General features: G+C 33.9%; 1 protein-coding gene, 1 non-coding gene and 1 pseudogene across 4 annotated transcripts; 1 reads left to right on the top strand and 2 right to left on the bottom strand.

The window, feature by feature from the left end:
- Positions 1-17,699: 17,699 nt before the first annotated feature.
- LOC18612916 (ENTH/VHS/GAT family protein) lies at positions 17,700-32,498 on the bottom strand. 3 transcript variants are annotated; one of them, XM_007049905.3, is made up of 12 exons: positions 31,964-32,498; positions 31,439-31,818; positions 31,195-31,282; positions 29,537-29,653; positions 29,301-29,379; positions 29,114-29,212; positions 28,908-29,021; positions 21,197-21,354; positions 20,778-20,853; positions 20,567-20,652; positions 19,627-19,803; positions 17,700-18,189 (listed from the first exon to the last, which is right to left on the bottom strand). In XM_007049905.3, the coding sequence occupies exons 4-12, from the start codon at positions 29,635-29,637 to the stop codon at positions 17,853-17,855; spliced, it is 1,227 nt and encodes a 408-aa protein (XP_007049967.3). In that variant the 5' UTR covers positions 29,638-29,653; positions 31,195-31,282; positions 31,439-31,818; positions 31,964-32,498; the 3' UTR covers positions 17,700-17,852. The 3 variants fall into 3 exon arrangements, with proteins under 3 accessions (XP_007049967.3, XP_007049968.3, XP_007049969.3); XM_007049906.3 differs by lacking the exon at positions 31,439-31,818 and having other exon boundaries at positions 31,115-31,282; XM_007049907.3 differs by lacking the exon at positions 31,439-31,818.
- A 3,166-nt stretch (positions 32,499-35,664) lies between these two features.
- Positions 35,665-37,907, top strand: LOC148764651 (uncharacterized; annotated as a pseudogene).
- Positions 37,908-66,071: 28,164 nt separating this feature from the next.
- LOC148764650 (small nucleolar RNA R71) lies at positions 66,072-66,178 on the bottom strand. Its single transcript, XR_016024402.1, has one exon. It is a non-coding gene; the product is annotated as a small nucleolar RNA R71 (small nucleolar RNA).
- Between the last annotated feature and the right edge of the window lie 5,911 nt (positions 66,179-72,089).

Genomic DNA, 72,089 nt, shown 5'->3' with positions numbered 1-72,089 from the left:
CTTGTTCATGTTCAAAGGATGCTTGATTAACAAATAGTTGTTTTGTATTTTGATTTGGTGCGATTTTGTTAAAATCGATTTTTCAAAAATCTGCTTTGCCAATTTCATTTAATTCTGTCTAGTGAGCTTTGTACCATCTTTTAATCTTATCTTAACTTGTTTGAATCATATATAGACTTAACTAATGTGTGGTTTACATTGTGCTAAGGAAGCACAAGAAAAAGGGACAGCATAAGGCACGGTTTTGGAGGCTGTCTTGCAAGGCAGCACACACATGGTTTTAGGTGCAGAATTTTGCTTCTATTTGTGCTTAATTTCCAACAAATAAAATATGTAATTGTTACACATTTATTGTTGGATATGTGGACAGCAAAATCTTGAAATGTTCAGGCTGATTTTAAGCAAGAAATTGGAGCAAAAAGTGAAAGCAGTCCAGCTCACTGTTATGACATGAATTTCAGTTTTAATTAACAAGAAAGTCTTGGAAATTAATTCTGAAAAATTCCAGGAAAATTATCTTTATTAAAATGTTCAATAAGGATTATTTTTGGAAAATAACATGGTCAAATATGCTGATTTTGAGCAAGAAAATTGGTGCAAATATAAATCTGTCCAGCTCACTGTTTTGGCATGAATTTCAGTTTTAATTGACAAGAAACTCTTGAAAATTAATTCTGAAAAATTCCAGAAAAATTATCTTTATTACAATATTCAATAAGGATTATTTCTGGAAATTTTCATGGCCAAACAAGCTGATTTAAGCTACTAATTATTGAAAGTTTGAAAACAGTTCAGAGAATAGTTATAGCTTGGAAATCGGTTTTGAATGGCAAGACAATCTTGCAAAATTAATTCTGAAATTTCATAATATTATCCTCATATGAAAGGTTCAATTAAAGGATAAAATTTTGAATTTGAATTAATTTTTGAGTAGCTATAATGTAATATTTATATCTAGGTTTAACTTATTAAAATTTGCAAAATAAGTCCTTAATATTATAACAATTATAATATTTAACCAATACGTAATTAAACTCTTTTAATTAGGTCATTAGTAGTTAAAACCTAGAATTTGATTTAAGTCTAACTTAAATCATCACACTCTCAATTTAATCCAAATTGCAACCTTTATGTGTGACCCATTAGGTTCCTAACATGTTGGCAATGGAATTGAATTATAATATTATTAATTAATTAATTTAAATGAATCATATTCAATTTTAAATTAACTAATTCAATTCCATAGACCATGATTGGCATCTAGCAATGCGTCATGGCCACCCAATTGTTAGGAGAGTCAAAAGATTCTTTGACAACCTTTCAGTGTATAGTTTTTCAGTGTAATTCATTCCCTCATCATATATCCCAAAGTTGATAAGAGCTTGGTGTAGTGCCTACTCTTATTGATCTCCATATTTGTTCTTGTAGTTAGATCATTAGCTTTATGGAGACTTATGAAACTCATTTCATAATCTCCTAATCACCTTGGCCAAGGATTTGATTAAGCTAATGTCAACCAATAACTAATGAGATATTTCCCCTTGAATCACTTCTTGACCACTCATTTGCCTTCATATGCTTCATACTATACTCAAAAACATCCTGTTTTGGCATCCTTGATTAGGCACCCATAAGGATGAAATCAAAGCATAGTACTCCACATACAAAACAACCTAGTGTCTCAAGTCTAGGGAGTAGTTACACAACTGACACATGAGAAGTATTGCATAGACACTTGAGTGAGGTACCAAATGCACTTCTCATGGCGAGTCATGTTCAGTGAACTCGCGCTCTCCCATGGCAAGCACCCACATGCTAGTTCCAAGTATCTCTATACTTCAACCTATGAGAACGATTGCTTACTTCACAAGTAAGGAATATAACATGTACCAATCTTTGAGCATTATTGATGCCCTGTCTCAATAATACAATGATCAGGAACTTTTAGGAACAATGCTTTAATGCATAAGGATCTCATAATTGTATCCTAATACAATTCCTTTGCAAGGCATATATAATTCCCTGGGCTTTATCTACATAAGTACAAAAAGTAATTAAATTACAAACTTATGGATAAAGAACTATCTCAATGTTATTATGAATAACAAAATGTCATACATGAATATCTCAAAATTGTAATTCCCATACAACCACAAATTGGCTTGTAGGGCTTATACTAACAATCTCCCACTAGCACTAATCGCCTATGTATCTAATACCAATGTTCTCAACATGACGATTATACTTTTGCTGGGACAGTGCTTTAGTGAGAGGATCAGCAATATTATCCTTAGTGGGTATACGCTCTATGCAAATGTCTCTTCTTCTAATGATCTCCCTGATCACATGGTAACGTAGCAATACATGTTTAGATTTTTTATGAGACCTTGGTTCCTTTGCATGTGCAATGGCTCCATTGTTATCCTAATACAAAGGTATTAGATCAACAATGCTAGGAACCACATCTAGTTTAGTAATGAACTTCTTAATCCAAACTGCCTCTTTCGCTGCCTCAAACGCAGAGATGTATTCGGCCTTAATTGTAGAATCTGCAGTCATCTCTTGTTTGGAACTTTTCCAACTCACTACACTTCCATTGAGTGTGAACACATATCCACTTTGCGACTTGCTATCATCTTTGTCAATTTGAAAGCTTGCATTCGTATAACCCCTAACTTGGAGTTCACCTCCTCCATAAACCAGAAATACGTCCTTAGTTCTTCGTAAGTACTTCAAGATGTTTTTCACAGCTATCCAATGACTTTCACTAGGATTAGCTTGGTGTCTACTCATGACACTCAGAGTGTAAGATACATCTGGTCTAGTGCAAAGCATCACATACATGATAAATCCTATTACTAAAGCATATGGGATCTTATACATGTGATCTCTCTCTTCTTGATTTTTTGGACACATGTCCTTGGAGAGATAGATGCCTTGCGACATAGGCAAGTGTCCCTTCTTGGACTCCATCATGCTAAACCTCTTTAGAAACTTGTCTATGTATAAGGATTGGGAAAGACCTAGCAACCTTTTAGATCTATCCCTATAGATCTTTATTCCTAGAATGTAAGTTACTTCTCCCAAATCCTTCATGGAGAATTGTGTGGACAGCCAAATCTTTGTAGATTGCAGCAATGGTATACCATTTCCTATGAGCAATATGTCATCAACATATAGCACTAGGAAAATTATGGCACTCCCACTAAACTTTTTATAGACACATGGTTCATCCTCATTTTTGATCAAGTCAAACCTTTTTACAGCTTCATCAAAACAGATGTTCCAACTCCAAGAAGCTTGCTTAAGTCCATAAATGGACTTTTGAAGCTTGCACACCTTGTTAACATTAGCATTGGATATAAAACCTTCAGGTTGTGTCATGTACACTTCCTCTTGCAAGTTTCCATCAAGGAATGCAGTTTTTACATCCATTTATCATATTTCATAATCATGGTATGCAGCAATTGCAAGCAAAATCCTAATGGATTTAAGCATAGCAACTGATGAAAAGGTTTCTTCAAAGTCAATACCTTGTCTTTGTTTGTAACCTTTTGCTACCAGTCTATCTTTAAAGGTTTGCACCTTGCCATCTACATCGGTCTTTCTCTTAAAGACCCACTTGCACCCAATGGGTTTTATCCCTTCAGGTGGATCCACCAAAGTCCATACTTGGTTTGTATCCATGGCATCCATTTCAGATTTCATGGCTTCTAGCCATTTCTCAGAATCGATGTCCAACATCGCCTCCTCATAGGTTGTAGGCTCATCATTTATGGGCAATGCATCCCTTTCCAAGAGAAATCCATATCTCTTTGGAGCTTGACGTATTCTACTAGACCTTTTGAGTGGTTGTGCCTTTTAAGATTGTGGTTGTACATCAGATGTCACAATCTCAAGTTCAAGTTCCAATGGAATGTCAATTTGTGGGTCTTGAACTTCTTCAAGTACAACTTTACTCCTACTAGCCTTTTCATTTAAGAACTCTTTCTCAAGGAAAGTGGCATGCCTTAAGACAAACACCTTTTACTCAGTGGGATTATAGAAATAATATCCGTGTGTTTCTTTAGGATATCCCACAGATGTATATTTTTCTGATCTCGCTTCTAACTTATCAAACATTGTACGCTTCACATAAGCAGTACATCCCCAAATCCTAGCATAAGATAAGTTGGGCCTTTTCCCACTTCATATCTCATATGGTGTCTTATCAACTGATTTGTTAGGAACTTGGTTCAATATGCGAGCAGCAGTTTCTAGGGCATATCCCTAGAAAGATATAGGAAGATCTACACGACTCATCATGGATCGAATCATGTCCAATAATGTTCGATTCTTTCTTTTAGACACCCATTATGCTGTGGAGTCCCTAGAAGAGTCCATTATGCGAGAATCCCATTCTCTTTTAGATAATCCTGAAACTCTTGGCTAAGATATTCTCCTCCTCGATCAGATCTAAGAGTGAGAATACTCTTCCCTGTTTGTTTCTCAACCTCCACTCTGTGTTCTTTGAACTTGTCAAAGGATTCAGATTTATATTTCATCAAATATACATAACCATAGTGAGAATGGTCATCTGTGAAGGTGATGAAGTAGGAATATCCTCCTCTAGCACTAGTATTCATAGGACCACTTACATCCAAATGTACAAGTCCTAGTAACACCCCAGCTTGTTCACTCTTCTTAGTGAAAGGCTACTTGGTCATCTTACCAAGGAGACAACACTCACATGTTCCATACGATTCATAATTAAATGGATCGATGTAACCTTGTTTGTGTAACTTGGTTAAGCGAGTCTCATTGATGTGTCCAAGCCTATAGTACCAGATGTAGGATAATTTTGGATCATCTTTCTTTGCTTTCTTGACCTCTGTATTGAGTATGGGTCTCTTAGGATCAAGAATATAGAGACCGTTCAAATGTGTCCCTGCACCATAATGCATCTCTCACTTCGAGAAAGAACAACAATTGCCCTTAATGCAAAATTCCATATCATCATATAATGCCAAGTATGACACAAATATGATATTTTGAGATATGGAAGGAACATAGTAACAAGCTCTTAATTCCAAGATCAACCCAGAAGGTAAAGGTATGGTAATTGTCCCCACAGCCGATGCAACAACCTTTGCTCCATTTCTTACTCTTAGGACCTCTCCTTTCGTTAATCTTCTACTCGTTTCCAACACCTTCATGTCATTACATGAGTGTGACCCACATCCAGTATCTAATACCCATGATGACGGATCAATAGTAGACAAATTTACTTCAATCATATACATGATCCAAGGTGAAACTTCTACAAGTTTCTCATTCTTTAACCTTGCCAAGAAGGCGAGGATATCTTCCTTAATAACATCTATTCTAAATAGATATTTGAAAACATTTCTCAACTTGATATACCAGTGTAAACATTTTGGCCTGAATTTCATGATGACATCAAGTATGCCGTGAAAAGTAATGTGTATTCGCATTCTAACAACCTAGACATTAAAGAACGTTTATGAGTGATCATGTATTATAATCAATTAAGATGAGATAGTAAATCTTAAATTGATTGCTCCCACTATTTTCTTCAAGATGATAACCCTCCATATCACCTCGAAAGATCTCTACAAGGATTCTCTTAGTGGGCCAAGATCCTTGTCCATTCTAATCATGACCTTGAGTGTGCTCAACAAACCATGATAATTGGATTAGGTAGGTAACTGAGCCTACCAATTGTATCTCTATACAACTCCTACATCAGCTAGGTGACAACACATTGCCTAAACATATCATATATGTTTCGTCTAGCCATTGCCTCTAATTTCCATAACAATCAAGTTTCCAAGCATCCAAATTTTATGAAACTAGTTAAGTAAGACCCACCAATAGCTCAAACATACTCGTGTAAAAGTGTGACCTTGAGTGTGCTCAACAAGTCTCCGATTAAAAGAACAGCCAGGTTATCTTGCTATATGGTGGAAGGCAACTTAATCATGCGTGGCATGTGACTCAATATTTACCGAGGGATTTTCTTATTTTTAACTTAGTTAAGGTCTCATCTTTGCATACATAGTATTTATTAATTGCATAAATAAATCTATCTCATGTATAATACTTTGGATGATTATGGACTTGATCTATACTAATTTCCTTAAGCCATCGAAGGAAATTAGCTTGGTCAAACCTAGAGAATAACATACAACATATTGTAATCTTCCTCCTTGTATCTTCATGGCACCTTTAGGTCTTCATCTTCAAATTGTAAAATAACTCCTAAACTAATCCTAATTCTACACTTATATGTAACTAATTACATTTTAGTAAAGAAACCTCGTGATACATCCGAAGGGAGTTAGGTGAGGAAAGAATTTTACAATTCCAAAAAATCGAGAGAAAGAAGGGTGCACGACCCTATTTAATAAATAAATACCATGATAAAATTTAACCATACATCCACAATCATATTGGGCCTAGTCCATAATCATCCATATTCATCCATCCACATGAACATAAAATTAAATCTATGTCTTGTTCAAATTGTTAATCACATGATTTATTTGAAATTAGTTAAATTCAACTTTTGAATTAACTTAATTTCAAATTTTTGGGTATCAATTTATTTCCATATAGAAAGAAAAAATTTCCATATATAAAAGTCCTTACTAATGAATATAAATAACCTTTATCCATATTCTAATCTTATTAGGATAGGATTTATTACAAATTAAAACAATTTTAATTTGCTTTGTTCAAATATTTAAGGTTATCCTTTACCAATCAGATATTAAAGATTTTAAGTCTTAAATCACCTAATCTCATTTGGTAATTTTAAGACAATAAAATCTTCATTTATCTAATTGTCAAATCCGAATTCCATAGCTAATATTATGGAGATATTCCTCTGATTTTAAATTGCCTATTTATTCTTAGACTCCCATAATATATAGGAATCTAATTCCTTAATTTACGGAAGATTTTAAAACAAACCAATTCCTAAGTTTAATATGTCAAATTATTTTAATTTATCAATTGATTAAAATAATTTCCATATTTTGTAGGAATCAAATTCCTTATTTTGTGGAAACTTTCAAAATCCATTTTGATATGCTGATTTTATGGAACTAATTCAACAAAATATCTGATAATCAATTGATTTTTAAATTGCATCAAATTAAGATGCAAGATAAGGCAATTCAAAATGCCAAAACAGTGGCATTCAAAAAAAAAAACTGCTTGCAGCAATTTTATTGACCATGTTTCTTGGCCATTAAAGTGGCATAAAATTTTGGGATTTTATCCTTATCTTAATCCTCCAATCAGCTAAGGTATGAAACCTCTTTCATCATCATTAGCATCAATTTTGGATGCCTTCTGCATGCTGAAAACAAGCAAAATCGTGACTCAAAGTCTGTTGCTGGCAGCGACGACTAGTCATGGTTCAAGGCTTCATGCTCACTTTGTGGTATTGGTTTTAGGCCACATTTGAAACATTTTCAAAGGACATTAACTTAACATCATTTCTGCAAATTTTGAGAATTTTTAGGACTCATTTGCTTGCTGAAATGACGCAAAAACCAAACCTGGACAGAATCAAAATCTGCCCTTAATACCAATATCTCCATTCCTCCACGAACCCGAATTCCTTTGCTGATTTTTGTGCATCTTATGCAAACTTTAATCTGCAAATTCTTAACATTAAAACATGTTTAATGTTCATTAATAAGAATATAAAAATTTTACAAAATAAAACTGTTCAAAAATATCAAACAATTTCAAAACAGAATTATGTAAACTTGAACTCATCATTTGATACCCAAATTTTCACATCTATGTCGAACATAGTATTAACAACAACAAGACGTACGTTTTCATTAAAATGAGCCAAGGGAGGCTCTGATACCACAGCTAGGAACGGCATGATTAGAGCATCAACGCAGCAGAACAAAAAAAAAAGGATTTTTCTCTTGAGTGCTGCCACTCTTGAGAAGTTTTTTTTTTTATTTTGAAAAACTGCTCCTTTGATTCTTTGCCAGAAATCAAAGGAAAAAAGAGGACAAATCGTTGTCCACTTGCTAGCACAAGCCCGTGGCATAAAGCTCTCTCCTTGAGAAGGATATGTTGCAATCATGTATGCATCATTGGAGGCCAAGCGATTGAGTGGCCAGGATTCTTTCACACCAAAGGTGTTCATGTTTTATCACCAAAAGGAATCCATTTAATTACGATATCACTTGGAAAGGTGCACTCTTTTTTTGATTTTATGTGGTACATAACTTTGCATTAAACAACAAAGGTGATCCAAAGATAGGAGTCATGGTTTTTTTTTTTATTTCAATTTTTTTTATTCCGCTGTGTTGATGCTCTAATCATGCCGTTCCTAGCAATATTTTAGATAATATTTGAGGTATTTCTTTATCCGTGAGTTTATTTATAAAGGGTTATGAAAGACTTATATAGATAAAGTCCTTGGAATATAATGGCCTTGCAAAAGAATTATAAAAGTTATAACTATGAGATTCTTATGCATCAAAGCCTTGTTCCTAAATATGCTCCTGGTCATTGTATTGTCAAGAATAAGGTAGTTGACAATGCTTAAAGATTGGTAAATGCTAAGCTCCTTACTTTGAAAGTAAGCAACCAACCTCATAGGTTAATGTTGGCTCCATTAGTTTTTTATGATAATAAAACATTCTCATTCATTTATGTCTAATATCTCTACTTGAGTGTGTAGGACAAAAATTGTATGCAAATAATTAATCAATCATTCAAACGCACATATTAAAGATCATAGGAATAAGGAAGTCACAATTGATCAACAAGACAGAAGCCCCTTAGTTGAATAATGAAGAGTATTGGATGCTAGAATTCAAATTGGAGAAATGGTAGGCTGAAGAATATTGAGAAACAAAACCGACTTAGTCAACCAAGAAATAAGTTAGTCGACTAAGTGCTATCTACCAGAAACTGAGACCAGAAGACAGAACCAACTTAATCGACTAAGAAGGAAGTTAGTCGACTAAGAGTTCTTTGTCTGCAATTTGAACCTAAGCACTAGAAGACAGATTAACGGCTAGAACCATCTCTCAACTATTTTCAACGGCCATAAACTGTCAAACTGCCATCAGAGTTGTTTCTTCAAGTATAAAAGGGTCTTCCAACGGTTAGAAAACATATAGAGAGAAGATTGAAGGCTTCCAAGTCTAAAAAGGAGCTGAAAAACCAGAAAACACTCACTGCTCATTTACTGCACTCAACTCCCATCTTTGTAATTGAGATCTGCACTTAAATTTGTACCACTTAGATCAATCGTGTGATCATAGGTACACTCCTTTTACTTCTCTTCTTGTATTCTTAAAGTGAGCGAGTCACTCTAAGGGATTGATTCAAGCTAAGATTGCTTGATTGGGTATAGGTTCTAACTTAGCCTTAAAAAGTTTGGTGTTGGGTTTTAGTTGATCTCTGTAAAAACTATTGTGAAAGGTTTTGGCTAAGCCTAGTAAAAGCCATTGTAAAGCTTGGTGAAAGCTTGTGAATTTCACCATTCATAGTGAATTAGTTTGGAAAGTCCTTGGTTGAATAATCAAGATAGTGGATGTAGGTCTTAGACCGAACCACTCTAAATTCCAGCACATTGTCTACTCTATTTTTATTTTCATTGCTTTTCAAATTAGTTCTTCATCTTGCCAAGAGCCAAAAAGCGCTATTCACCCCCCCTCTAGCATATTTATTTAGGACCAACAGCTAAAGTATGTGAGATACTTGGGGATAGTATATGGATGCTTGTTAAGGAACAAGTTCACTGAACATGACCCCGTTATGAGAGTTCTATTTGGTATTTCACTCAAGCATCTATGGAAATACTCTTATGTGTCAGCAATGTAAGCAATTTTTAAACTTGTGATACTAGGTTATCTTGTATGTGAATTGTCATCCTTTGATTTCATCCTTATGAGTTTAGAGGCAATCAGATGCCTAAACAAGTTACTTTTGAGTATGGCATGAAGCATGCGAAGATGAATGAGTAGTCCAAAGAGGATTCATTATCCCAAGTGATTTGAAAGGGACGTATCTCATTTGCTCTTGGCTTATATTGATTGAAAGTCTTGGCCAAGGCAATCTTGATAGGTCAATATGGAAGCTACAAGAATAATATGGATAAGTTACAAAGTAGACACTGAGCCAGACTTTTAATCTATCCGGGATATATGATGAAAGGATCAAATTACACTGAAATATTATACATTGAACAGTTAGTCAAACCATATTGACTCTCTTGGTATTTTGGTGGTCATGATGTGTTGCTAGATGTCGACATAATCTATAAATATAAATATAAGTTATATTTATTTTCAACATGTTAGGGATCTAATGGGTCGCACACAACAAGATGATAATATGAAATTAAAATGGGACTGGTGTTTAATTGGAAATTAGAAATTTCCAACAAGGACTTAATTAAATTATTTAATTAAGTGGAAGGATTAAAATGCAATAAGCCAAAAGTTGGATCAGCATTTTAACCTTACTATAAATACCTTTTATATGTGTGCCGCACCTTAAATAAGAGGTGGAAAAGGATGATAGAAAGATCAAGAAAAAACTTAAAGCCTTAGGCGTCAATTTCCAGAGGATATTCCCAAAAAAAAAATTTCTTTTCTTTTTTTCAAGCCAAAAATAAATAACCTTTCTGGGTAAGATTTTTCATAAAATCTTGGCTACTAGCATAGTATCACAACACCATATAATCCCAAGCTAGCATAGGTTTTCAATTGACATCTGTGTATATCACTATTGGAGGTTAGACATATGGACAACTTTGGTTTGTAACAATCAAGATTTAGTGTACAATCAAGTGAAGGGATTTTGACACGTGATTTTTTGAAATCACTTCTCGAGGTATATGGCTAAACATATGATGATTTATATTTTCTTTTAACAAATTAAAAGAGCAACATAAGTGATCTAAGGGTGGTTTCAGTTTTGTATGCTTATATTTTTACTGCATTATTTAAATTTATTTATTTATTTATTTTCATGATTATTTTTCCATTTCCTTCATTGTAAATGTGAGACCCTGTCAAGCTCGATTAAAAGACGGTATTGTACCGAGTGGTACAACTAAGTTAAATTGAGTCTTAAATTAGTTCAAATAGAAATTTTAAGAGGAATTTGAAAATTTTGAAACCCACAGAATGGCTTAGAATAGTGATTTGGAGTTCAAGGTCCAGTTTGGAGTCCATCAGGAAAATTGACCGATTAGGGACAAAACGGTCATTTTACCATTTGATGATAAAATGGAGATTTCTAGCCAAGATTTGATCACATTTGACCAAGAATAATTATATGAAATATAATTATGATTATTGGAGTATAAAATGATGTTTAGCAATGAAAAATTGTGATTCTCGGTATTTTTGGAGCACAAAGGTAAAATGATAATTTTGCCACTAGAGGACTAAACAAAAATTTTTATAAAACGATTTTTGCTCCATTTGGTTAATATTGATCAATATTAGTGTTATTTGAGGTTGAAAAGTAGAAACAATGTGATTCCGGTACATTTCGGAGTATATGGGTAAAATTGTAATTTTTCTGTCCCGGGGTAAATCGGTAAATTTTTCACCCTAGCACTTGTCAAGACCAAGGGATTTTAATTGTGGTAGGATTGGATAAATACCAGAATATTTGTGGTGAAAAATTAAGAAGAAAAAGTCAAAAAGTTAAAAAATTGGGCCAATAAGCATGTGACACGTGGCATGTTTAATTATTTTATTATTTTTTATAGAAATCAGCCCATTAAATCCCCAATTCTCTCACCATATTCGACCTAGGCAACCAGCAATAAGAACAAAGGAAGAACAAAGGGAAAAACAAGAAAACTTAGGTGAAAATTCAAAAAAAAAATAAAGAAATCAAGGAAACAAGCTAGGTAAGTTAGAATTTCTTTAATTCTCCTTGATACCTAGCTTACCCATGCTTTTGTTCTTGATTTCCATGGTTGAATATTGAGTTATCATGATGAATTCAATTCTGAAAAATGGGTATGGAAGAGGAATTGTTGTTGGAATAATTTGATTTTAGACTATGTTAGTGTTTAGGGATAGTTAAGCATGGTTATGAACAAAAACATAAAAAAAATATTCAATTTCTCTAGGGTTCCTTGTTGGTCGAACCATGAGGGCCGAATATCAATGGGGGATTGTTTTTATTTCAAGGAAAATGGCTTGGAAAAATATGAATTAAGGTGAAACGATTATGTAGAAAAAATTTCGATGCTAGTGTACCAAATGATCGAATTTTTCTATAAGGAACTGTGAGGGTTCTAATGCTGAATTTAGCTTTATTTAAATGGTATGTGAGAAATTAAGGTATTAGAGGAGAAATGGATTAATTTGGAGATGATTTGGACACAATCGCCAATTAATCAATGATCGGTCGAATTTAATAGATACCGCGATTAAGTGGTAATCGGACGTATTTTTGCATTTACATATCAAGCATTAGTAATTTAAATTAGTTTATATCAATTTAGGGGCAATATAGTAAATTCCTTGACTTTGTTATTTGTCAAGGTAGTGAGACGTCCGGAAAAGGCAAAGGAATTGCGCTTGAGGATTATTAGTCCGAGTGCACCCGGAATCTGGATTTTCGATATCGGTGAGTGGACTTGCATTTCAAACTTGTTTTGGGGAATATAAAAGATTCTATCCAACTTGTCTTAGAAAATGTACCTTGGGAACAAGCTTTTGTTAAATGGTTTGATATTGTGATATGTGATTGCTATAGATTCATGCATTATTGCAATATGATGATATATATATGTGTGTGTTGTGCATGATGAATGATATTGTGTATAATGACTGTAACCGTGTGTGTGCACGATGTGGAGGGATGCACATGCCAGTGATGATGGTGGCGTGACAGATGGATGATGATAGTGCCCGTGTGCAAGATGTGGGGGGATGTACACAATGGCACTGATTGTGCACGATGTGGGGGGATGCACACGATGGTGCCGGCTATGTGCACGATGTGAGGGGATGTACATGAGCCGGGTGTGATTATGATGATATTGATGTTTGTCTATCTAATTATGCATATCTAGACTTATGAAATGAAAGCTCATGAATGTGATATATGGTTGACATATATGTGAAATTTGATACATTGCACTTTGGGAATTTTCATGAGTTTTATGTTGATTTTGCTAGTTTAGTAGGATGGCCTTTTTGTTGAGTAAAGGGAAACTTTTCTCTTGTTACTCTGTTTCGCTGCAGCGAGAAACTTTTGGGTTTGAGAGCCTTCACCAAAACTGGTTCTTGCTACAGCGAGAAACTTTCTGTCCATTTTGCTAACTTGTGGGTTTTTGCCATATTTCCTATTTCTTTGGTACCATAGTTGAGCATGAATTTTTGTAATGTGATTTACTCATGTGGGGTTTACATGAGGGGTTTACAGGAACTAAAACAATTGCATGGTTTTGAGAAAATGAATGCATCATGATTTCGATAAGCATTCCTTATGGTATGCTTGTTCCCTTCTTGTTCACTCACTGAGTATTGTACTCACGTTTTATAAAAATTCATACTTTCAGATCAGGTGACTGTTGGACCCTAGATCAATGAGTCCCCGTAATGCATCTCCTGGGTATGTGTCTGGCATTCGATAGTAATCCCTTTTATTGTAAATGTCTCCGTTGGAAGTCATGGGTCCTTTTGTATTGTGAATACAATCTAACAATGTGAATATGTGTATGCAATATAAATTGCTAAATACATGACTGGTATAGTACATGTATTATTATCGATAATGCCATTGTGTTTTGGCTATATTCACACTCGGGAAAAGGTGTGTGTGTGTATGCATGATATGATAAATTTGTTAAGCAAAGGTAAATGGATAGGCTTGCTTGGGCTTAGTGAGCTATGCTCATTGACCTCATGTGTCGGTCATGGCCCAGAAAATTGGGTCGTGACAGTAAATTCCAAGAAGTTCCAACTGACATTGTCGTACACCTTTTCAAAATCTACTTTAAACATCAAACCACTATCCTTTGATTTTTTTCAACAAATCAACCATTTCATTCGTAATAAGGGCACAATCCAAAATCTACTTGCCTTTCACAAACGCAAAACTAATAATTCGCAATCACTTCTCCAATAGCCTTCTTAAGGTGATTAGTTAGCACCTTGCCAATTATTTTATAAATGCTCCCCACCAAGCTTATTGGCTTATATTCCCCCACTTTGTTGGGATTTTTAATCTTAGTAATTTATGTAATCAAGCTTTCGTTAACTCCATGCCTCAGTTTTCTAGTATGAAAAAAATCCCAAATAAAGCACATCACATCCTTCTTTGTAATTTGCCATTGTGATTTAAAAAAGTGAAATTAAAACTATCAAGAGTAAGAGCTTTGCCACCATCACTTTCTTGGATGACCCCACAAACTCCTCTTCAGTAAAAGGAGACTCCAACCCTAATATAGTCTCTTCCTTTAAGGCTTGAACCCTACAATTTAAGCTTTCAAGACCTTTCTCAATATGAATTACTATTACAAAATTTACTCTAACACATTTAGTTCACATAATGTAATGGAATAGAATAGTTATTCCGTGGGAATGCAATAGAGTAAAAAAAGAAAAAATGCTTATTATGCAGGTTAGTTCATTAAATGAAATAAGGTAGGAATTACTACTTTGTAGTTTGGTTAGTAAAAATAACTTTGGAATACCTAAGGAATAAATAATAAAATCACAAAACTATTCTTTAGTATAATAAGATTTATTTTCATCAAAAACACAAATAATCTTTTATAATTTAGTAAAATTTATACCAAAAGACCAAATTAACTTTTATTATAATTTAAATAATTTTTTTCTTTTTTAATCTTTTAATTTTTATTTTCTTTAAAACTTTAAAATTTTAATAATTTAATAATTTTTATTAAAATATTCATATAATTTTAAATTTTTTTGTTTTTTTCTATTTGCATTTTTCAGTTTTACTATTTTCATATAAAATTTAAAATATTAATAGTTTAATAATTTAAACATTAATATTTTTAAAATAATAATAATTTAATAATTTAAACATTAATACTTTTAAAATAATAATATATTATTTATAATTTAAACATTATTATGATTAAAATATTAAAATATTAATAATTTTGTAAATAATAATTTTTATAATTTATAATTAAAATTTTAACTTTTTTATTTTAAATATTTTTTCTTTTTTTTCCTTTTCCTTTCTTCTTCTTCATTGGCCAGTCACCGAAGATGTGGCCAGCACAATGGAAGGCGGATCTAGCACACCATGTGGCCAGATCTGGCCACTAAGACACCAAATTAGCACTTCCCATGACTTGATCTAACCGTTTCGCACATGATCCGATGGTTTTCACTAGATGCAACAACTCTTCAATCAGATCTAGCCGGAGAGCAATAGATCGACACTTTTGCAACCATATCCAATCGTAGAATCGCAATAATGATTATCACCCACTACTGTCACCGTCACCTCTAATAGGGGGTGGAAGTTAGAAAGAGAAAGAGAAAGGCAAGAATGGGAAGGGAGAGAAAGACAAAAAGAAATAACAAGAAAAGGAAAGTATTTATATGTCTAAGTTTGTAACTTTTTAAGTAAAGCCATTTTAGTCCCGTGGATGTGGAATAGCTAAGGGTGAGCAATTGGTCAGTTCGGTCCATCGTAACCAAAGATCAAATGGATCAAAAATTTTTAGAAAGCCAATCAAAACTAACCAAACTTAAAAGAAAACCGAACCAATCATACATTGAATTGATTCGATCGGTTCAATTTTGAACCAAAAGATTTGAAATTTTATCACTTCTGCCTTTTAGAAATTACAATATTGAAATTTATAAACATCACCAATAAGTATAAAATATAGAAATAATTTAAATATAAAAAAAATTAACATTTGTCTTTTCACTCATAATTATCTCCTTTCACATAAGTCATCAAATTAACATTTAAGAGTTTTATATGTTTTATATAAATTTAAAATATCATATATGTATATATATATTAGTTTTGTTTGTTATTTGGTTCAATCTAAAAATTTTAGGATGAGAATCGATTAAATAAATTAATTTGATCAAATTTTTTGGACCAATAGACTCAATGAACCAATCGAACCAAACCATTCTATCCAAATTACATTCGATTTAATCATTGACCCGGTCCAATTTTACTTACCCTTAGCAATAGTTAATACCACGTAAGGGAAGGGTAATAGAAATTTCAAAATTTTGCAAAATTTTGAAGAATAATCATTCCAAAGAAAATGACTATTGCTTCTTCCAAAAACAAACCAAAAAAAGGAAGAAAATTTTTTGAATAAAGGGAGAACGACCAACCAAACATGCAGAAAATTAAGTGGTTCTCTTACGAAATAATTCAATATAATAATAATTGATAAAAAAAAATAAAGGGTTTGGGGAAGAATCCCTTGCATTAGTGTAATCTATTTTCGACCATAGATTTGGTTATGATCCAACGGTGGAAATAACAGTGCATCTAAGCCTGTTCTCTCTTCGTTTCCCGGATGAATCTTTCCAGTTGCTTTCTTCTTTTGTTTTGTGGTTTCCAGAATCAATTTCCATCTATCTAGCGGGCAGGCAAACAATGATTGCCTTCACTTGACAGCAAGCTCTCTCTTCCAATGTCATTTGAAATCACTGCTGACAAGTTATGGCTTCTAACATACACAATGATGTGTTCTTAATTGATCATAATCCTCCATGATCTTCCACAAACATTTTTCCAGCTGCTGGTAGTGCTTCAGCTTAGCTACCATATTTCATTTTATAGTCCACTTTCTTTTTTTCCTGAGTGATTTTAAACTGACTACCTTTTTAACCTTAACATAATATTTCAAAAAATTTATAATTTATTTAAAAAAAATTAAATAAATCTCTATTTTTCTATTTCATTCAATCAAATCTTTGTACTTTCAATTTGAACTAAATAAGCTTTTATGATTAACACTTCATTAATTGTCATTAATTAAAATACCACTTTTTCATTTATACCAATATGACACTTACGTGACCTTGACCTGCTAACATGTAAAGTGAAAAATACAACATATACATATCCTCTCATCACATTAATATTACATGATATAAAATGACAAATAACATTTAAATTTATAATTAATAAACTATTAATAACAGACTTATTTGACTCAAAATAAATCTATTAGACTTAATTAAATGCAATAAAAAAATAAAAATTTATCAGAATTTTTTTAAATAATTCAAGCACATTTCTAAGCATTATGCCTTGACCTTGTTTATCTATTCATTATAAAGACAACAACATTCTCTGAACACAATTCTGATATCATTCTCTTTATTAAGCATGGATCCACCAACCACCTTCATACTCACTGCGACCTTCAAATTAACTATGACCGATGATTCAGACAGTAAAATAGTTTTGAACACTTGTTTGCGAGCTTAAACCGTGAATCAGTAAAGAGTCTACCACCACAGGCATAGCCATCCCAAAAAGTAGTTTGTACTAAAGATTTTCGGAAAAAGAATCCTCTTTACAAGCCACTCTTTGAAACAAAAGGATATTAAAAAAAGAATTACCTAAACGCCACAAAAACTCAATGAAAATAACAATCACGTTCAACCACCCTCCGACACAACTTAAGACCGAACACCGAATAAGAAGGCTGTATGTAAGACCATTCTATATGATTAAATATCTTGAGGTTCAGTCATTTTTCAACCAACACCTGACAATACTAGCAATGAAAATCCATCTCCATTTATAAGTAATAAGCTGACATATCAACAAATAGAAGTTGTAAAAGCACCAACCTATAGTTAGTCACTAAAATCCATACTCCCGCTACGAGAACTGCTGGCATTACGACTGTGTAATGACATGCCTCTCATATGACCAGCCAGAGCAGAACCATCAACCTTTTTCTCCTGAAAGTATCTTTCTCTCTCCATGTGTTTTGCAGGAGGGGGAGGAATTGCAACACCTGAAGGATTTGCATTGTTCTCACATGATGGTTCCAAAGACAATGGCCGTATAAGGGGACGGTTTAGCCTTTCTTTTTCTCCCGGAATGGATGATCCAAGCAAACCTAAGTGCGGCCGCTCTCTAGAGCACTCTTCATCTTCAGGTCTTGCACAGGCTTTCCCTTTGCGTATCCTAAAGTTTTGCAGTTGAAATAAAAGAATTTGTCAATGTATACGTATCAACAAACAAGAAATGGAAGGAACAATTAGAGTACCAAAACTTCATCCCTCCATGCAGCAGCAATATTCCATCTGTTAGAACTAACATGTAATAGTTGAGCCCTTTCCTATAAGCTTAAGATTACCCCAATTGGTCACCCAAGTTTGAATCCCAGAAAACACATACCGTTTTAATATTTCTTCACCTAGTGTCATGTTGCCCATTATGTGCAATGCTTCTTTACTCCTTTAACATGAACCTTCTTCCTATACTTGGGTCCACATGCAAACTGATTAATCATTCATCTGATCGCACAACAGCGGACCCCACATGCAAACTGATTAATCATTCATCCGATTGCACAACAGCAGACATGTTAGACCTTAGATGCTGTATTGCTTGGACTCATAAATGATGGAGGTGCACCCGTATTGACACGTCCCTAGACATGACACAGGATATGTTTTACATGGCAAAAAATTATTGGAAACAATGGCAGCAGAGGGTAGCTCAATGTTAATTTCAATTAGCACTTTGTTTTGTCAAATCTTGCTTTCACTGGGGTGCTCAGAAGCTGAAAATCCAAAAAGGAAGAGAAGAATGTAATCCGAAAAAGAAGAGAGAGAGAGAGAGAGAGAGTAGAAGATAAGGAGGATGGATGAGTGACTTTAGGTAATGGTAGCTGGAAAGAATAGAAGAAAGGAGCAGCACTTGAAAAATGCATTTGCAGAGGAGAGAAAAGGTGAGAGAAAGGGGGAGAGGCGCTACACAGCCAGAGTAATAAGAAAAAATTTAATTAGGGTTTTTAAAGTAGAATGATGGTTTGGAGCTTTTGGACACCTGGGTCCTAATAGGGTTTTAGGGGTTGTTCAGGCTTTTAAACTCAAACTCAAATATCTATGTTAAAAACATGGGAGAAACCCATCTACATATTAATACTTGTCAAAAAAATATAGGGCCACTACAATTTTCTTTTCTTTTTTTAAAGATAAAATAAAGAGGAAAAACCATTTCTATCCTCTTATCATCTTCATTAAATTAAAATGACCATTGATCACTTAGAATCAAGCAAATCATATATATATATATATATATATATATATATAATTGAATAAATAAATCCAATTCTATTACGTTCATAACAAGTCCCCGTGCTCATATCCTACTTTTGGATCTAGCAGAATCACTGAGTCCTAGATTTAAGGTCATTGATGAGTCATACGATTTGACACATACCCATACTCGAGTCTGAGCAAAGTGGCTTATATATAACAGTTCAGTCCTTTCCTATTAGCTTAAGCTTCAGGAGAATCGGTTATCTAACCTAACATCATCATCTCAAGAAATCTGATAGAGAAAGAGTTGTATTTATTTTCTAGGAATGTTGGAATATTTAAGATATATACAAACCTTCTAAAAAGTTGTTCTGGCTCTTCTTCCTCCTCTTCTTCAGGGTCAAAATGATTTATAGTTGATGTCGGCCTACTTGAAACAGAAGTCCTGCCTGAGAGAAGAGCATCATGTCTGACAAGAACTTTCTGGAGTTGCTCATTCAACTCAATTGCTCGGGAAACCACCTTCTCATCCCTGAATAAATAAAAGGCAGCATCCAACTAAGTTGCAATACCAAAATACTGGTATATGCATTCTGCACTGAAAAATGTAAAGGATTTGCCATATGCATCCTAATATTTTGAAGATGAGAAACAAATGATCTCCAAATTGGGGTTTAATAACTCAGTTCAGACAGTTCACAGGCATAACTTGGAAACCTAATTCGAAGATATCTTTTCCCAAAACAAAGACAACTAGCATACAATCATAGATTGTTTCTTTTGAGTATAGGAAACAGTTTCACTTTATGCTAGTTGTCCTAACTTTTGGGAAAAGATGTATTGACGACAACTAGCGTATAATCATATAATTTTTACTTTTGCAAAAGATGTTTTTCCCAAAAGCAAGGATAACTAGCACATGATTATAGATCCTTTCATCACAATGAACAGCAAATCATCCTTGGTATTTTGTTTGCCATGAACTGCATGCCACCGAGTATATACCCTGGCTCTCCCTCTCCATTCATTCAAAAAACCATTATTCCATTTGCCCTGGTATTGCATGCCAGTAAATATTAGCATTATATAAATTGCCAGCACATGCACCCCTTGGTTCCCTTGCCATTCAAATAGGGTAACAGGAGTGAAAGAAAAGTCTCTCTCTCTCTCTCTCTCTCTCTCTCTCTCTCTCATCCCCAGCATGTCTTGTACTCAGGAAGCACACATACAAAATGACAGTAAGTGGTTTCTTAAAATTCAAAATATACTGTGCTCCAATTGCAAAGCAGCCTTACTGAGAACTCATCACAAGATGCATCACTCGTTGCTTCTGGAACGAACATTGTTCCACAAGGTCAAGTGTAAACTCATCCTTCACACCCTAAAAAGAGCATAAAATAGCAGTCAAAATGAAGGATCTCAGGTTAAAATTTCATATATATATATATATATATATATGAGGATAGCTCATTACATCAATCATGAGGCATGTAAGATCACCCATACCAGAGGATTTTGAGGGTCAACTGCATCAAGGACTTCTTTTAAAACCTCTAATGCATTGCTAGCCTTCTGAATAATACTGTCAAAAAAGAAAAAGACCAAGGAATTTTGTTCCAGAGGAGATGATAGTTACAATATAATCAAATATCTCACATACCTATATTTAGCAACGTATTTAGACATTAGTCAGCATAAAATTCAGACAGGAACATAATATAGATAAGCTTGATGTAAGTCCATGTTTTAACCATCTGTACAATATATGGCTAAAAAAGGGAAAAAGCAAAACCCTTTTAAACAATGGAATAACTAGTCTCAATGTATAGTTAGAAAAAGGAAAAGGAAAAACCCTTTTACAAAATGGAATAACTAGTCTAAGATAGGCCAAATGACACACACAAAATAAGGAAAGAAAAAGTTACCTGGACTCAGGAACAATCTGAGGCTCTGTTTGCTGTGCAATTGCCTCATGTCTAGCAGCGGCAAGTTCCCCATTAAGTGTATTATTCTTATTTGGTAGTGAAGTAGGTGGATTTGATGGTGTAGCATGAGGCCTTTGAGGAAATTGTACTCCAGCACTCTGACAGGATTAAAATAAAAACAGAAATATGCAGTTACCCTCAGATTCACCATCACTGTATCTGCTAATTACACATGTTATCCGGAATGAAACAACAGAAAATTACTTATGCATGAGATTTATCTTATAGTCAGGAAAACATATCAAAATATGGTGTTTGGATTATTGCCATTTGACGAAACACCTAACTTTATGAACCATATATCTGCCATTCGATGAAACACCTAACTTTATGAACCATATATTTGCTATTTAATGAAACACCTAACTTTATGAACCATATATTCACAGGAGGTGTACTTTTCAATAATGGGAAGTTGTAAAAACAAAACTACCGAAAGCTGACTGAAAACCAGGGGACAGGTTTTAGATACCAAGCTGTTCATCTTTTTCAAACCATGCTTTGATAAAGCGAAGTAGAAAAAAGTATCATATCTACTCATATCCTAATTATCATCTATGTTGCTACAATAAAAAAACTCGGAACTTCTATATCTCTTTGGACAATAAAAAAGCTCACGAATGACACCGATGCCTAGATAAAATTGAATGGACAGGAGACATACACTTCTATATCTCTTTTGACTCAAGCTGCATTTCACAACAAGCATCTCAGGTAGGTATGAATGTGCTCTAAATGACTGTGCATCAAGTATATGCCTTACAATCACATACTTGATTCTACAAACTCGCTCTGCTTAAATACATTCAAATGCTAAGAACAAATAATCAATGTCTTCTGATAATAGACATAAAGTAATGATGATTCCTAAAAGACAACTTGCATACTTCTTTTCAACTCTATACCTTTGCCTGCTCTTCTTATTTTCATTATCTTTAATAACTCCTAGGCATCAAGATTTAACAGTCATAGAACCAGTCAACCCAACCAGAATATGCTAAGAAAAAAGGACTCTTCTAGATATCTCACAAAAATTATTGACATAAGATGGATTCTACAAAATTTATAGAAAAGATTTTCATGTCTGTTAATATAGAACAGATTTAGATTTAAAGAGATAGATGTGCAGTTGAAGGTGTTTTATTTTTGCAGAACTTTGTGACTCAACTTGTTAAGATTTTGATGACTAAAGGATTATGGAAATTCAAGGAAGCAGGTAAATAACACAATTTAGAACTTGCTAGGAGAGAAAAAAAAGACAGTAAAAAATAGTGAATAAGCTGTAGACATTTTTGAGAGCATATAGAAACAGACGTATATATAAAGGTTCGGAGGAATAATCTGGTTTGTTTATGGTGTAGGTTGAGGAAGTGGCTTAGGTTCCCCAAAGATAACTTCATACTTCCTTTCAACTCTATACCTGCGCCTGCTCTTCTTATTTTCATTATCTTTAATAACTCCTAGGCATCAAGATTTAACAGTTGTAGAACCAGTCAACCCAACCACAACATGCTAAGAAAAAAGGACCCTTCTAGATATTTCACAAAAATTATTGACATAAGATGGATTCCACAAAATTTATAAAGAAGGTTTTCATGTCAATTAAGATAGAACAGATTTAGATTTAAAGAAATAGATGTGCAGTTGAAGGTGTTGTATTTTTCCATAACTTTGTGACTCAACTTGTTAAAATTTTTATGACTAAAGGGTTGCAGAAATTTCAAGGAAGCAAATAAATAACACAATTTAAAACTTGCTAGGAGAGAAACAAAGACGGTAAAAAATACTGCAGCTGTAGACATTTTTGAAACCATATAGAAACAGACATAGATATAGAGGTTTGAAGGAATGATCTGGTTTGTTTATGGTGTAGGTTAAGGAAGTGGCTTAGGAGTGGAATCCAGATATACAAAAAAGAACTGGAACAAAGAGAGGCAAAAGAAGCAAAACTAGAATGCTGAGGAAAAAATAAGCAAAACTTGGCCTAAAGGACTTTACAGACTAAGTATAATAAATGCCATCTCCCTCACTGTTCCATCACCATCCAGAAGAAATTACAAAAATCACAATAACAACAATCCTAACAACAGACCCAACTACTAAACTGCTACAGTCACATGAAGAGTGTACACTTAAGCTACAGACTTTTTGTTCAAAAACTGTAAAAAATAAACATATTAAATGCAGCAATCATATAATTCACACTAAATATACTGATATGATGCAGGTGCAAATGGAAATTTATTTTATTCAAGTATTTTCGTTAGTTTAGGATTTTAATTTATTTTATTTAGTTTGAGATTCTTTTTCTTATCTTTATTAGAATTTTAGTACTTTAAGTCTTCATTTAGGATTAGGATTACTATTTGATTAGGATTTATCTTAGCTATTATAAATATGTGATCTTAGATAGAATATTATTATCATCTTTTGTTATTTTGACTATTGTTTAAGAAGTTTCTTTAAAAAGCCCAATTACCTTTCTACTGTGCCAACACAATCAACCCAACTCTAGTCCTAATTGTTGAGTTCTAATTGCCCTAAACCTTTCAACTACATCAAGTGGTATCAGGGCAAACGATCCTACTATTTTTTTTAGCTAGGAAACTATGGTTGGCCGAGGCAGAGGACGAATTAGAGGTAACCAACCCCAACAAACTGAGTTGGCTGAGATGCGGAGAATGATTGATAACTTGACCCGGCTATACAAGCTTTGTAGCGTCGGGAACCAGTGGGAGCCCGAATGGAGAATCCGGAAGGCGACCACAACCCCCTTGAGATTCAAGATCTTGAGGATGATGATTTTGAGAACGAGAACCCCTTTCATGAAGATGGATCCGCAAATCAAGCGAAAAAAGTTGGATTGGAAGGTCGGTTATTACATGCTCTTGATTTAAATGGTGGAGGAATCAAGATTGAAGTAACTGATTTTCATGAAAAATTTCATGCGGAGAAATATTTCGATTGGGAAGCTAGTTTGAAAAATTACTTTGAATGAAAACCCATGGAAAAAACTCTAAAAGTGTTATTTGTAAAGTTGAAATTGAAGGGTACTGCACTTCAATGGTAGAAAAGAGTTGAAGAGCAACGTGCACGACAAGGAAAGCTTAAAATCAGCACTTGAGAGCACATGAAAAGTAAATTACGAAAGCAATTTTTACCTGCTGATTATACCATGAAATTATATGAAAAGTTTCATTGTTTGAAGCAAAATAACATGACCGTTGAGGAGTGTACATAAGAATTCAAAAACTTATCAATTCGGGTTGGGTTAGCTGAGAGTAACGAACAAATTACTTTTCGTTATCTTGCTGGTTTAAATCATTCTATTAGAGACGAGATGGGAGTAGTTCGTTTATACAACATTGAAAATGCTAGTCAATATGCTTTATCAGCAGAAAAACAGGTTTTACGCTATGGTGCGAGAAAGTCCATAGGTGGCACCCATTGGCAAAGTAATTCAGAAGTAAGACGAGGTTATCAAACATCCCAACAACATTATCGAGGGGCTGCCACAATCAATAAAACTAATAGGGGTGCAACCAGTGTTGAAAACAATGATAAAAGCAAAAGTATAATGCCTTATGGTGGGCAAAACAGTTCTGGTTCTTCTACAAATAAAGGAGGCAGCAATTCCCATATTCCATGTTCTACTTGTGGGGAAAAGGGGCACACTTCTTTTACTTGCCCACAACGAAGGGTGAACTTAGCAGAATTAGGGGAAGAGTTAGAGCCTGTTATTGATGTTTATCCTGCACAAGGTGAGTCATTAATGGTACAAAGACTGATGACAAAAGTGAATGAGGAAGCAGAAGATTGGAAGAGGCGAAGTATTTTTTGCACACGAGTTGTTTGTGAAGGTAAAGTGTGTAATCTTGTCATTGATGAAGCATGGAAAATATTATTTCCAAGAGGCAGTGAACAAATTAAAGCTTCCTACAAGCAAACATCCTCATCCTTATAAAATTGGGTGGCTAAAGAAGGGACACGAAGTACCAGTAACTACTCAATGTTTGGTGAAATTCACTGTGAGAGGTAACTAAGATGATGAGGCCCTATGTGATGTTGTGCCAATGGATGTTGGTCATATTCTTGTTGGTAGACCTTGGTTGTATGATCACGATATGGTTCATAAGACAAAGCCAAATACCTATTCTTTTTACAAGGATAACAAGAGGTATACTTTCTATCCTCCTAAAAAAGAGACTAAGAAATCAGCAACTTCAATCCCTACAAACAGCAAGATCAGCAAAATCACTGAGTATTTATCTGCTGAAAATTTTGATGCTGAAGGTAGTGAGATGGGTATTATGTATGCTTTGGTAACTAAGCATTTGAAGAGTGATCAGATGGGTAAATGTCCTCAATATCCAACCGAAATTCAGCAACTATTGAAGGAGTTTAGAGAATTGGTCAATGAGGATTTGCCAAAAAGTCTACCACCTTTACGGAGCATCCAACATGCAATTGATTTGGTACCAAGAGCAGCATTACCAAACCTACCAGTATATAGAATGCCACCTATGCAGCGAAAGTAAAAGTCCTTGTGCTTGCCCAGCTTTGTTAGCTCCTAAGAAAAATGGTTCATGGAGGATGTGTTGACAACCGTGCCATAAATAAAATTACAATCAAGTATCGTTTTCCTATTCTTCGATTGAATGAGATGCTTGATCAATTAGTTGGTTCGAGCGCGTTTTCAAAGATCAATTTGAAGAGCGGATATCATCAAATTAGAATGAGGAATGGAGATAAATAGAAAATAGCTTTCAAAACTCCAGATGGATTATTTGAATGGTTGGTGATGCCATTTGGCCTTTCTAATGCACCAAACACATTCATGAGAGTCATGGCAAAGGTACTCAAGCCCTTCTTGAATTCATTTGTGGTGGTTTACTTTGATGATATTTTGATCTATAGCCACACTAAGAAAGAGCACTTAAAACATTTACGACAAGTTTTAGAAGTACTTCAAAAGGAGCAGCTTTATATAAACTTGAAAAAGTGCAGTTTTATGCAACCAGAAGTAGTATTTCTTGGTTTCATTGTGTCAGCAGAAGGTTTGAAACCAGATCCAGAGAAGATTCGTGCAATTTCAGAGTGGCCAACACCTATGTCTATCAAAGAAGGAGTTTTCATGGTTTGGCATCTTTTTATAGGAGATTCATTCGAAATTTTAGTTCTATTATGAGTCCTATAACTGAATCTATGGTCACATTTTGCACAAAAAGCCTTTGAAAAAGTGAAAGCTTTGATTACTGAAGCCCCAGTTCTTGCAGTACCAGATTTTGAGAAGTTATTTGTTGTTGAGTGTGATGCTGCACATGTGGGAATTGGAGCATTTCTTAGTCAAGATGGAAGGCCTATAGAGTTTTTTAGTGAAAAATTGACAGACTCAAGACAACGTTATTCAACTTATGACTTAGAGTTTTATGCTTTGGTAAGGGCCATTCGTCATTGGCAGCACTACTTGGCTTATCGTGAGTTTGCTGTTTATTCTGACCATCAAGCTTTAAGGTACTTGCATTCGCAAAAAAAACTTAGTGATTGACATGCCAAGTAGAGTTCTTTTCTTGATGAATTTAATTTCTCTCTAAAATATATATCTGAACAATCTAATACTGTGGCTGATGCTTTGAGTAGGCGATGTGTACTGTTAACAGTTATGAGCACTCAAATCATAGGATTTGAAGAACTTAAAAATCAATATAGTTCTGATCCTTATTTCAGCAAGATAATAGCTGATTTGCAAGGTTCATTACAAGCTGAAAATTTACCTTATAGGTTGCATGAAGATTATTTATTCAAAGGTAACCAGTTGTGCATTCCAGAAGGATCTTTGAGGGAGCAAAGAACTTCATGGGAATGGTTTGGGAGGACATTTTGGCAGAGACAAGACTTTGGCAATGGTGGCTGATCGTTATTATTGACCAAAAATGCGCCGAGATGTGGAGAGGTTGGTGAAAAGATGTCCAGCTTGTTTATTTGGTAAAGGCAGTGCTCAAAACACTGGTTTATATGTTCCTTTACCTGAGCCAGATGCACCATAGATTCATTTGAGTATGGATTTTGTTTTGGGACTTTCGAAGACAGCAAAAAGGTTTGATTCTATCTTTGTGGTGGTGGATAAGTTTTCAAAAATGGCACATTTTATTCCGTGTTTTAAGACTTCTGATACAACTGATATTGCTGAATTATTCTTTCGTGAGGTTGTAAGACTACATGAAATTCCAACTTCCATTGTTTATGATAGATATGTGAAGTTTATGGGACATTTTTGGAAAACTTTGTGGAGAAAATTTGGGACAGAGTTGAAGTATTCTAGTACTTGCCATCCGCAAATAGATGGTCAAACAGAAGTTGTGAATCCAAGTTTGGGTAATATGTTAAGATGTCTTATTCAAAACAACCCAAAGACTTGGGATTTAGTCATTCCCCAAGCTGAATTTGCCTACAACAATTCTGTCAATCGAAGCATAAAAAAGACACCATTTGAGGCTGCATATGGGTTAAAACCTCAACATGTGCTTGATTTAGTACCCCTACCACAAGAAGCTAGAGTGAGTAATGAAGGAGAGTTATTTGCTGATCATATTCGAAAAATTCATGAAGAGGTAAAGGCTGCTTTAAAAGCCAGCAATGCAGAATATTCTTTTACTGCAAATCAAAATCGTCGTAAGTAGGAATTTGAGGAAGGTGATCAAGTACTTGTGCACTTGAGGCAAGAAAGATTTCCTAAGGGTACTTATCACAAGCTCAAGTCTAGAAAGTTTGGACCTTGTAAGGTGCTAAAGAAAATCAGTTCAAATGCCTATTTAATTAAGCTACCGTCTGAGTTACAAATCAGTCCTATTTTCAATGTTTTGGACTTGTATCCATTTGAGGGATGTGATGGGACTGCATCTACCATAGACGCTCAAATTCAGCACCTTCCAATTGCTAAGGTTGAAGTTATTGAAGATGTGCTAGATGTAAAAGAGGTTCGATCCAGACGAGGGAACCTGTATAGACGATATTTAGTGAAATGGCTTGGTAAACCTGCTAATGAAAGCACCTGGATTGCAGAAGAAGAATTGAAACGAGTGGATCCCGACATCTATGAGGAGTATGTCAAGGCCTATTTGTCGGAGTCAAGTCTTTTCTGACCCGAGGGGTCTGATGCAGGCGCATATGAAAATTTATATTATTTAAGTATTTTCGTTAGAATTTTATTTTATTTTATTTAGTTTGAGATTCTTTTTCCTATCTTTATTAGAATTTTAGTACTGTAAGACTTCATTTAGGATTAAGATTACTATTTGATTAAAATTTATCTTAGCTATTATAAATAGGTGATCTTAGATAGAAGATTATTATTATCATTTGTTATTTTGACTATTATTCAAGAGGTTTCTTTAAAAAGCCCAATTACCTTTCTATTGTTCCAACACAATCAATCCTATTCTAGCCCTAATTGTTGAGTTCTAATTGCCCTAAACCTTTCGGCTACATCATGATAGCTTTGACTAACATCATTATCATGCTTAATGAAAAAAAACAGGCTTTTAAATTCTGTGCAACTCATAACCTTGTTCCCAGAGAGGATACTTTTTGTCTAACCCATCAACAAATGTACAATGTAAGGGGGTCACACATGTTTCATGTCTGTACCTACCACCAAATCATAGTATGCTGAATAGTATTGAGGAAACTTTCCAGAAGAACCACCAAGGGATGTCTGTGTAGCATCTAAAAGCAGAAATATTCTCTCTCGTATAGGCAAATCCGACTGCAACAAAGAAAAGAATAATAAGAAAACCACAAGAGTTGTATAAAATCAGTGAAAGGCCAACAATTGTGGAATAGGAAACAAGTGTACACCTTTTTCTTCACTATCTTCACAAGAATAGGGAGAATGCCTGAATCAATCACTTGTTTATGAACATTTTCACCAATATTGTTCATCAACATCTCCAATAACTGCAAAATTAGCCATTAGAGAATGAGTTTACAATCTATAAAACAACATAAGCCAGATTGTTATTAAACAAAAATAGCCTATACTCACCAATACAGAATATAATTGAGTATTTGGGTTCTTGCTTCCCAATCGTTTCTTAATTGCTTTAACAACATCTTTAGCTTGCCTGTATAAAGAAAGCATAAAAAAATGCCGAGGAAAATAAAGATGGTTATGGAATATTGGCAACCCAGAACAATGAATTGAAGCTCCAATTTTAACAGAACTCTTAAAGTTCATTTCATTTGAAAATAGAAACTAAGAAATAATAGAAAAAACTATACCTTTGATCTCGAGCAACTAACTCACAAATTTCGATGTTCTTTGTCCAGTCCATCTCAGTCAGTTTCTCACTCGTAGCAGAATTGACAAGCTCAGCTGCCATAGTTTTCTGCTTACCTCTGAATGTAGTAGGATAAATAGAAATTAAGAACACAGAAAACAACTCATAATACAACATGAATAGGTCAGGTAGTTAAACACACGTAAGCAGATCACTACACATGTAAGTTCAAAAATTAAGAAGACTAATAAACTTTCAAACTAAACATTTATAGTCATGTAAATTGAAACTTAGATGAGAATAACCACTTCAAAATGGGAACCCGCCTTTCATGCATTCAGCATGCAAGAGATTCAACCTATAACATATAATTCACACTTTTGGGCTTTCAGCATTTCACATCTACAGGGTGCTTATTGCAATTAGGTTGGCATGTACAATTTTCTTGTTGGGAAAAACAAAAGACCAGTCTCTGGGGCCTATAAGCTCGAATTGGTAACAAAAACCTCAAATCATGAAGGTAAAACAAACAGTTAACATTTATAACTATCAAATATGTTCCTCTATTACTATCAATTTTAGTAGTAAACGTAAAGTAGTATCCATTGTTCTAAGGTGATGCAAATAGCCAAGGTTTGCTCATATATATATAATATGATTATCATGCAGTGCCTCAGCAAAGCACACTAGCACAGGCGCCAACATTAAGTCATCTCATTAGTTCTGTATTCTTTTGCTTTCCTTTTACCTTTTCCTTACTCTAGCTGGTTGGTTGAAAACTGTTGCGACAATTTACCAGTAGCATTTCACAGTGACAATATAAATGCACACCTCCCATCAACCCACAAGAGCCAGCCCACCCACCCCCCCCCCCCCCCCCCCCCCCCCCAAAAAAAAAAAAAAAACAATATATAGAAACAAAAGAAATTTGCCAGGTGGCAAGAAATTAAGTAATGTTATGTAGCATGTTAGAACCAACATTAAACAGAAATAACAACATATTTATTTGTTTGTATATCTGTTATTTCCTTTGGCAATAACATCTGCATTCCCATCTTTTGTAAACCAATTTAAACTAACTCAGATAGTACCAAGTAACACCCATGCAGCCAGTGCTCACCATGTTATGCATACACATATCAGATTTTATAGTATTTCAATTTAAATAACTTCAACCATAACCATACTGCGTGACCATTGTGTTAACTACTCAGGAAGTGAACCCTCACTCTTAATTTCCCTACATGTCCAAGAAGAAAGAATAATCAAACACTCAAACACACACACACACACACAGACAACACAGGTGTCCAAGGTGTCACCAGTGAGATGAGATATGGTACTTAGAATAATCCACAACCATTCCCTACACATTTAGAACCATACATGATACAAGAATATGCACAGTGAGAGCCATTTTTTTTCTTAAGCAAATCGACAACCCAGCTCATACTTTAGCAGAACATAACACTTGTAGAAACGTTCAAGCACAAAGCTAAAACTCAAAGAAAGACATTAGAATAAGTAAATCAGCTAATTAATTACATGATACAAGCACCATTGCAATAAAAAGAAGGACCTTGGAATAAGTAAAGCAACAATAGAGGGTCATTTAATCAGTAAATCAGCTCTTCAACTCCTTGGAGAAACCAGACATACATTTGATAGAAGAGAGGCGAAACTAGATTGAGCAGTGCTTTTTCTTATTAGCAGCAACTTTAAATTACAGACAGCTTCATTTGTTACTCTGCAACCAACAAAATCTCACAGTTAAAAAAAGTGGACAACAGATGACATGAATACCAAGAGGAACAGGAAGAGATGCCAATAAAAAAAAGAGCAAAAGAATAGAGACATTATAAGCCAATGGAAAGCATTATATGAAAGAGAAATAATATATTACCTGGAAAAAGAAGGGTTAATTGAGAAAACCAGCTCAGTTCTAAAGTATAGTTTGTCCTCGTACTCTCAAAATTATCCAAACAAAAATGTCCGTATGCAGGGCAGGGAGGTCAGTACACCAAGAAGGTTTGCAAGACCAGTTTGGGTTTTCCAAGATGTGCGGTGATTAAGTCAGTTTGGTTGGGAACAAAAGAAAAGTATGCTTCTTCTCATACAGAAAGGTGATAAGTTAAGAGAAAGCATAAGCATTTACTTGACAATCTGGGTGAGAATACTAAAAGGAAAAAACTTTGGATCTTAGTCTTGTGTTATTCTTGACCGCTTGAGTTGAGTTGAGTGGAGTCATTTGGATAAAATGATCACAAACACAGTGACAGGAAACTAAGCAACATAAAGCTTACAATCAGCTTCAGATCTCAATTACTTTCCATCTTGTCTTTCTAAACAAGTATAACAAACTACAAAAACAATAAATTCCAAAAAGCAAAACAGAGATCTCATCTCAGGAGCCCAAACGACGACGTACCTGTACAGACAGAGACGAAGACGGAGACGAGGAAGAGGAAGCTGAGAAACGAGCGATGAACCCTAAAAAGCTTCCACATTTGAGTTTGGATACAGAGACTGAAAGACGAAGCAAAGCATCAATTTACCAAAAACAGAGATTTCTCTTTCTTTCTTTCTTTCTTTCTTTTTTTTTTTTTTTTTTTTTTACTTTTCTGACTTATTAGTACTAAGAATCAGCTCAAATAAATTAAGGAATTTGACACAGAGGATTTTGTTAATTATTAAATTAAATAAATATTATGAGGTTCCCTATTTAAAGCTTCAGCTCGCTGATTGATTGAAGCTCGCAGCACGCAGCAAGCACCGCCATGCCCATGAGGAGCTGTCTAAAGCTTCCTTAAAAAGTGTCCGTCAATGGGTAACTTCGATGTCATTTGAAACGTGAGCTGTCTTCATTATTTCTTTACATTCTTGTTTGACGCGTGTCAACGATGCTCTCAACTCTTTTTAAGGAGTCGAACGCTTGAGCTTCAAACCAGCCGCACCCCCCCCAATCCACTATCAGATACTCACATTCGTTCTGGTCCAAATGGAATAATCTTCATCTTAATCTTAATCTTAACTGTAATAATTTTAACCTACAACGTGGTTTTGTCTTTTTATGAATTATGGAAGGTATTTTCAGTATTATGACAGTGGTTGTCGATTAGCTGGTAATTTTGGCATGTTTTGGAGGCTTTTTAGGCTTTTCAAAATCAATACAGGGCCTTTTAAGGTTTTTGTTCCTACCATTTTGGAAATTTGGTTCAAGTCGAGGGTGTTCTCAATTTTTCATCTTTAAAAAAGGGGTTTTTTCGAGTTTCACTATAATAATTCTAACCTACAAATTGTTCTCAAAATGTGACATTTGTGTTTATCTTTTCATAAATTGTGAAAGGGGTTTTCGATAATATGAATGTGGTTGTCTTTGGCATCTTTTAAGGGCTTTTTTAACTTTCTAAAATTAATATAAAGGCTTTTTTAGGGTTTCTGTTATTGCCATTTTAGAAATTTTGTTCAAGTTGGGGGTATTCGCCATTTTTCATCTCTGAAAAAAAGGCTTTTTCGAGTTTCACCTCACAAAGGCTAGGGATTCTCAGGCTTTACACTCTTTTTCACTCTATCGATGCTTTCACTTCATCTTCTTTTGGTCTCACTCTTCTTCCCTTGGCCGCCTAGGGTTCTCATGGTTTTTTCATTTTAATGCTTGCAATTTATTTGATTTTCGTTCTTCTTTTTGGTGATTTAAGGGTAATTTTTAATCAAATTTAGCTTGCTTACTTCCTCATGTTTCATCTATTCATGTGTTTTCTTATTCATACTGGCAGCTACAATTTACTTTACTTTTTGCCTCTAGTGTCTACGGTTTGTTTGGTTTGGTTTCTTGTGATGTGATGTAGATCTTTGTGCATAGATGTGATTGTGTAGATCATGAATTTCAATTTTTTTTCTTGAAGCAAACCATACATATACATCGGAATTAACACATCATGCATATCACAAATTGTATAATCACATCAATAAATCAAGAATCCTAAAGGATTGGTAATCATACCTTTTCTTATAAAGTTGTCAATCCTTGACTCTAGTGAATTATAGTAAATTCACTCTTCACACCAAGGACTCAATCTCCTCACCAAATTGATTTACCACTTATTTTTCAAGAATACTTTCAACAAGAACTTTAAGTGGATAAGGTGTGGAATGCAAATTACAAGATGGTAGCTATTCTTTTCTCTTTTTTTCTTAGAATTTTGGGCTTGTTTTCTATGTGTGAATACTTAAGAAATTTGTCCAAAAGAGAAGAGTAAAAAAGAGAGATGATAACTCTGTTTTATAGAATTATTTGGTCACAATTTTAGGTGTATTTTTTCTAAGTTCTTGAGAGTTAGTTTAAATATTAGTTATTTTTAGTCATTTATTTTATTTAAGTTAATTATGTTGGAATGAGCCCTACAGCCAATTGAGATTGGTCAAGACTTAGTTCTAGACATGCAATTATATCATTTATATTGATGATTAGAGATTTTCATTCATCAATAAGACATCAATTATAAAGGTTATAATTCGATTGGATGAAGTCCATGAGATTAATATGCCTTGCAAGGGAATTGTAATGGGTTGTAATTATAAGATCTTTATGTATCAAAGCATAATCTTTAAATGTTCCTGGTCGATGTATCGTTGAGACTGGACATCAATAATGCTTTAGAGATTGGTACATTCTATGTTATTTACTTGGGAAGTAAGTAACCAATCTCATAGATTAAAGTATAAAGATACTTTGAACTACAATGTATGTGCTTGTTCCATTAATAAGTTCACTGAACATGACCCAACATGAGAAATGCATTTAGTATCTCACTCTAATGTCTATGTAAATATTTTTCATGTGTCAGTCATGTAAATACTCTTTAGACTTGAAACACTAGGTTGTCTTATATGTGGAGTGCTATATATTTGTTCATATCTTTACAAGTTCTACCGAGGATGCTTAAATAGGATATGATTGGTTGTAGCATGAAGCATGTGAAGACAAATGAGTGGTCAAGAAAATAACCATCACCCTAAGTGATTTAGTAGTTCTTGGTTGATATTAGCTTGTTGAAGTTATTGGCCAAGGCGACTTGAAGATTATAAAAAAAAGTTTCATAAGTCTCTATAAAGCTAATAATCTAACTTCAAGAATGAATATGAAAATCAATAAGAGTAAGCACCGCACCATGCTTTTATCATTTCTTGGATATATGATAAGGTAATGAATTACACTGATAGATTGTACACTTTGAAAGGTTGTCAAAGAAAGCACTGCACCATACTCTTATCATTTCCAGGATGTATGATGAGGGAATGAATTACATTAATAAACTGTACACTTTGAAAGGTTGTCAACAAGGGCGGAGGGTAAGCCAACCACGGCCCCCCCAAAATTTTTAAAAATATTTATTTTTTATATATATTTTATCAATGCCCCCCCCCCCCAAATTTTTTGAAAATATTTATTTATTATATATTATTAATGGCCCACTCAAAATAAATTTTTTATTTAATAATTAATATAAATAAAAAAGTCAAACAACTTCACAAACCTATTTAACTTTACTCTAATTTAAATTTCTCTATACCTCTTTCTCTTTTTCTTTTTCTCTTCTCTTTTGTGTCTTTTTATTTTTATTTTTCTTTTCTTGTAACTCACCATTAAAACACACCTTATTCTTCAAAAGAGATTTATGAGTTTGTGAGTTTGGACAAGGAAAGATAGAGATCACCCACCACCATTGTGTAAAAGTAAGAGGAGGTAAAGTTTTCTTTTACCTTTTTCTTTCTATTTATATTATTTAACTATTATATGAAATCCAGTATTTCGTATTTAATTATTATATTTTATTCATTATAGTTTTATGTTTTATTTTTTAAGTTTAAATATAAATAAATAAGAATATTAAATGTTGACTATATTGTTTTTTTTTTAGGTTTGATTAAAATATGAGTAAGTTGAAAACAATTGACAAATTTTTTAAAAGAAAAGAGGTAGATCGCTCGAATGATTCTCCTACACTTGAGCCACCAAACCTTAATACTTCAACTCATGAATAAGAGCAGTGCGAATCAAAACGTCTAAGGCTCAATCTTGAAGAAATTGATGCTTTTCATATAGAACCTGACCTTGGATTACGACCAATGATATGGGAATTTCCTATCAATCAAAGGGATGAAATTCGTCGTGCTTATCTCAAACGTGGGCCATGTCAACCCATTCTTAAAACGTATCTTTTATCAGATGATGATCATCCTCGTCGTTTTCCAGCTTCTTGGTTTGAATTATATCTTTCTTGGTTAGAGTATTCTTGTGACGAAGATGCTATATTTTGTTTGCCATGCTACCTTTTTAGTAAGAACACCTCGAATCGTCCAAGTTCAAATGCATTTATTGAAAAGGGTTTCAGAAGTTAGAAGAAAGCAAATAGTGGAGAAAATTGTCCACTTTTGAATCATGTTGGGAAAAATCCAAATTCCCCACATAATGTTGCTATAAAATCTTGTGAGGATTTATTGAAAAAATCCTAACATATAGATAGGCTTATCAAAAGACAAGCATCAAAAGAGATCTTGAATAATCGGTTTAGGCTCAAAGCTTCTATAAATTGTGTTAGATGGTCAACTTTTCAAGCTTGTGCATTTAGAGGTCATGATGAAAGTCCATCCTCAAAAAATAGTGGAAATTTCATTGAAATGCTCAAATTCTTAGGATCTTACAATGACAAAGTTCAGAAGCTTGTCTTGGAAAATGCTCCACGTGTTGCTAAGTACACATCCAATGATGTTCAAAAGGAGATTTTGCATATTTTGGCTAATATGGTGAAAAATTCAATTAGAGAGGAAGTAGGAAATGCTAAGTTTTGTATTATTATTGATGAAGCTCGAGATGAGTCTAAAAAAGAGCAAATGGCTATTATTTTGAGATTTGTTGATGGTGATGGTTTTGTTCAAGAACATTTCTTTGATCTTGTACATGTTAGTGATACCAATGCAATGACTTTGAAGAAAGAGTTAGTGTATGTTCTTTCTCGTTATAACCTTCAAGTTGAAAGTATTCGAGGTCAAGGATATGATGGTGCTAGTAACATGCGTGGTGAATGGAATGGTTTACAAGCTTTGGTACTTAACGATTGTCCATACGCATATTATGTGCATTGTTATGCTCATAAATTACAATTAGCATTGGTTGCAACATCTAGAGAAGTAGTTCATATTCATGAATTTTTTACACAGTTGACTTCTATTGTAAATATTGTTAGTGCTTCTTCCAAAAGACACGACCAATTACAAGCTGCTCAAGCAATTGACATTGTAAACATGATTGCTAGTGATGAACTTGAAACAGGTAGATGAGCAAATCAAGTGGGAACTTTACAAAGAGTTGGAGATACTCGATGGAGCTCACACTTTCATTCTATTTGTAGCTTGATGAGAATGTTTGATGCAACTTGCACTGTTGTGGAAAGCATTATTGACGAAGGGGCCAGTTATTCACAAAGAGGTGATGCTTCTGCTGCTAGTAAAATATTAGCATCATTTGAATTCATTTTCATATTACACTTGATGAATGAGATCATGGGAATCACTAATGTTCTTTGCCAAGGATTACAATTACGCTCTCAAGATATTTTAAATGCAATTCATCTTGTTTTTACTACAAAATCACTCCTTTAGAAGTTGAGAGATGATGAGTGGTCTAATTTACTTGAGAATGTGAAAAAATTTTGTCAAAAACATGAGATAAAAATTCCTGACATGGGTGCATGATATATCTTGGGCAGAGGTCAATCTCATCAACCAGATGTAACTGTGGAGCATCATTATCGAATTGATATATTTTTAGTGACGATAGATACTCAGTTACAAGAATTGAATTCAAAATTCAATGAGCAAGTTGTGAAACTTTTAACTTTAAGCACTGCTTTGGATCCTAGTAACAATTACAAATCATTCAATATTGATAATATTTGCAAGTTAGCAGAGAGTTTTTATTCTCAGAATTTCACAGAACTAGAAAGGCTTATTTTGAGGTTACAATGAGGCATTACGAGCTCGATATAGCTCATCATCAAAGTTTTGAATATATTAAGACACTTTCTAAATTGTGCCAGAGATTAGCAGAAACAGAAAAGTCAAAGAATTACCACTTGATTGATAGATTAATTCGCCTTATTTTGACTCTTCCAGTTTCTACAACAACTACAGAGAGAGCCTTTTCAGCAATAAAGATTGTGAAAAAAAGACTCTGAAACAAAATAGATGATGAGTTTCTTGCAGATAATTTAGTTGTTTATATTGAGAAAGATATTGCTAGTCTTTTCAGTACAGAGTCAATAATTGATGAATTTGAATCTAGGAAACATCGTCGAGCACAACTTTCTTAGATAACTATTATAAGTTTTTTTTGTTTTTTTATTTACATGTTATATAAAATTATTGTTTATTATGAATCTTTTGATCATTTGTTAAATTCAACATATTAATTTTAAAATTTTTTAACTTTTATTTTTTTTCGTCTTTGGCCCCCCCAACAAAAATTGGCTAGCTCCGCCCCTGGTTGTCAAAGAAACCTTTGAGTCTCTTAAAAATTTGGTGACCATGATGCATTGCTAGATGTCAATCTTGATCTACAGAATTGAATTAATTAATTTAATAAAAATTATAATTCAATTCCATCACCCATAAGTTAGAATCTAATGGGTCATACACAAATAAGTTGTAGTATGAATTAAATTGGGAAATTGATGATTTAAGTTGGACTTAAACCATACACTAGGTTTTTAACTTTTAAAGATGTAATTAGAATAGTTTAATTAAGTATTAGGCCAATATTATAATCAGTTATAATATTAAAGCCTTAATTGCAAAGAAATAAAGTAAATTTAATTTAATTTTAATTTTAATTTACAATGACTTAATTAAAAAGGTTTAATTAAGTGTTAAGCCAATATTATAAAAGATTATATTATTGAGGCCTTATTTGCAATTTAAGAAGTTAATTAACTTAAATATAAATATCACTTTTTATTTACTCCTCATTGTTGGTATATGCCCTAGAGTCAATTGGATTGATCAAAGAATATATATTGTCATTTAATGCATACTTAATCATAAAACTATATGTGATAGAGGTTTTTCTTCATGTTAGTGCAACAATAAAGAGTTATTAAGTACTAATTGGAGAAGCCCATGGAACATAAACGCCTTGCAAAAGAATTATAAAGTTGTTACAATTATGAAATCTTTATACATCAAAGCCATGTTCCGAAAATAGTTCCTAGTCATTGTATTGTTAAGACAAGACATTGACAATGTTCAAAGACTGGTACATGTTAAGCCTCTTTACTTGAGAAGTAAGCAATCGATCTCATAGATTGAAGTATATAGGATACTTGAAGATGGCATGTGGGTGCTTATTAGAGAACACGTTCATTGAACATGACTGGCTATGAGAACTCAATTTGGTATTTCACTCAAGTATCTATGGAATATGTTTTCATGTGATAGTCATGCAGCTAGTCCTCGGACTTGAGATATCGGATCATCTAGTATGGGGAATTACATACTTTGATTTCACCTTTACAGGTCTGAAAGTGACCAGATGCCTAAATAGGATGCTTTTAGGTATGGCATGAAACATGTGAAGGTAGATGAGTAGTCAAGAGAGGACTCATCACCCTAAGTGATATGAAGGGATATATCTTACTTGTTCTTAATTCTAGATTAACTTGTATAAAGTCTTTGGCCAAAGCATGATGAATTTGAGGAAAGTTAGTTTCCTAAATTCATAAGGTTAGTTATGAATTATGATAACTAATATGGAATGTCATAAGCAAACATTGAGTCATGCTTTGTGACATATTTGAAATATTTGATGAAAGGACCGTATTGTACTGAGAGGGTTATCATTGAAGGACTTTGTCAAACTCTTTAATTGACTCTCCAATGTTTAAGTGCCCATGATGTGTTGCTAGATATCGCTCATGATCTATAAATATAAATCAATTATTAAATTGATATTTGATTATGATTTATATTTATTGCCAACATGTTAGAAGCTTAACAAGTCACACAAATTAAATGACATGATTGAGATTAAATAAGGATAATCAATTAAGTTGGACTTAATTAAAATAGACTAAAAATAAAGTGGGAAAATTAATTAAGTTCACAAGGACTTAATTGAACAAAAATATAAATATTGTATCTAGGGTTATAACTTGGTTTGATTTTATAAATATGTTATGTTAGCAAACTAAAACTCTAAGCCTTTAGCCACTCTTCTTAGCCAAATCATAAGAGGAAGAAAACAAAAATAGTTTTCTTTATCTAATAGAAATAAGATTTGGCTGGGCTTGTTTTGGTTTTCTTGTTTTCTGAAAATCAAACTTGTTAGCATAAGTAAAAAATCCTACCTTGAGAAGGTCTAATTATGTCACTATGTGAATTACTATTAGAGACCAAACACTTGGGTGGCTAAAAATTTGACCAATCCTATGTTAGTTGACTAGAAATAAAAAATTAAGGAATTAATTCCTTGATTTAGAGCCGTTTTAAAATAAAAAACCATAGTTGTGACACCATTACCAGCAATAGTAATAGGGCCACGGTTTTTGGGTGATTTGGCCAATCAATTTGCATCCAAAAATCATGAAAATTTAATATGGAAAGGTTTCATATGTTTGTTGACCATGACTAAAGTTTGAGGATTAAATTCCTTGATTTGGAGCCATTTCAAGCCACAAAAATGTGATTGGTACAGTGCAATGCTGCCAGCAGTTTGGAAAAGTCATGGTTTTGGGAATTTTAAACGTCCATATTTGAAGCCTAAATTGGTGCAATCAAGAGCACTAATTGGCTGAATAATATTTTATGGAAATGGTTACGTGAAAGCTTAAATTAAGGGATTTCATTCCTTAAATTAAGGATATCAAAATATATTTGAACACATCCATAAATCAAGGAATTTGATTCCTAAAAATTATGGAAGTTTAAAATTATGGGCAAGAATTTTATCATGAATTAATTTCCTTCATTTATGGAAGGAAATTCAAATTTATTTTAATTATTAGATTTAAATTACTGAATGAGATTAGGTAATTGAAGACATATAATATTTAATTAAAAATGGATTAATAAGAGGTTACTTAAAATGTTTGGGAAGTATAAATTAAAATAGTTTTAGTTTATAAAATTTTAATTCTAATCCTAATAAGATTAGGAGTGGATAATGCTACTAATTTTGATTAGTAATACTTTTCATATATGGAAAAAGTTTCATGTATAGAATTAATTGATTACTCAAAAATTTGAAATTGACAAAATTCAAATGTTGAAAATTGCTAATCTCAAATACGTCATATGATTAACAATTTGAATAAGACATGTCTTTAAATTTTATTCATATTGATAATTGTATGTGGATAATTATGGACTTAGGCTCAATATGATTGTGCTATGGTTGAATGTAAATTCTTGGTATTTTTTAAATAGGGCCTACGTGTCCTGCCTTAACTCTTTATCTCGATTTGTAAAATTCTTTCCTCATCTTACTCTCCTTGAATGTAACTCAAGGTTTCTATATTCATATGTAATTAGAATTAGGATAGATTAGGAATTGAATTTTTATAAAATTAAAGATGAAGAACCAAGATGACAAGGAAGACAAGGAGATTACAAGCAGACTTTACGGATGTTGTATGTAATCCCTTAAGTTTGACCAAGCTAATTTCCTTTAATGGCTTAAGAAAATTAATATAGTTAAAGTTCGTAATCATCCAAAGTAGTTTACATGGGATAGATTTATTTTATGCGATTTAATAAATGCTATGTATGCAAAGATGAGACCTTTATAAAATTGAAAACAAATCCCTTATTATATATTGAGTCACATGCCATGCATGACTAACTTGCCTTACACCATATAGCAAGATAACTTGGCTACTCTTTTAATTGGAGGTTTGTTAAGAAAACTCAAGGCCAAACTTTTACACGAGTATGTTTGAGCTATTGGTAGGTCTTACTCAACTAGTTTCATAAAATCCAGATACGTGAAAACTTGATTATTATGAAATTAGAGGCAATGGCTAGGTGAAACATATACTATATGTTTAGGCAATGTGTTGCCATTTAGCTGATCTATGAGTTGTATAGAGATACAATTGGTAAGCATAGTTACCTACCTAATCCACTTATCATGGTTTGTTGAGAAAACTCAAGGCCATGAGTAGAATCGATGGGATCCTCGCCCACTAGAAAGATCCTTGTAGAAACTTTCTGAAAGGACTTTGAGGGTTGTCATTTTGCATATAAAATAGTGAGAGAACTGTTTAAAATCTTAAAACCTTGTTTTAAATAGTTTGTGCATGTTATTTACCAATTACTTTATTTTATTTAGGCATATTTATGTACATTGCAAATGGCTAATAATTTGTCACTACCGAGCATCTTGGATGTAAATAAACTTACTAGCCCAAACTTCTTGGATTGGTTTTGGAACCTCAATATCATCTTGAAATAGGAGAAGAAATTATATGTCTTTGACACTCTTATTCCATTAGTCCTTACTAATGATGCTAGTGTTGAGGATTGGAAAGCAAATCAATATTATAAGGATGATGATGATTAGGCAGCATGTGTGATGCTAGCCAACATGATTCTTAAGCTTCGAAAATAGCATGAGCACATGGATGTCTAATCCATGATTCTTCACTTTAGAGAATTGTTCGATAAGGAGAGGTGCAGTAAGAGATATGAGATCTCTAAGGAATTATTTCAGTGCAAGATGGCAGAAAGGAATTCTTTCAGACACCATGTGTTGAAGATGATTGGACTCATCGAAAGGCTTGGACAATTGGGACTGGCGATGGACCATGAGCTAAGCATTGACTTAGTTTTATAGTTTCTTCTCGACAACTTCTGTTAGCTTGTGTTGAACTTTCATGTGAATAATTTAGAAGCTACTCTTCTCAAACTTCTAAATGTGCTAGACATGACAGAGAAGTCCATTAAGAAGGATAAATGAGTTTTACTTCTTGTTTCTTCTTCAAAACCTTAGAAGAAGCCAAAGAAGAAGAAAGCCCAAAAAGGGGAAAAGGTAGAATCCCAAGATGAGAATGCATTAAAACCTAAGGGAAGTGTCCAAGAGGGCAATGAGAAGGGAATTTGCCATTACTGTGGCAAACTTGGGCATTGGAGGAGGAATTACAAGGAGTACCTAGCTATTGTGAATAAGACAAGAAAGCTTATTGAAGTATCTAATTCAGGTATTATTTCCTAGGTAACTCACTTTATATTTTAAAGGTATATGATACCTCAAAATTGGTTCTCATATGTATGATATATTACAGGGACCAAGGATAAAGACGTGTAGGATCTTAGTTGAGGAGGCGACCTTATGGATAAACTACATACAGCATTAGATAGGTGGTTGCACTCCCATTTATTTTGATATGTTGGATAATTTATTCGAATACAAACATTATTTTGTCATTGCCATATAGATGGCTGGTGAAACATTTATGTTTGACATTGGATGTGAAAAACTTCTATGTTTCATGCTTAAATAATTATTTGGAATAATTATATTAGTTTAATTATCCACATTTCATATTTATTCGTGCAGTTATACTTGATCAATTATGCATTACAAATAATATAAAATAAGATTGATCAAGAATTCATATTAATTAATAAATTAAGTAATTATACTTGGATAAGATCTCAGTAAAAAATCACATGAATTTATGATTAATTGATCAAAAGAATGAATATAGATTCATATAAATTGAAACTTTCTTTTGAGTATAACATAGAGTTGTTTATTCAAAAAAGAAAGCAAATTCATATAGCGATATGATTTGGTTCATACTTCTCCAAGATATATAGCCCATTATAACACTCTAAACTAATACGATTCCAAGCATACAATGAAATATATGTATATAACATCATGGAATATTCAAAAGAGTTTGAATATTACCCTCACAAAGGATCTTGCATTTAGTGGGAGCATGATGACACTAAGAAAAGAATTTTCTTTAGTATTACTTAGTACATTAGAATCTAACACTTTAGGTTTTGCATAAAGATGCATAATTAAATGTATGATACAATGAGGATCTGTTATTCATATTGGATGAATATACTAAATATAAGTTATCGTTGGAGTTGTACACTTTAAAAGGGAATCCAAAATGGTTGGATTTATTGAAAATGTACAAGTGTATTTATCTCATGCATGTAAGGAGGTTAGTAGGAGTGAATCTAATTCTTTGATGATACAATCGCATAGGATGCAATGTGTATAAAAAGAAACTAAAAAATTTTAAGGAGCGGGTGGCATAATGCAAGTGATACAAGCATACAATGCATACAACATAGTCTGGTTGGAATGGTTCCAAAGAGAAAAAAGGACTATATATGTATCTAAGTAAAGTCATATACATCTTATTTTTAAAGACTTTGATAGGAAGATATTTAGATCATTAGTTCATTGAACTAATAAAGGGTTTTAAACATTGTTAATGTAACAATGGAGCTATACTAAAAAAATTCATGTCTCATTGGATCTAAATATAATAATACAATAAGATGCTTAGACATAAAAAAATGAATAAAAAAAGCAATTAACCACATTGAACAACACATATGAGTTTCATTGAAGATACGATGCTAAATGGATTGGATCCACATATGATGAGGTAACAATTGGCTTTGTGCTAGTGGGAGAATGTTAGAATGAGCCTTATAGCCAATTGAGATTGGTCAAGGCTTCGTTCTTGACATGCAATCATATCATTCACATTAAATGATTAGAGGTTTTCATTCATCAATAAGGCATCAATTATAAAGGTTATAAGTCTATTGGATGAAGTCTATGAGATTAATATATCTTACAAGGGAATTCTAATGGGTTACAATTATGAGCTCTCTATGCATCAAAGCATAATCTTTAAATATTCCTGATCGATGTATCATTGAGACCATACATCAATAACGCTCAAAGGCTGGTGCATTCTATGTTCCTTACTTGGGAAGCAAGCAACTGATCTCATAGGTTGAAATACAGAGATATTTCGAACTAGAATGTAAGTGCTTGTTCCATGAACAAGTCCACTGAACATGAATCGACATGAGAAATGCATTTGGCATCTCACTCTAGTGTCTATGTAAATATTGCTCATGTGTTAGTCATGTAAATTCTCTTTAGACTTGAGACACTAGGTTATCTTATATGTGGAGTGCTATATATTAGATCATATCCTTGCAGATCTTACCAAGGATACCAAAGTAGGATATGGTTGGTTGTAGCATAAAGCATGCGGAGGTAAATAAGTGGTCAAGAAAAGAACCATCACCTCAAGTGATTTAGGGGACATAATTCTTGGTTGATATTATCTTGTTGAAGTCCTTGGCCTAGATGACTTAGAGATTGTGAAAAATAGAAACATAAGTCTCTATAAAGCTAATAATTTAACTTCAAGAATGAATATGGAGATCAATAAGAGTAGGCATTACACCATGCTCTTATCATGTAACACCCTTGATTTTTTATATGAACTAAGTTAATTGAGAATGATTTTGAAATATATTGTGTTTTGAGAATTTGGGTGGTATGTGAAATATGCTAAGTGTTTGAGGGTTGCATTATGACACTTAGGCAATTTTATTTTATGAAACTTTGTGATAAATCTTCAAGTTTGAGGTTTTGATTTAAGTTTGATGTTATGTTTGAGTATATATGTATTAGAATTTTTAAGTTATAGTAGTTGATTGAGGTATGATTTAAATAAGGAATAATTTGGGTGTTAAGATTTCAATTTTTGGAAGATTAGAGGGTTGAAAATGTGCTTATAGGGGAAAATGTATCGATAAATTTGAATTGGGATGAAAATCTATAGATACATTGTTTAAATGTATTAATAGATTCGAAGTAGTAAACTTTCTTTGGAAAAAGTATCGATAAATTTCTTTATATATCGATACATTTAAGGTAGTGAGCATTCTATTTGATTTCTATCGATACATTGCCTCATGTATCAATAGATTTGAACGAAGCCCATGGAAATGTATTCGATACCATTTCAAATGTATTTATACATCAGTAGGTGATTGAAAAAATAAAAAACGTTTTGGGCTTTCTGCTTGTTTAAAAATAAATAAACTCTCTCATTCTCTCTCTACCCCTCAGAAAACCTTAACCCCTAGACTAGTTTTTGGGCATGATAAGAGTGGATTGGAGCTTAAGAAACCACTTTAGAGGTAAGATTAAACATTTTGACTAATTGATTTTCGATTTAATCGGTTAATAACCTCAAAATCCAATTTTTCCAACTTTGGTGAATTTCTCGTTGATTTGCTATCATTTGGATTTTAGATTTGGGCAATCCAGCTTTTAAGGTAAGGACTAAGCTCATTGTTGAATGATTTGAGCTTATATATTGAATTATTAATAATTAGGTTATTTTGAAAAGTTGGAAATTTTTAAAAGCTAAGAAATAATTTTGGTCTGATTTGTTCAAGGGGAAATTAGAGTTATTTGGCTTATTGGTGAGATAGGAAACGGTTGGAGGCTAGAAGTGGAGCTTAGTGGTGGAAGTACCTTAGGCTGTCACTATGAGTGGGTTTTTATTGGAAAATGCATGTGATGCAGAACGCATTGTTAAATGCACTGCCATGGTGCTAGAATGATGTATGTATGCCTAGATGAAGATGCCTAGGCTAGATAACTAAATATATAGGTGTTATATATGTGTGTGCCTTAGTTCAAGCCACTTAATGGCACTTGCTTAAGCCTAGACTAGGAGGTCTAGTGAATGTGATGGACATCTACGAGTAGTTTACTTTAGACACTGAACCTCATGGTGGACTATGAATATTTGATGCCTTGAAGAGTTAAGGGCACTTAGATGAGATATTGAGCTTGAAATGTTTAGAGCTCATAAAAGGAATCTTTGATATGGAATGTGGTATTTGTGATACCTACGACATGATAGCCTCATTTGTGGACATGTGTACCATTCGATGATAAGAATTTTAATGTCGAGTTGGTTTGAGGTTAAGTGGAGTTCGACCCTTATGACTATGTTCTGTGCCTACAAGGATGGCGATAATCAAGGATGGTGGTATTAGTGCCACCTTTGATTCCTACCTACGGTGCTTTGATGCCATCCATTAAGACTACTCTGGACAATAATTATGTTTTTCGCCCATTGCTTCGACACGTGCGTGATTTTGATTATTCACTAATGGCCTAGCCTTGAGAGTGATTTAGCTTCGCCACTTGGCAACCATGCGTGATTTGATTGTGTCTAGGGTGGACCACTCTAAGATTGTGATTTGACCCATCTACGATTTGGCATAGTCTTGGTTATGCTTAGGTAAATTCGGATTTGAATTTGATATGACACTCCGACAACTAAGGTGTGCCTATGGAGATTAACTTGAAATGGTTTTAAGGATAAGCTTAATTTGATATGTACCATTTGTTGCTCGACATAGTGTTATGGGTACGATATGGGAAACCTATGGATATTTTAAGGATGGATGATATGCCCCTAACATTGAAGATGTTTGTTTGAGCACTCTGATGGCATTGAAAATGCCGTATACATATATATGTATATATATGGATATGTTAGTCAACTTTATATATTTAATTTATTTGCACCCCTCACTGAGTATTAAATGACTCACCCATTTGTTATAGCATGTGCAGATAAATATGCCACAAGATTACGTGGCTAGGGTTGTCTATTAACAGACCAATTTTGGCATATGGTAGGTCTTCATTTTGATGTGTCCAGTCTGTTGAGTCTAACTATTGGTCTTTCGCTTGTGGATTAGCTTTCAGCATGTGTGGGTGCTGTCGCCTTATGTTCTTATTGTATTAAGGGTTGTATGAGACGAACCCACCTTATTAGCTAATGTATGGCTTGTGTATGTTCAAAAACATGTATGAACTAGGTGCCAAGGGGTAATTTACATGTATTTGAATTTAAATTATATTATAAATATATTATTATGGAAAACCCTTGGCTATATGTTATACGTTCTGCTTTGATATGAAAATCTAAAGCTTGCTTGAGTTTTGTGGGCTTGGCTTGTTGAGCTCATGCATCGAACATGGCTCCCTGATTTGGGTCATGACAACCTAAGTTCTAGATTGTCCTAAGTCTTTTTGTGTGTCTATCAATGGAGTGTTGGGAGTAGCGTAAGGTTTTATTAAACCTCAAAATTTTGATTGTAGCATAATTCATGAGTGAGAGGTTGTGCGAGCTCCCAAGTTTTAGTAAACTAACCCTTTTTTGAGCCATAAATTTTAGAATTTTTAACATGGTGTTGCTTCGTCTTAGTACAAGATGTTGTCCAAGACAATAGCCACCTTAAAGGCTATGGGAAAGCAAGATGTCCTGAATGAGCCTACCATGATACCACAAACGTCCTCTTCTCAAAGCTGTGGGAGGAATAGAGTAGCTAGACACGCTTAAAATGTGGATCCCAGTGAGATGAAACCTGATGATGACTTTAAAAGAGCAAGGGACGACCATTTGATAGAAGGAGGCATCATCCTAGAGGATTTAGCAAAAGGGCTGCAAAGTTTGGCTCACGAATTTACTAAGTTCCGCAATAAAGGTAAGGCACATTTCAAGGAATGAGTTGACTTTAATTCACAAGATTCGAATTATGTGGCTTAGTGTGAGCATCATAGAGGGGCTATTGAGGTTACTTTAGCAAATTTTATGAAACTTAAGCCCTCGCCTTTTACTAGATTAAATGCAGAAAAAGATCCGTAGAGATTTTTGGAAGATATGAATTGTATTTATTTTGCTTTGGATGCTCCATTTATAGGTTAGTTGAATTGATGGGATTTAGATTGAAGGATATGGCTTGAGTATGGTTTGTATCCCTCAAGAGAAGCATACCATCAGGTTCAGCCCTGATGACATTAAAGTAATTTGTCCAAACTTTTTTGAATCACTTATTGCTTGAAAGTGTGAGAAGGCACAAGAGTTTGAGACATTGATTCAAACCCCAAATATGACGGTGATGGAGAATAATGTCTAATTAACCCAACTATCTAGATATGCTCCTGACTTGGTCCTGATTGAGAAGAAAAGGATCAAGAGATTTGTGAGGGGATTAATTGAGCAGTTATTTAGAGTTCTTGCCACTTAAAGATTTGCCTCCTATATGATAGTGCTGGATGCGGCCAAATTGATTAAGACTAGGAGAATGGAAACTAGAATGGAAAGAAATAGAGGTTAAAGAGCTTGAACACAAAGCCAACAAAGCTGAATGGATTCTAGCGTAGGAGTCTTGTATCTATATGCCACCAATGTTGTGAGGGAACTAATACTATGTGTAAACTACCAAGAAATTGTGATTCATTTAACCCACCTTCCAAATGGGAGCAGTCTAATGGAGCATCTAAGTAGAAGGATATTTTATGTAATTATTGTGGCAAAGCACATGGTGGATTGTGCCACAAAGCAGTTGGGTTATGTTTTGGATATTGTTAATTTGGACATTTGATGAGAAATTGCCCCAAGTAAAGGCAATCGTTAGAAATGGTCCATGGATATGTGTCACCCATTGCCACTACCCTACTTAGAACAACACTATTTTCTAGGAATGTTTGAGGTGACAAAGGCAAGGGTATAGCCTCATTATTTCGAGGTAGACAAGCATAACCGAGTAACGGCGGTGGAGGACAAGTGAAGGTGTTTGCTTTTACACCGTAAGCTACTCAAACTTCTAATGTAGTGGTCATAGGTACACTTCTTATTTGTGGTACCGAAGCTTTAGTTTTGTTTGATCCCAGATTGACACATTCTTTTGTGTCACTGCACTTTATGCCGAAGTTGGATAGACTTTGTTATAATATGGAGGAACCCTTGATTATGACTACTCCTTTAGATGAAGTATTTATGGCAGAATATGTGTATAAGTCTTATGTGGTCCATATTATGGATAAGGACCCATGGCAGATCTAGTGTTGCTGATGACGTTGGATTTCGATGTGATCTTGGTAATGGAATGACTAGTGTCCTACTTTACTAAAATGGATTGCCACTATAAACTTGTGAAGTTTAAGTTCCTAGGAGAACCTTTGTTTGTGATTTATGGGCATGACAGTTTAATGTCAAAAGAAGTCATGTCAGTTATAGGTGCTAGATGTATGTTAGGGCAAGAAGGCCAAGAGCATCTAGTGATGAGAAGAGACATTTCAATGGATGAAGAGAGTGTGGATTATGTATTGGTAGTAGGTGAGTATTTGGATGTATTTCCAAATGAATTGCGTGGCTTACCTCCCAAGAGGGAGATTGAATTTTGTAGCTAAATACCTAAAAAACCTCCTAAACTATGTCATAAAAATCAATCAACCCTTATCATTTTTTTATGTTCAAATAAGCCCCTAAACTTTTATTTCGAGTCAAATAAGCCTCTCTCCCTAACCATTGACTAACTTCCATTAGTCAACGATACATGTGTCACTTTTATATCATGTCATCTATGTAGTACCCCGTATTTTGATATGGTGGCTAATAAAGCTTATGGATGCCAATTGAGGTTAATTACCGAGTTAAAAAGGTGATTTGGAAGTGAACCTATGAAACCTCGACCTCTATAGACCCGTAACTAGCAGTAGACTCGATAACACGGACTGGGGGCAATTTCATCATTTCTCATGGTGAGTTCCTGGAAGTAGCTCTCAAATGTTATTAAGGTCTAAATAGACCTAAGGTATAAATGAATGATAGTAAAATAAATGAAGAAAATATAAATACTGATAATTTTCACGATAAGGGCAAAACGATCATTTTGCATCTTGAGTCAAAATTTTTAAGTTTTCGTGAACCTGAGTATTTCTAGACTATTATGGACTTTGTCTTAGTGTCAAAGAAGTAAAAAGATTATACAAAGGTAAGAGGAAGACAAAGTGACCTTAGTAAGGGCATTTTGGTAATTTTGTGAGGAATTGGATAAATATTAAGCATAAATATCTAAGTTTCTAGCAACTTCTTCTTCTTCCCTTTTCACGGTTTCTCACCTTCCATGGAAGCTTGCTTTGAAGCCTCCATAAATTTTCTCAAGTTAACCCCAATTTTCATGCTTTTGTGCACCCTTTTACAAAGTCCTTTGTGTTCTCTTACTCTTTCACCTTGAAACCCTTAAAAGTCTTTCCTTAATACTTTCTCTCACTAGTTGGACGTTCTAGAGAGAGAAAGAAAGATTTTTCACAATAGTTTGAAAGCTTTGAAAAGGAATTCAATTACAAAGCTACCAAGGTGAGTAATGGAATTGAGTTGATTTTTTAGTTGTTGAGAATGGCTAGTGGTTATATTTGTGAGTGTTTTGTAGTTGAGGTGGTTTACTCATTTTAGTGTGACTAGAATAGTGAAAATAGATAGCCACTTAATGGTAGTTGGGAGCTAGCTAAGAATAACTAGTAGAACATGATTTAGGAGATAGCTTTTAGAATTATGGTTATGTGAATTGAGTTGATTTGTGATGCTATTATGTGTGATAGGTTCCAACGAGACCCCACATCTCCATTCGGACCATTAGTGGGAGTTGGAGTCGATTTAAGAATCAATGAGGACCGGTGAGTGAACTTGCATTAAAATGCTTTAAGGTAAATGCACATATGTTTGAATGATTTACTTGAAAAGTTTTAATTGTCTTTTTCTTTAAAATGTATACGGGAACAAGCTTTTGATGAAATTTTTGTGTTGTGAAATTGTGACTGTGATGAGTCCACGTACTCCTTTATTATGTTGATATACATATATATATATATATGTGTTGTGCCTTGATAGGTAATATCGAGTAATAAATATAATCGTGCGTGTGCGGGGAGGGAGAGCACATGTCGATAATGATGTGGGTGGTAGTGTGTGTGATGATATTGAAATGTGCAAGTAAGGAGTGCACACGATGATATTGAAGTGTGCGAGTAGGGAGTGCACACGATGATATTGAAGTGTGTGAGTAGAGAGTGCACACGATGATATAGAAATGTGCGAGTAGGGAGTGCACATGATGATATTGCCTTGTGCGTGTAGGGAGTGCACATTGGTTGAGTGAGGTGGTGGTATTCGTGTTTATATATGCATATATGCATGTGCAAGAAAAAAGTTATGAATATAGTATGTGGTTGTAATGTATATGGAATCTTGCATGTTGAACCTTGAAATTTTGCTAAGTATTTTCAAATTGAATTGTATTGCAGCAAATGACCTCTTTTTGTTATGAAAAGAAACTCTTCCTTGGTTGTTCTGATTCTCGTTGCAGCCAGAAATTCTCGACTTTGAGAGGTTAGCCACAGTTCTACTTCTTGCTGCAGTGAGAAACCTCCTGACAAGCTTGCTACCTTGCGTGGTTTCTGCCGTATTTTCTACTTCTTTAACATCACGGTTCATCATGGATTTTCAACATCGAGGGATTAATTAATCAAGTTTGAAATAAGGTGTTTTAACAAGAGCTTAAACTAAATTGCATTGTTTTTGAACTTAAGTGCATCATGATTTTTAAACCTTCCTTAACGTTGCTTGTTCCCTTCTTTTTTTTTTACTAGGTTTATACTCACGGTTTTAAACTTCATGTTTTAGGTTTTCTGAGTTAAAGGTGATTGGATCCTAAGACGAGGTGCTCTTCCTTATCCATTGCTCGGTATGTTTAACATGTTACTAAATGTTAGCAACCATGTCCAGAGTCACTCCACTGACGGTCAAGGTCTAATTATGTGTATATGAATACTTGATGTGAAATACTAAGATTCAATTGTCAAGCTATATATGTATATTATGGTTGATGATGCCATTATGAATGAATAATTGGGTTTTATAAATTGTTTTCAAAGGAACGATATTCGAACATTACAAATTTTGGATTCTAAAGAAATATGAATTAATGTATAAGATTATATAAATAGGCTTACTCAGGCTTAATGGGTTGAACCCATTGGGCCTTTGCGCTGGTCATGGCTCGCAGATTGGGCTGTGACAATCTACCATGTGGTAGATGATGTGGCATTAAATATTATTGATTAGGATTGAGTAAACGGGTAAAAAAGTAAGCACACAAATCCTAATCAATAATATTTAAAGCCACGTCATCTGTCACATGGTAGATGACATGGTATAAAAGTGTCACATGTATCATTGACTAATGAAAGTTAGTCAATGGTTAGGGAGGGGCTTATTTGACATGAAATAAAAGTGCAGGGGCTTATTTGAACACAATAAAAGGATAAGGGCTGAATTGATTTTTTTGGCATAACTCAGGGGCTTATTTAGATATTTAGCCAATTTTGTATTGATTTAATTCTGGATACGAAGCCAATTTATATACCTTCAAATTAAATGGCACCAGTTGAATTAAGATAGCTTAAGGAGCATTTGGAAGATTTGTTGAACGAGGACTTTGTTCGCCCTAGTGTTTCGCGTTAGGGAACTTTGGTGCTATTTGTGAAAAAGAAAGATGGTAGCCTTTGATTGTGCATTGACTTTTGGCAACTTAATAAAGTAATAATAAAGAATAAATATCCATTCCCAAGAATCGATGATTTGTTCAACCAAATGCAGGGTGCAGTGTGCCTCTCAAAGATTGATCTGTGCTCAAGGTATCTCTAATTGAGAATACGAGATAGTGATATGCCTAAATCAATGTTTTGCACATGTTATGGGCATTATGAATTCTTAGTAATGTCGTTTGGCCTCATTAATGCCCCTGCAGCCTTTATGGATTTGATGAATAGAGCATTTTGGGCATATTTGTATAGATTTGTGCTCTTATTCATAAATGACATATTGGTGTATTTTAAAAGCCTAGAGGAGCATGCACAATACTCGAGGATTGCGCTTCAGATGCTTAATGAGTATGCTAAATTTTCAAAGTGTGAATTTTGGCTAAATAAAGTTAGTTTCTTAGGACACATGGTGTCTGAACAAGAGGTGCAAGTCGATCCCAACAAAGTAGAAACTGTGGAGAATTGGCCAAGGCCAACGTCTGTAACAGAAGTTAAAAGCTTTTTGGGTTTATCTAGGTATTATAGATGATTTGTACAAGACTTTTCTAAGATTGTATCTTTTTAAATAGGATTAACTAAAAAAGGAGTTAAATTTGATTGGTTTGATGCATGTGAGGCTAGTTTTCAAAAGCTGAAAGCTTGTCTTCTTTCTACGCCCGTGTTGAGCCTACTGTGTGGATTCAAAAGCTATACTATGTATTGCGATGCATCATAGATTGGATTAGGTTGCATATTGATGCAAAACAGGAGAATTATAGCATACGCCTCTTGATAACTTAATAGACACAAATAGAACTACCTTACGTATGATCTGAAGATAGTAGCAATTGTACTTGCTTTGAAATTATGGCACTGTTATCTTTATGGTGAAACTTGTGAAATATATACTTATCATAAAATTTTAAAGTATATATTTTGTTAGAAGAATCTAAATCTGAGACAGCGTAAGTGGTTGCAGTTACTGAAAGACTATGACTGTACCATACTCTACTTTCACAGTAAAGCGAATGTTGTGACAGATTCCTTAAGTCAAAAATTGATAAGAAGTTTGGCAAATGTGACTATAAAGAGACAATCATTAGTACAAAGTTTGTATGACTTGGGCAATATGGGAGTATATTTTGAGGTTAATAATTCAAATGCCTTGTTGGTGTAGTGCAGAGTTAGGCCAATGATTTTAGATTGGATTAATGATGCACAAGATCAGAATGAATATTTATTGAAAATTTTTGGAGACATTAGTGAAGACAAAGCTTAAGACTTTGTTTATGACACCGATGGTTGACTTAGATATCTAGCACGAGTTTACATGCTAAATCTGATTGGTTTGAGAAATGAGATTTGGAAGAGGCTCATGTGGTAGCCTATACTATACACTTAGGAGTCACCAAGATGTATCATAATTTGAAAGCTACTTACTGGTGGCCAGAATTAAAGACAAACATGGCTAAATATGTCTCTAAGTGTTTGGTTTGTCAAAATGTGAAAGCTGAACATTAGAAACTGTTGGGATTACTGCACTATTATTAATGCCTTAGTGGAAGCGGGAAGATGTAGCAATGGACTTTGTGATGAGATTAATGGCTATGATGCCATTGATTAGCTAACTAAGTCACCCCGCTTTTTACCGGTCAAGACTACATATGGAGTAGCTCGATATGCCCAAGTATACATTAATGAGATTGTGAGGCTGCATGGTGTTTCAGTAATGATAGTGTTCGATTAGGGACCACAATTCACTAGTCTAATTTGGAGGAAACTGCAAAAAGCCTTAAGCACAAGAGATTTCAGTACGACATTCCATCCATAAACAGATTGCTAATCAGAGTGAACCATTCAGATGGTCGAGGATATATTGAGAGCAATTGTGCTTAACTTTAAAGTTTCTTGGAATCATTACTTGCCTTTGGCCTAGTTTGTGTATAATGACAACTATGAAGCCATTATTGTTATGGCACCGTATGAAGCTTTATATGGTGAAGATGTAGGTCACCTATTAGTTAGCTGGAAATTAGAGAAACAAAATTCTTAAGGCTGAAGATGGTTAAAGAAACTAGGCGAGGTGTCCACATAATTCAGGAAAAGATGTTTACAGCTCAAAGTTGATAAAAATCATACGTTGATAATAGCGTGAAACCTTTGAAGTTTGAGGTTGGCAATTATGTGTTTATGAAAATTTCGCCGACTAAGGGAGTTAAGAGGTTAAAAAAAAAAAAGAAACTAAGCCCTAGATACATCAGACCTTTTGCTGTGCTAAAGCGCATAGGCGTAGTTACTTATCACTTGGCATTACCGCCAAATTTGTCTGATGTTCCTTTGATATTTCACATATCCAAGCTGAGGAAATAAGTTCCCGATCCTTCCTATGTGATTCGGTATGATGAGGTCTAATTACAAGACGGACTTAGTTATGAGGAGCAACTCGCAGCCATATTAGACTGGCAAGTAAAACAGCTTCGCTCCACGGATGTTACTACAGTGAAAGTATTATGGCAAAGCCATTCGGTTGAGGAAGCCACATGGGAACTCGAAGATGAAATGCCAAAAAAATGTCCCCATTTTTTTTAGGTTTAATATATGTTGTAGTTTGAGGTGTGTAATTTAAATTTGGGGACGAATTTCCTATAATGAGGGAAGAATGTAACACCCCCAATTTTGATATGAACTAAGTTAATTGAGAATGATTTTGAAATATATTATGTTTGGAGAACTTGGATGGTATGTTAAATATGCTAAGTGTATGGGAGTTGCATTATGACACTTAGGCAATTTTATTTTATGAAACTTTGTGATCAATCTTCAAGTTTAAGGTTTTGATTTAAGTTTGAAGTTATATTTGAGGATATATGTATGAGAAATTTTAAGTTATACTAGTTGGTTGAGGTATGATTTAAATAGGGAATGATTTATGGTGTTAAGATTTGGATTTTTGGATGATTAGAGGGTTGAAAATGTGCCTACAAGGTAAAATGTGTTGATACATTCACCGTTGTATTGATACATTCTTGGCGAGAAGTACAATATGAGGAGTTTTGAGGGTTTTTCTATTGATACATTCAATAATACATCGATAGATTTGAATTGGGATGAACATATATTAATACGTTGTCCAAATGTATCGATAGATTCGAAATAAGGGACTTTTTGTGGAAAAAGAATCGATAGATTTCCCTATGTATTGATACATTTGTGGCAGTGAGCATTCTGCTTGATTTTTATCGATACATTAGTCATGTATCAATAGATTTGAATGAAACCCATGCAAATATATCGATACATTTTCAAATGTCTCGATACATTACTAGACAATCGTAAAAGTAAAAAGGGTTTAGGGCTGCTCACTCGTTTAAAAATAAAAGAACTTTCTCCTTTTCCCTTTACCCCTTTGAAAACCCTAACCCCTAAACTGATTTTTGGGCATGATTGGACTGAATTGGAGCTTAGGAAACCACTTTTGAGGTAAGATAAAATGTTTTTGCTGATTGATTTTGGATTTAATTGGTTAATAACCTAGAAATTTAGTTTTTCTAGCTTTGGTGATCCCCCTTAGATTTGTTGGAATTTAGAGTTTAGATTTGGGTAATCCAACTTCTAAGGTAAGGACTAAGCTCATTGTTGAAGGATCTAAGCTTATATATTGAATTATTAAGAATTGGGTTATTTTGAAAAGATGGAAATTTTCAAAAACTAAGAAATAATTTAGTTTAATTTGTTCAAGGGGAAATTGGAGCTATTTGGCTCGTTGGTGAGCTAGGAAATAGTTGGAGGCTAGAAGTGGAGCCCAGTGGTGGGAGTTAGAAGGTTGTCCCCCCCCCCCCCCCTCCCCCATGCTTTAACAAAAAGTTGTGGCTTTCTTAAGTCACTTTGGGCAATTCGCCCACCCTTAGTAACCTTAAATCATTCTTTTACTTTATCATTCATGCCAAGGCTATTTGTTTCTTTCTTGACTCTTCTTAATGCCAAGCTTTACTCCTCCAAGGATATAGCACCTCCACGAGTTCTTGACAATTTTTGTTCTTCAAGTTGTTTCCTTATTACACCAAGCTTATTTTTTTAAGCCTTTTCAAAATATAAATAAATAAAATACTCCTGGCAGAGTAATTTCAAGCTTCTCCTTGCCCTTCAAGTATTTGGATATTCAATTTAAGGCTAAGAAATCAGCAACCAAGGTGAGGTCAAGCTCCTTAGCAGTTTTAGTTTGAATTTAACTGGTTGTAACTTTGGTTTTGATTATATTTTAGCTAAGTTGTGATTTCCTTGGTTGGAGAATTTCTAGGGGTTTTGTTAAGCTAAATTCAAGCCAAAAGGTAAGGTTTAGGATGTTTTAATGTTAGGCATGAATTGTGGTTTAAAGCTGCTAGTTGAACACATAAGAAACTAGTTCAAATTTCAAATGACAATGTTGGAAATTTGAATGTTTGGGAAAGCTTAAGAAAATGTATTTTGGAAGCTCAGATAAATTACTACGATAAAGCATGATACTGGGTTGGTGATTTAGAGTTTTATATAGCATGATTGAAGGTTGAAAATCTAGCATGGTTTAAATATTTATTAGGATAAATGTCCTCATGCAAATAAAGTACGGTCTTATGCTCCTAAGCTTAAGCTTGAGTTTATTGGGCATTGATTTTAAATGTAGGAAGCTAAGCTTATGCTAAATTCTGTAAAGTCAAAAGCTAGAAATTTAAAGAAAGCTGTGTTATGTTATTAGAATACAAGGAAGCTTAAGCAAATATTGGGACTTAAAGAATCTGTTAAAGCTCAAATATTTGAAGCTGAAAGAAGTGATTTGAAGCTCAAAAGCAGTAAGTGCTCAAAGGATTAGTGGATTGGTGCTGGTGGGAAATCACACCATCAAGGTGAGTGGGTGTTTCTATTTCAAAATATACTTTAGAAAATATATATATATATATATATAGATATATATATATTAATGCACATAAAAGCATGAATGAATTTCATTGATATTGGTAAGCATGAGCTGATGGTTGACTTAAGTGTTGATTTCTTTTGAATTTGGTTTCAAATTGTATGAGTTGATTTGTATTATCGAAAATAAATGAGCTAGTAGCTATAAACATGATTTATGTTGTCACGACCCAAATTCTGGGCCATGACCGGCACAAGGGCCCAATAGACGTAGTCCATTAAGCCCGAGCAAGCCTATCTATCTATTCCACTCATCATTCCATCAAATATTGCTAAGTCACAATTTATAACTTTAAATCAAAATATTGATAGACATTGCCAACTCGTATTGGCATTACTTATTTAAAATACACATACATTATCTACAGCATGTATCTCAATAATTTACATCAAGTTTATCTATACATCAAAAAAAAGAAGACTCGATTTCCAGTGGAGGGACTCGAACGAATGTACTGCTACTGAATGCCGAGACACCTACCCAAAATATGGATACAAGTCTACAAGGACACCTCGTCCTAGTTACCGGCTGCCTCGTGATATGAAAACATGAAGTTGAAAGTGGTGAGTATAAACCCAATGAGTGAACAAGGAAGGGAACAAGCATACCATAAGGAATCTTTAATGAAATCATGATGCATTCTTTTTCAAAACAATGCAATTTGTTTATATTCTTATTAAAAACCCCTCATCTAGCCCTTAAATAATTAATCAATTGTAATAATGAATCCATACATATAAAATAATTTGAAAAATGAAAGCTTCAATATTACACAAGCAAGTAAAATACGACAACGAATCTTTGCTGCAGCGGAAAGGCATTCTCGCTGTAGCGAGAATGCCTTTCCGTTACAGTGACGTTGGGATTAAGTTATTAGCCGAATGAGGGTTTCTCAAATGACCGAAGGTTTCTCACTAAACCTCCCCATTTTAAACTTAACTCATTTAATCTTTAATGTTGGAAGTCCATGCTCCGATATGATAGCAAAAAAGTGAAAGATAGGGCAGCAATTGGGCAAGATAGGAGACCAAAACAGAAGGTTTTTCGCTGCAGCGAGATTCTTTCTCGCTACGGCGAAATTGTAACCTAGAAACAGAAAGTTTCTCGCTGCAGCGAAATTTCACCGATGAAACAAAGAGTTTTTCGCTGCAGCGAGATTCTTTTTTCATTGCAACAAAAAGCTGCAGCGAAATACATTCTCGTTGCAGTGAGAACCAGTTTTGGTGAAGGTTCTCAAACCCGAGAGTTTCTCGCTGCAGCGAGAATGAAGTTCGCTGCAGCGAAAACAGAGCAACAAGAGAAAAGTTACCCCTCACTCAACAAAAAGGCCATCCTGCTAAACCAACAAAATCAACATACAACACATGAAAATTCCCAAAGTGCAATGCATCAAATTCTCATATATGTCAATCATATATCACATTCATAAGTTTTCATTTCATAAGTCTAGATATGCATAATTACATAGATAAACATCAATATTATCATAAACACACCCGACTCATGTACATCCCCCCACATCGTGCACATAGCCGGCACCATCGTGTGCATCCCCCCACATTGTGCACAATCAGTGTCATCGTGTATATCTCCCCACATCGTGCACACGGGCACTATCATCATCCACCTCTCATGCCACCACCATCACCGGCATGTGCATCCCCCCACATCATGCACACACACGATTATAGTCATTATACATAATATCATTCATCATGCATAACACACACATTTATATATCATCATACTACAATAGTGCATGAATCCATAGCATTCACATATCACAATATAAAACCATTTTGCAAAAGCTTGTTCCCAAGGCACTTGTCTTTATGAAAAACTTGATAATTCATTCAAATGAGTACAAATACATTATATTTCCCCAAAAAAGTTTTGAAGGCAGTCCACTCACCAATTGATTGTAGAGCCTTTAGATGACTCAAATTTCCCTAATTGTCCAAATGAGATGATGGGGCTTCTTTAGAACCTAAGATCACATTAGCATAATCAATAGGTCAATTTACACACTATGAACCCTAAAAGCTATCTCTTAACTAGCTTTCAATTGCCACATTAAATAGCTATCTATGTTCACTATCTTAATCACTAAAAAGTAGTGAACATAGTCAACAACAAAACAGCTCATAATTCCCAATTACTAGCCATTTTCTACAGCTAAAAACTAAGCTTAATTCATCACTTACCCTAGGGCTCATTTGTAGTCAAATTCTCTTCCAATTGCTTCCAAATCAATGGGGTAATTCTCTCTTTCTCTCTCTATAACGCCCAACTAGTGAGAAAAAGTATGAAAACCAGATTTTTGAAGGGTTTTAAAGTGAGAAGATGAAATAGCACAAGGGTTTATGGAAGAGTCCACCAAAAGCATGAAAATTGGAGCTAGAGAGAGAAAGTTATGGAAGCTTGAAGAAAACTACCATGGAGAAATTGAAGAAACGTGAGAGAGGAGAAGGGAAGAAGAAGACCAGCTGCTGAAAATTTCAAGAAGCTGCTAGAAATTCAAGATATTTATAGGCCAATTTTATCCATTCTTTTAAAATTACCAATTTACCCCTCCACCAATTTACTTATTCTCCTCCAATCTTTTATACAATCTTTTTGCTCTTTTAACACTGGGACAAGATCCATAATGGTCTAAACATACTCGGGTTCCTAAAAAACTTAAAATTTTAACCCGAGGTGAAAAATGACCATTTTGCCCCTATTATGAAAATTATTGAAACTTTTAGTTTTCTTCGTGTTTTCATCAGTACACATTATTTATGCAGTCTTATACTTATTTAGACCTTAAAATATCTTAAAACTTTCTTCTGGGAGCTTATTAGAGAAAATGATGAAACTACCCCTGGCTCGTATTATTACATCTATGCTTAGTTACAAGCCTATAGAGGTTGGGGTCTCACATATGTGTTGAGTTTGGTGCTTTAAAATGTGTTGATCATAACTTTAAAATGAGGGAGTTAAATGCTGGTTTCAAAGTAGATTTTCAAAAGAATACTACTATGAGTATAAACTAGTATATAAGAAATCTTAAATTGGGAAACAAGTCTTTTGAGTCGATTTATTCCTCAAACTCATTTTTAAGGATACTATTGTTACATGAGCCACACAGTGGTTGTTTCATTGTTCTATACCTTGTTTGAGTAAATGATATGATTCATGAGCATGGTTGTTGATCATTAATCTTGGTATGGGTTTATTGAGCTTGCCATGTGCATAACATTGATTCAAAATGCTACCAACATCACTTTTCATTAATATCATGGCATGTCTTTGAAATATATTTGAAAACCCCTGGTTTATGTAGTTGAAAAAAAAAAACTAACTCAGGTTTAGGTCTTGTAGTGATGACAATAAACATAACCTATGTGCACATAGATTATACTCTAGCTAGAGGGATCTATCATGGGGGCTAATGGGAGAGGATGGCCCAGAGATGTTTATTACATGGGCTGATGGGAAAGGATGCCCTAGATATGTTTATATGGGGGTTGATGGGAGAGGATGCCCTAGATATGTTTATATGTTGGCTGATGGGAGAGGATGCCCCATTTATGTTTATTATGTGGGTTGATGGGAAAGGATGCCCCTGATATGTTTATTAAGTGGGCTGATGGTAGAGTCCCATAGAGTTACTTAGACCTACTTGAGTTTGATTTGTTGGAAATATATGACTTGATTTGCTTGTTAATACTTAACGTAGTTTGAAATTTTTATAAGATGAAATTTGATCATGGCTCAGTTTGACTATTGTGTTTGGCATTATATTAGGCATGACATCGATTTATCCAAATATATTTACATGCCTTATGCATTTTAAGTATTATTTGGTTTCACAAGCCATGACACGATTTAAAGGAGTATTTGACAATTAAAGGCAAGTTGAAAATGCTTTGAAATATGAGGGATTTTCTTGCATAATTAAATAAGTAAAGGTTTTAGCAATGATTTGGCATTTGATGTGTTGAATTTGATTATGTTTTCTATTGCCAATGCTTTGCACATTAGTTGGTTTAAAGTAAACCTGGATCCCATCTGGCTGGTACCTCAAATCATGCTTCAACTTTACATATCAAAATAGTTTTGAAAATGGTGTATCCACTCACCTTGTAGGAAGCTCAATTACAACTCTGATTCCATGTAATCTGGTGTGTTTTCAAGCATTCCTATCACACAATATTCATAACAATCAATTTATAAACTAATAATCTCGGAATAATTAATCTAGCAACTTTCAAAATCTATTCGCTTTTGACTATAGCCACTTTCTCTCTCTAAATTAAGGTAGAAATGCATAATTTCGCTAAACTTACCTTAGATGAGCTTAGATGTTGAAGCAAATCACAAAAATCTTAGCTTTAATCATCAAAAAAAATTTTTGGGCAAAAATCATAAATTACCAACATTAAAAATGTGAGCTTTAAAGGTTTTTAAGCCCAAAAATGACATTTTCATCATTAAATCTCTAAACTAGGATCAAAATCATTGAAAATGAAGATTTTTGACTAAAAACAAGTTAAAAGGGTTTAGGAAAAGGTTTACTTTGGCAAAAACAGCTAAAGGTTGAGAAACCCTCGATTATTGTGTCATATTTATAGTTTGAGAAGTGAAAATACGCTTTTATTTCTTTTATTTTTGTGAAAACAATGACTTCTAGTGATAGATCAGAGCTATCTATCAATAGATGAGCTTTAAAACCCTTTATAGAAGCTTTCTGATTGCCATCTATCAATAGATGGGAGCCATCTATCATAGATTTAGCTATCTACGGATAGATCTACTCATCTATCCATAGATGTTCTTCATAGCAGCTTTGATAAAACCTTTCTAAATTGTATTTATTGATAGATGAAGAACATCTATTGATAAATTAGGTCTAGAAAGAAAAAATAAACCTTAAAAACATGTCCAATTAAACTCCTTTTAATGCCAAACTTTGTAAATCATCCTAATATATCATAACATAATTTTTTCCAAAATCAAAACTTACTTTTGAACATTCCAAACATAAAATCATCCTTAAACATTACACCATGAAATTTTGCATTCAGAAAACTAAATTTCAAGTTTTCAAAACAATAATATAACTTGCTCATCTAAGGATTTCTAACTTATTAAATCTCATATTAAGGTGGGGTTTCACAACAACTATTTTGGAGAAAAGAAGCCAAAAACAAAGTAAGAAAACAAAAGAATTTGAGAGAGAATTAAGATCAAAATGGGAATAGCTTTGCTTATTCAAATCTATTCTTAATGTTTTTTATTGTTTGGCCAATAATTAACTGATTCGTGAATCTAGTTGAGACTCGACAGAGAGATTTTAGATTGGACTAAGATTTGAATAGTGTATGTTCACATCACTTAGGTGATCTGATTTGTTATTAGGGTAGATGTCAGTTAAAATTCTACCTATGCAAATATATGTATCGAACATATAGTACATTAGTAAGTAGAGTATCGATCCCTTAGAGAATTTTTTAAAACTACACTAAATACTAAAATTAAAACAATTTACTTTTATTCAAACAATCACAATTAGGATAACTAAATTAACTAAAAATTAATCAATTAAAACTAAACTAATTAACACTAATTAAAAATCAAAGCAAAAATATAATGGAATAAAATCAAATTGGAAAAGCCCAAGATTACAACATTCCTCACACTTCATCTAAATCTTATCTCTCTCTCTTAACTTATTCCAATGGGTTGAATTGCTAACCTATAGTCCTCAATTATTTATAATGCTTTCTAGAGTCTCTTATTAAAATATCTACTTTAACCAAAACACTATATTCCTATGTGAATTGAAATTAAAGTAGACTCATTAAGTTCAAGCTCTAATCTTGGCTACATATGGCATATAGGTATATTCCTATCATATATACAAATTAATTTATTCATTCAATCAAATAAATATTATTATATGCTATTCAAATTTTAATTTACACTAAACTCCCTTTCCCAAGTTTGTTTAGTTTTTTAGATCAATTTAATTGGTAGCCAATCAATTAAAAGCATTAAGAACAAATTGAAATAAACAATTCTATCCCATTGAAAATAAGCTAGAAAGAGATTAAGAATTTAAACTACATGTGAGTTCAATTGCAATCTTAGAAAAAAAAATTTAGCTAGTCATATTTGCAAAAATAAATAAAAACATATGAAGTTTAGCAATCAAGAGTAACGAGAATAATAAAAGCTAAGGATGAAACAAATAAACTAATTTTTCTAGCCTTGATCTTCAATCTTCAGCCTCAACTTCTAGTTTCTTAAATCTCTCTCAAGATTTCTCCTCAATATGTGTATGGCTAACTTCTCCTGAAGTTAACTATTTATAACCTAACTTAACCTAATTATGCCTAGACTAAAATATTTTAGCCTATAAACTCTTAATTTGGGATTAGGATAAGTGTAGAGCCCAATAGGGACTTAGTCAGCCCATAGCTTGCTATTTTCTGCCTTGTTTCTTCAAGTTTTCCAGCTTGATGCTGCGACACATCCCCTTTAAACTGTGGCGCTCCATTGGTCTCATGTCTTCTTGTTGTCGACTACTACACTCTGTCAACTTCCAACTCTATTTTCTACATTTTCAAGGCAGAACTAGGAAAAGTGATTTTCATGAAAGTTTTATCTATATATCTTAGCTTTCGAATGGTCTAAGAATCACATCATTTGGTGTTCTAGAGTGAGAGTTTTGCTAAAAATACCGTAACATATACAAACAAGGCTTGAACTCCTTAAACATGAGTCTTGCAAAAACATAAAAACTAATAAATAATAACTAAACTAAGATAAATAAACATAAATTATCATAAAATAAATAACTTAATAAAAATAAACTAATTAAAAAATAATTAAAATAACTAAATTCTAACCTAAACTCAAGAATTTAGCTAACTTTTAAGAACAATTTGAGATAAAAACAATTCTCTTTTATAGAATTATTAGTAGACATATGCTCATTGCCATATATAGTAAAATTAGAACACTAGCATAATGAATCTTATTTAATTGATTAGTATAGACATATAGTGACTCAATTGAATTAGGTATTTGCGCAAGTATCTCGACGGAGACTTGTACATAGCTTTGGATTCTAGGTCAATAAAATCACCCATGAATGAAATAATAAGAGAAACTATTATCAGATGAAGTGTTGAATGAACCCATAATCCTAGGTTTTAATTTATTGCCTTTCTCAAGTGAATTCTTAGTTTTTGTTAATTAATTTAGTGTTTGCTTTAATTTAGTTTTAATTAATTTTATAAAACAACGAGTTACTTGAATAAGATTTGTTTATCATAATTTTAGTACTTAGTGATGATTTAGGAGCAAATCTTTGTAGGATACGATTTTGGACTTAATATCTATATTACCTATTGTATACGTATACTTGCGTGTGTAAAATCGACAACAAGTTTTTAACAATGTTGTTAGGGATTTGCTTTCCTATTTATTTTGCTAATGTTAAAATTCAACAGCTTAGTCTTAATTTGAGTTTTTCTTCTTTGTTTTTTAGGTTCGTTCCATCATTATATTAGAAGAACAAAAAGCTTGGAGATTATACTGTGTGATCTAGAGATTGAGAGAATATTTTGATGACTTCGACTAGAAAATCAACAAGGTTTTGCTCAAACAAATGTACTGGCTGATCAACAGGGTGAGCAGCAAATCCAAGAGCAAGTAGTAGCAGAAAATCGTTGCTTAAGGGATTAAATTGTTCCTTTGGTACAAGGAATTCCATCGAGCATTTAAAGGCTAGCAATTCAAGCCAACAATTTCAAGATCAAGCCGCCTATCATCACCATGATTCAAACTTCAATCCAGTTTGAAGGCCTTCTAAATGACAATTCAAATGCCCATATTTCAAACTTCTTGGAGATATGTGATACCTATAAACACAATGGTATCAAGGATGATGCAATTTGTTAAGGCTTTTCCCTTTTCATTAAGGGAGGAAGCTAAAGTGTGGCTAAATGCACTCCCTATTGGATCCATAACAACATGGAATGATCTTGCTCAAAACTTCCTTGCTTAGTTCTTTCCTTTAACCAAAACAGTAAAATAAGGAATGATATCATAGCATTTATGCAGCTAGATTTTGAATCGTTGTATGAGGCCTAGGAAAGATACAAGGACTTGCTTAGGCGTTGTCCTCATCATGGTCTTCCAAAGTGGCTACAAGTGCAAACATTCTACAATTACTTGAGTGGTCATGTTCAAACCACTAGTGATGCCGTCGCATGAGAAGCTTTAATGGCTTTGATTATGTTACTTGCAATAATAATGATGTGTGTTTCCGCTTGTGCAATTGGATTGTTTGCTTCCTTTATAAAAGAAATTTTTGAAATCCATGCTTTACACAATCACATTAATCCACTAAGATCCTACTCCAGCATTACATACCATGGGTCACAACACAATGCCACTGAGTGGCTCACTACAAATCACACAAACACAGATTTCCTATCTCAGATAACTAATTAGCCTAGGCATCCTCATTTAGGCATACAATCATATCCATTCTCTAGCCTAGGCATATACCTCTAGGCAAACATACATATACACATACACATAAATAAATATTATATACATACCAATTCTTTAACCTAGGCATTCTCATCTAAGCATACACACAACATTTAAGTAGCATGGTAGCACACCTATTGTGCGTTATGCATTACACGAATTTAACTTAAATCCCACTCACCTTGACAATCGGAGGCATGATACAATCAAGCTCAACCTTTAGCCTCCAATCGTCCTCCAATTCACAAATGCATCAATGGCCTCTATTCTTCCCTTAGACACATCAAAACTTCATATCATAATTATTTCTTAGCTTTCAAAAATATCCTAGCTTTGCAAAAATACCCAAATTCAATATATATGTTCAATCTTCCAACAAATAAGCTAAATCTTTACCTTAGAAGTTGGGTTACCCAAATCTAGGCTATAAATCTCCAATAAACTCAAGGGGAAATTGTTTGGCCAAATCTAAAAATATTTAGATCCGAGCTTATTAACTGATTAAATCGAAAATGAATCATTAAAAATATGTAATCTTACCTCTAGATCATTTTCCAAGCTTGGATCTAGCTCAAATGGGCTTCAAATGGCATTTGGGGGCTCAGGGTTTTATATGGGATAAAGAGAGAATAAGAGGAAGAGTTGAGAGAGAATGGGGTAGAAATGGCCCCAAAACCCCTTTTTATTTTTGCCTTTTCTCCTTAATGTATCAATACATTTGGCAATGTATCGATACTTATATCCTAATTTCGAATGAATGTATCGATACATTGTGGCAATTTATCGATACATTTCGGACAGAATGGTCTCGAGGGTTTTCTGCTTCAAATGTATCGATACGTTGGGGTAATGTATTGATACATGTTCATCTTTCCAAGAATGTATCAATACATCTTGCTTAGATTGCACCTTTTCTACATCCAAACTTCCCAAAATCCGAGTTTAACACCTCAAAATCATTTTCTTTTTTAATCTCATACCTCAAATAACTCATATAATTCAATTCCTCAAACATATATTCTCAAATATACATCAAATTAAATCAAATCCTCAATCTATAGGATCAATTCATCGTTTTCATCGATATTTACCTAAATGGCATACTTAAATGTCAAAGTGCCAAACATCTGCACAATTTCATTAAGGATCTTAATTTAAACCCACATTCATAGTCATTTACCCCTTAAACATAATCATATTCATCAAAACTTAAATAACTACTCAAATCACTTGGCTAATTTCACATATAAGCCATTTCAAAAAATTAAGGGTGTTACAAGTACAGAATATAGAGATGAAGACTATGAGGTCAGAATTTATGAAAATACATTGGCCACTTACATCATGGGTGGAATACTTAAGATAACATTAGAATTGATTAGGGAAGTTTTTTGACTTGCAATGTGCACTTAATGCTATGACCTACACTAGTGACAATTTAACAGTGCAAGATTTAGAAATAGAACTTTATATCAACAATGTGAATCCCCCTAATTCATGCGCTAAATTATCCATAGTGGACAGGATATACATTTAATTATTAGCTAGACTTTGATGTTAATACCAAGCAAGCACTCCAATTTCTAAAGAGGATTGATGGTTCATACATCACACCAAGCTTTAAACTCTAATAGATTTGGCTCATTTCATATTTTTAGCTATGAGGAAAGTTGTGATAGGAACTAAATCTAGTCTTATGCATGGCCAAGTCATCACTCAAATACTAGCTCATTTCAAAATTGATGTCTCTTCCATGGACAATGCAACTTCTCAACTCAAGATCAAACATCTTGATAGGATTACGATAGGTAGAATGGGTTATATAGAAAATGTTGAGACAAGAACTTGGGTACATAAGAGAGCTCGTCAATAAGGTGATGATGATGATGGTGATAATGAAGATGATGAAAATGTTCCTCCACCAACTTTAGTTGAACCATCCTTCAACACTATACCATCAAATGTTTCGGACACTAATACAAAACTTGAGGCTATTATGACCACATTGGATGAAAACTTAAAGAAACATGATGTCATGGCTACACGATTTGACAACTTTAACCAGGAAATCCTACACATACTCCAACATCAAGAGAACTTAGAGACTCATATTGCACAACTCCTATCTAAAGGAGGACACTAGCTAGGACAACTTGCACTTCACTCACCCATGCATCTTATTATTATCATGTTAATGTTGGTCCCGTTGATATGTGCTAGAGGGGGAATGAATAGCACAATTTGGCTTTTGATAAGGTGTGGAACTAATTTCCAAAACAAAGAAAATAAATATAGAGTAGACAATGGATAGCAATTTATAGTGGTTTGGTCTAAGACCTACATCCACTACCTTGATTATCCAACCAAAGATTTTCCAAACCAAATCACTAAAATAGTGGAATTCACAAGCTTCCATCAAGCTTTTACAATGGCTTTTCGCAAGCTCAGCCACAACCTTTACACTAGTTTTTTCCGAGCTAAACTAAAACCCAAAGTGGTTTTCCAAGGCTCAACCATAACCTATAACGTTCAAGCTTTCCCAAGCTTGAACAACCCTTTAGAGTGACTCCCTCACTCTAAGTATACAAGAAAAAGTGGTAAAAAAAATACCTATGATCACTGGATGATCTGATTGGTACAAGATTCAGTGCTAATCACAAATGCAAAGCATAGGTGTTAAAGTGCAGACAAGTGTAGTGAAGCTTTTCTGGTTTTTCAACTTTCTATAGCTCAAATCTCATTCAAGGCTTCAAAAAAACTTGTTTCTCATTGTTGGAAGACCCTTTTATACTTGGAGATGCAACTTTGATGGCAGTTTGGCAATTTATATCCGTTGGAAATAGTTGAGGATGAGTTCTAGCCGTTAATCTATCTTGTAGTGCTCTGGTTCAAATTGCAGACAGAGAGCTCATAGTCAACTAACTTGGTTGACTAAGTTGATTCTGTTTCTAGTTTGCAGATTCTGGTAGAGGGCATTTAGTCGACTGACTTGGTTGACTAAGTTGGTTCTGTTTCTCAAACTCTTCAGCCCATCATTTCTCCAATTTGAAATTTGGTCAACCAATGTTCTTCTTTGTTTCACCAATAAGCTTTCTCCTTGTTATTCAGTTACATCTTGTTGATTTTATCCCTCTTTTTCTTTCAAAAATACTCTTTGAAGTTTTAAGAAATTAATTTCATATATTAATTTCCTACACACTCAAATAATGGAATTAGACACAAATAAATGAAAATATTTTATTATCATCAAAAACTAATGGAGCCAACAAACTCTCCCTTTTTGATGATGACAAAACACTCCTTGATTAACAGCATAGTGTCATTTTAAATTCTTTTTAGTTTTCTGTAGGAATTGAGGATTGCTCCCCCTAAATATAAGCTCCCTTTTAGTGTGTGCATATTTTGCTTATTTTGTTTCAGCCAATTTTATTCTTGTCACATAGAAAATGACATTGTACATTTAGAGTATACATATGTGCATCAATGTAGAGTGATTTGCAAAAAGTAAGTATTAACAGATTTGTCATTAAATTTTCAGCAGTAAGTGTTGTCAAATTTTCATCAACGTTCTAGCAGCTGTCAATCAGCTTATTGATTTCAGATTTTGTATACATTATTCATATTTCAATTGATATGCTATATGCTTCATCTATAACTTATTCTCACCAGACATTATATAAACATCATCTATCAGCATGTAAATCCATATCAGCATATTAGCAGCAGATTTTGTTTGTGACAGTCAACATATCAAAAGATCAGCAGACTTTAGTTTACAGCAGTTAAATATCCTAAACATATCAGCATTCATGTTTCACATACATCCACATAAATAATAAAATTAGAGTTGAGTGTTTAAGTGCCACAAAGGCACAAATAACAGTTGATTAAAAAGTATTTCAAAAATGCCCTTGGACTAGTTTTGCTTTCTTTCCTTTCCTAGGTTCTTGGTTCCTCTACCCTAACATTTTTTTTTATTTTTTAAACATTATTCTCTGGTTCTTACTCCCTGGGTACCATACTACTCCCCCATTTTTGTCAGCATCAAAGGAGGGGGATTCTACTGATCGAATGAAGCAGAGGGTGAGGATTCAGTTCCATAGAAAAGGTTAAGAGGAAATGGAGAGGGTTTTCAGAGAGGATATGACTTTCTAGGAGAGGATTCTGGAGAAGATTTGTCTAAAACATGAACTAGACTGTTGAGGAGAAGAGGCTGAAATTGGTTTGGACTTCTCTGCCAATCTGAAACACTTTCTTCTTTTGAAAAAAGCTGTCTTGGTTGCCATAATCTTCCTTCCTTTGGTTGGTTGTTTTGCCTTAGTTGGTGGTGTTGTGGTGGCTTCTAGTTTCCCTATTTTTGCCTTTAGTTTGGGAGTTGAAGCTGGTTTCTTTCTTTTTCTTACATTTGCACCATTATTTTGAGTTGCTGTCTTGATAGTGTCTTTTTCAGCTTGTTCCTCTCTAACCATTTGATGAAAAATGTCCATAATGGAAACTTCCTCTGAATTTGGAGAAAATGCCTGATGTTTATCAGTTTCTGCACCAGCTACTTCAGTCCCTTGTTTTGAGTCATTTTTGCTTTGAGGTTCAGGGGAGGATGATTTGGCTAGCTGTTCAACTCCTTGTGGGAAGTCCTCAATTTGCAGAACAGGACTGACAGACTTGTAGGTAGAGCCTTTAGCTTGAGTGCCAGCACTTGCAAACTTCTCTGTGGGCTCTGTTGAACCTTCAGCACCTTGCTGTGCAAGTTTAATGCTGGATGTGGCAGAACTGTCTACAACCACAGGTTCAGACGCCATGTTTTTCTTTTCCTTCAGCTTGTTTTCTAATTCAGTGATTTTATCTTCCATTTTTTGTAGATTCACTCCTTAGTCAGTCAGCTTACCATCAACCCTCATAAGCAAATTAAAAATCATCTCATTCGAAAATTTGGAAGGAGCTTCTTCATATTGAGCTGGCAAACTGTGATCTTTTCTTGGGCTAGTTTTGGAGGTTTTGATAAACTTCTCTCCATCGAGCACATACCCCATCTTAACTAAGCTGCCATAATAAATGGCTTGGTCTTTGGTTTTCACCAAGTCCATATCATACTGTTTAGCCCATATTCCTTTCTTCTACATAAGGGATGTAATCACATTCCCATATGGCAGATTGACCTTATCAAGTCTGCAGGCACTTCTCAGTTTCTCAATCATAAATCTCCCCAAATTTAGAGACACTCCATTAAAAGCATGCTCCATCAGCCAAAGATCCTAGAGACTGATGTAGCTAAGACTTCCACTCCTCCCTTGAATATTTGCTGCTATAAAGTAATGCAGTATCCTAATTTGTGGATTGATTATCATACTTGAATTACTTTTGGAGGAGTATTTTTCTTTCCTTCCAGTGATGATCTCCCATAGTGAGGATGGATCATAATTTTTTGGAAGTTCAAATTCACCTCTTTCACCCTCTATTTCTAGCAGGTTTCCTAAATCTTCAGTAGTCACAACAAACTCTTTTCCATTCAAATAGACATTCAAGCTATCTTTTACATGGTCATCAGAATCT

The sequence above is a fragment of the Theobroma cacao genome, chromosome 1 (assembly GCF_053813885.1).
Source record: "Theobroma cacao isolate CCN51 chromosome 1, ASM5381388v1, whole genome shotgun sequence".
Classification (NCBI taxonomy): domain Eukaryota; kingdom Viridiplantae; phylum Streptophyta; class Magnoliopsida; order Malvales; family Malvaceae; genus Theobroma; species Theobroma cacao.
This window is presented reverse-complemented; position numbering and strand designations above follow the sequence as displayed.

Excerpts from the sequence above, each read along its gene's own strand:
- LOC18612916 (XM_007049905.3), bottom strand. The coding sequence starts at position 29,637 with ATGGCAGCTGAGCTTGTCAATTCTGCTACGAGTGAGAAACTGACTGAG. Across the intron at positions 21,355-28,907 it reads CAGCATACTATGATTTGGTG|AGTGCTGGAGTACAATTTCC; the intron begins GTAGGTACAGAC and ends TAATCCTGTCAG. Across the intron at positions 20,854-21,196 it reads CAGATTGTTCCTGAGTCCAG|TATTATTCAGAAGGCTAGCA; the intron begins GTAACTTTTTCT and ends CTTTTTTGACAG.